General features: G+C 43.0%; 2 protein-coding genes across 2 annotated transcripts; both read right to left on the minus strand.

The window, feature by feature from the left end:
* Nucleotides 1-7,580: 7,580 nt before the first annotated feature.
* On the minus strand, nt 7,581-51,224 carry LOC139378261 (cyclic nucleotide-gated channel beta-1-like). Its single transcript, XM_071120561.1, has 33 exons — nt 51,160-51,224; nt 48,545-48,629; nt 48,363-48,393; nt 48,171-48,222; nt 47,956-48,058; nt 47,804-47,823; nt 47,539-47,641; nt 35,818-35,842; nt 35,615-35,699; nt 35,303-35,394; nt 33,178-33,232; nt 32,967-33,055; nt 32,588-32,614; nt 30,973-31,227; nt 19,109-19,654; nt 17,968-18,145; nt 17,758-17,775; nt 16,413-16,511; nt 15,915-16,069; nt 13,954-14,121; nt 13,270-13,478; nt 13,055-13,105; nt 12,609-12,695; nt 12,264-12,328; nt 11,929-12,051; nt 11,698-11,839; nt 11,333-11,492; nt 11,134-11,231; nt 10,948-11,031; nt 10,654-10,772; nt 10,394-10,540; nt 10,131-10,308; nt 7,581-10,026 (listed from the first exon to the last, which is right to left on the minus strand). The coding sequence occupies exons 2-33, from the start codon at nt 48,626-48,628 to the stop codon at nt 9,802-9,804; spliced, it is 3,873 nt and encodes a 1,290-aa protein (XP_070976662.1). The 5' UTR covers nt 48,629; nt 51,160-51,224; the 3' UTR covers nt 7,581-9,801.
* On the minus strand, nt 19,650-30,634 carry LOC139374487 (procyclic form-specific polypeptide-like). Its single transcript, XM_071115503.1, has 4 exons — nt 30,497-30,634; nt 22,976-23,225; nt 20,148-20,181; nt 19,650-19,819 (listed from the first exon to the last, which is right to left on the minus strand). The coding sequence occupies exons 1-4, from the start codon at nt 30,616-30,618 to the stop codon at nt 19,806-19,808; spliced, it is 420 nt and encodes a 139-aa protein (XP_070971604.1). The 5' UTR covers nt 30,619-30,634; the 3' UTR covers nt 19,650-19,805.
* Nucleotides 51,225-60,948: the final 9,724 nt, after the last annotated feature.

Here is a 60,948-nt window from a genome sequence, read left to right on the forward strand (position 1 = left end):
TTTTTGAACTACTGAACATAACGCGCCCAATGTATACTGAGATTATTTTATATAAATATGAAATTTACTGAACAAAACATACATGTATTGTGTAACATTAAGTCCTATGAGTGTCATCTGAGGAAGATCATCAAAGGTTAGTGATTAATTTTATCACTATTTGTGCTTTTTGTGACTCCTCTCTTTGGCTGGAAAAAGGGCTGTGTTTTTCTGTGGCTTGGCTCTGACCTAACATAATCGTTTGTGGTGCTTTCGCTGTAAAGCCTATTTGAAATCGGACACTTTGGTGGGATTAACAACAAGATTACCTTTCAAATGGTATAAAATACTTGTATGCTTGAGGAATTTTAATTATGAGATTTCTGTTGTTTTGAATTTGGCGCCCTGCACTTTCACTGGCTGTTGTCATTATCGATCCTGTTAACGGGATTGCAGCCCTAAGAAGTTTTTAAGAAGCAGCGGGTCATGTTTCGCAGGATGCATGTCTCGACCTTTGCCTCTCGCCAATAAAAATAAAAGATTAAGATGGAAAAAAGAACACAGACACTGTACAGAGGAACTCTGCCGAGAAGGCCAGCATCCCGGAGTTGCCTCTTCACTGCTGACGTTGAGACTGGTGTTTTGCGGGTACTATTTAATGAAGCTGCCAGTTGAGGACTTGTGAGGTGTCTGTTTCTCAAACTACACGCTAATGTACTTGTCCTCTTGCTCAGATGTGCACTGGGGCCTCCCACTTTCTATTCCGGTTAGGGACAGTTTGTGCTGTTCTGGGAAGGGAGTAGTACACAGTGTTGTACGAGATCTTCAGTTTCTCTGAAATTTCTCACATGGAATTGCCTTCATTTCTCAGAACAATATACACTGACGAGTTTCAGAAGAAAGTTATTTGTTTCTGGCCATAAGAGCCTGGAACCGAACCTACAAATGCTGATAAATAAATGACTTTATTCAATGTTTTTTCAATAAATAGTTTAACAACACTAAGCTTTTAAATGATAAACCGTTCATCTTTTCCAGTGATAAAGACATGGATGTCTCATGGTATGGTGGTTTATGCAAAATGGGTCAACTTTGAGCACCTTTATCACTAGTCCAATAATGGACTAAAGGAGCCTAACGTTATTCCTTATAGTGAAAGGACCTTAGATGTTCTGTTCAAAGGCAAAACAGCCAAATACTCCATCTAAATGTGAATAGATTCTCAATTGAGGTATGATTCTAGAAACATACAGTTGTAGTCGGAAGTTTACATACACTTTGGTTGGAGTTATTAGAACTAGTTTTCAACCACTCCAGAAATTTCTTGTTAACAAACTATAGTTTTGTCTTTTCCAACAATTGTTTGCAGAGAGATTATTTCACTTACAATTCACCATATCACAATTCCAGTGGGTCAGAAGTTTACATACAATAAGTATGTTATGGCTTTAGAAGCTTCTGATAGGCCAATTGACATCATTTGAGTCAATTAGAGGTGTACCTCGGGATGTATTTCAAGGCCTACCTTCAAACTCAGTGCCTCTTTGCTTGACATCATGGGAATATCAAATCAAACGAAATCAGCCAAGACCTCAGAAGCCTGTTGGGGAGTTGCAGCAATGAGACAAGATCGTAACTACCAATTGGGGAGAGAAATGGAAACCAACACTCTACTCCTCTGACGTCAAACTACAGACCGGATTCCCTTATCTTTTCTTTCCAAAACACTTGATCATGCGGTCTCTGACCAAGTCTTTTGCTATATCAGAACGATCTTCTTTTTTTTTTAACCCTTTTTCTCCCCAATTTCGTGGTATCCAATTGTTGTAGTAGCTACTATCTTGTATCATCACTACAACTCCCGTACGGGCTCAGGAGAGATGAAGGTTGAAAGTCATGCGTCCTCCGATACACAACCCAACCAGCCGCACTGCTTCTTAACACAGCGCGCATCCAACCCGGAAGCCAGCCGCACCAATGTGTCGGAGGCTACACCGTGCACCTGGCAACCTTGGTTAGCGCGCACTGCGCCCGGCCCGCCACAGGAGTCGCTGGTGCGCGATGAGACAAGGACATCCCTACCGACCAAGCCCTCCCTAACCCGGACGACGCTAGGCCAATTGTGCGTCGCCCCACGGACCTCCCGGTCGCGGCCGGTTACGACAGAACCCAGGGACTCTGATGGCACAGCTGGCGCTGCAGTACAGCGCCCTTAACCACTGCGCCACCCGGGAGGCCTATATCCAGTTTTAACAGTTGCAGCCAACAGTATTTTTCAGGGACAACGTGTTTGTGGCCTCCATCTTCTGTTAATACACAGGTGTTCAGCGAAGCAGATAGCTAACTATTTTAGCACAGGTAACTCTGTTTTCCCTAAACAAACGCTGTAACATGGAAATATGGCGGTGTGGTGAATCCTAAACCCAAACTTATAAAAAGGTGTGTATTATTTAAACATTTTCGTTTTATTATTATTTCTTGCTAATGTGAAAGATAAGGTTCATATGCTTTCAAAACCATACCGCAAGCTATACATTATAATGTTCAGCCCGAGCGTAGGGTTCTTAACAAAACTCCCCCATACAGAATATGCCTTTGTCCAACGACTCGTGTAATGGAACAGAGTCATGGTTAAGGGCTACTTTACCTGCGGAATGTTTTGGCATTCAGGTCCAAAAAGTCACTTTCTGACCACTTCTTGCATGGGGAAACATGCATGGAAAGTTAAAAACCTTTTTATCAACATATGCTACATGATAACACATATCGAGTTGTCAAGACACCCAAAGCATTGACAACAACATCATTGAAACTGACTTTTTATTTAACCAGATAGGCCAGTTGAGAACAAGTTCTCATTTACAACTGCGACCTGGCCGAGATAAAGCAAAGCAGTGCGACACAAACACAGAGTGACACATGGTATAAACAAACGTACAGTCAATAACATAATAGAAAAGTCTATATACAGTGTGTGCAAATGTAGTAAGATTAGGGATGTAAGACAATAAATAGGCCATAGTGGCAAAATAATTACAATTTAGCAATTAAACACTGGAGTGATAGATGTGTAGAAGATACATGTGCAAGTAGAGATACTGGGGTGCAAATGAGCAAAAAAATAAACAACAATATGGGGATGAGGTAGTTGGGTGGGCTATTTACAGATGGGCTGTGTACGGGTGCAATGATCGGTAAGCTGCTTTGACAGCTGCAGATGCTTAAAGTTAGTGAGGGAGATATAAGACTCCAGCTTCAATGATTTTTTGCAATTCGTTCCAGTCATTGGCAGCAGAGAACTGTAAGGAAAGGCTGCCAAAGTATGTGTTGGCTTTGGAGATGACCAGTGAAATATACCTGCTGGAGCGTGTGCTACAGGTGGGTGCTGCTATGGTGACCAGTGAGCTGAGATAAGGCAGGGCTTTACCTAGCATAGACTTATAGATGACCTGGAGCCAGTGGGTTTGGCGACGAATATGAAGCGAGGGCCAGCCAATGAGAGCATACAGGTCGCAGTGGTGGGTAGTATATGGGGCTTTGGTTACAAAACGGATGGCACTGTGACAGACTACATCTAATTTGCTGAGTAGAGTATTGGAGGCTATTTTGTAAATGACATCGTCGAAGTCAAGGATCGGTAGGATAGTCCGTTTTGCGAGGGTATGTTTGGAAACATGAGTGAAGGATGCTTTGTTGCGAAATAGGAAGCCGATTCTAGATGTAATTTTGGATTGGAGATGCTTAATGTGAGTCTGGACGGAGAGTTTACAGTCTAACCAGATACCTAGGTATTTGTAGTTGTCCACATATTCTAAGTCAGAACCATCCAGAGTAGTGACGCTAGACGATCGGTTGAAGACCATGTATTTAGTTTTACTTGTATTTTACAGCAGTTGGAGGCCACGGAAAGAGTGTTGTATGGTATTGAAGCTCGTCTGGAGGTTTGTTGTCACAGTGTCCAAAGAAGGACCGACATTAACTGAGTTCTAAAATAGCAATTTTAGCAATGAAGTAGGCTACTAGCCTATTAGTCTTACCTCGAGGTAACTCAGGCGTTTCCATGCTTATTTCACTGATCCCAAATCATATCCTTGGATTACACGATTGAGTTTAGTCCTTTTTGCTACAACATCAAGATGACCTCCGTTGATGCATTTCAAATATTGTTTACACTTCAACAATAGTCATTTCATTTAGAGCACGAAGAAGATGTCATCACCCTCTTTACTTTGCAATGTACAGATGGTCCATCAGCTGACTGCAGATCAAAACGACCCTCTGATGTCACACTAAAACCGAGGGGCGCTCTGGGTGACGTAGTTGTTCATTGCTTTATTCTTTTATTTTCTCTGCAACATTTAAAGACTCACATTAAATATTGTCTATTGTATTGACAAGATAGTCAAGTGACCGAAATACATGTCCTCCATAGAGATCCTATTAAACTACTAGAGGGGCTATGTCATAAACCCTCAAAGGTCCAGAATGGTGTGAAAATTGCACCCATAGAAATCCAAACCAGCCCAATATGGGAGGTGCATAAAGATGGCAGCCCCTGTTTGTGGGTGCCTTCAGGACAATGCCTGCATTGCAGGTGGATAGTGGGGAACTGCCATTGAGGATAAGGCGGGACAAACTTGTATACTGGGTGAGGTTGAAAGGGAGTTCAGAAGGACATCCTGCAGTCATGGCGAAGAGGGGGTAAGCAGAGGGCCTACTGGTGGACAATCGGGCAGAAGGTGGTATAATATGGACTGGGGGAGGGACAGATAGGGCCGGCTGTTTCTGAAACCAAGTGTAGATGTGGACATGATTGAGGGCAGGAGGCTGAAGAAATTTGGCTTGTCAGCGAAAACACTCACAAACTTTTAAAGATGCACAATCGAGAGCATCCTGTTGGGCTGTATCACCGCCTGGTACGGCAACTGCTCCGCCCACAACCGTAAGGCTCTCCAGAGGGTAGTGAGGTCTGCACAACGCATCACTGGGGGCAAACTACCTGCCCTCCTGGACACCCACAGCACCCGATGTCACAGGAAGGCAAAAATATCATCAAGGACAACAACCACCTGAGCCACTGCCTGTTCACCCCTCTATCATCCAGAAGGCGAGGTCAGTACAGGTGCATCAAAGCTGGGACTGGGAGACAGAAAAACAGCTTCTATCTCAAGGCCATCAGACTGTTAAACAGCCATTGAGTGGCTGCTGCCAACATACTGACTCAAATCTCTAGCCACTTTAATAATAAAAAATTGGATGTAATAAATGTATAACTAGTCACTTTAAACAATGCCACTTTATATAATGTTTACATACCCTACATTACTCATCTCATATGCATATATTGTATTCTATACCATCTACTGAATCTTGCCTAATCCATATATTTATATGTACATATTAATTCCTTTACACTTCAAATCAAATCAAATCTAATGTTATTTGTCACATACACATGGTTAGCAGATGTTAATGCGAGTGTAGCGAAATGCTTGTGCTTCTAGTTCCGACAATGCAGTAATAACCAACAAGTAATCTAGCTAACAATTCCAAAACTACTACCTTATAGACACAAGTGTAAGGGGATAAAGAATATGTACATAAAGATATATGAATGAGTGATGGTACAGAACGGCATAGGCAAGATACAGTAGATGGTATTGAGTGCAGTATATACATATGAGATGAGTATGTAAACAAAGTGGCATAGTTAAAGTGGCTAGTGATACATGTATTACATAAAGATGCAGTAGATGATAGAGTACAGTATATACATATGAGATACATAATGTAGGGTATGTAAACATTATATTAAATAGCATTGTTTAAAGTGGCTAGTGATATATTTTTACATCAATTCCCATTATTAAAGTGGCTGGAGTTGAGTCAGTGTGTTGGCAGCAGTCACTCAATGTTAGTGGTGGCTATTTAACAGTCTGATGGCCTTGAGATAAGAAGCTGTTTTTCAGTCTCTCGGTCCCAGCTTTGATGCACCTGTACTGACCTCGCCTTCTGGATGATAGCGGGTTGAACAGGCAGTAGCTCGGGTGGTTGTTGTCCTTGATGATCTTTATGGCCTTCCTGTGACATCGGGTGATGTAGGTGTCCTGGAGGGCAGGTAGTTTGCCCCCGGTGATGCGTTGTGCAGACCTCACTACCCTCTGGAGAGCCCTACGGTTGTGGGCGGAGCAGTTGCCGTACCAGGCGGTGATACAGCCCGACAGGATGCTCTCGATTGTGCATCTGTAGAAGTTTGTGAGTGCTTTTGGTGACAAGCCGAATTTCTTTAGCCTCCTGAGGTTGAAGAGGCGCTGCTGCACCTTCACGATGCTGTCTGTGTGGGTGGACCAATTCAGTTTGTCTGTGATGTGTACGCCAAGGAACTTAAAACTTACTACCCTCTCCACTACTGTTACATCGATGTGGATAGGGGGGTGTTCCCCCTGCTGTTTCCTGAAGTCCACAATCATCTCCTTAGTTTTGTTGACGTTGAGTGTAAGGTTATTTTCCTAACACCACACTCCGAGGGCCCTCACCTCCTCCTCCTTACCTCTGCTGCAGAGGATAGGTTCATTAGTTACCAGCCTCAGAAATTGCAGCCCAAATAAATGCTTCACAGAGTTCAAGTAATACACATCTCAACGTCAACTGTTCAGAGGAGACTGTTAATCAGGCCTTCATGGTCGAATTGCTGCAAAGAAACCACTACTAAAGGACACCAATAATAAGAAGACTTGCTTGGGCCTAGAAACACAAGCAATGGACATTAGACTGGTGGAAATTTGTCCTTTGGTCTGGATTCCAAATTGGAGATTTTTGGTTCCAACAGCTGTGTCTTTGTGAGATGCGGTGTGGGTGAATGGATGATCTCCGCATTTGTATTTCTCACCGTAAAGCAATGGAGGAGGAGGTGTTATGGTGTGGGGGTGCTTTGCTGGGGACACTATGATTTATTTAGAATTCAAGGCACACTTAACCAGCATGGCTACCACAGTATTCTGCAGCAATACGCTGGGACTATTTTAATTTTTTTATTTTATTTAACTAGGCAAGTCAGTTAAGAACAAATTCTTATTTTTCAATGACAGCCTAGTAACAGTGGGTTAGTGGCATCAGATGACCTAGCATCCACAATTCCCCGACCTCAACCAAATTGAGATGAGTCGGACCGCAGAGTGAAGGAAAAACAGCCAACAAGTGCCCAGCATATGTGGGAACTCCGTCAAGACTGTTGGAAAAAACATTCCAGGTGAAGCTGGCTGAGAGAATGCCAAGTATGCAAAGCTGTCAAGGCAAAGGGTGGCTATTTGAAGAATCTCAAATATAAAATATATTTGGTTACTATATGATTCCACGTGTCATTTCATAGGTTTGATGTCTTCACTATTATTCTACAATGTACAAAATAGTAAACAATCCAAAGTGTTAATCCCTCGAAGCCGGTGTTCTGAGGATATATTGGCACGGTTTGTCAGCCCTCGACTTTATCTCGGGCCTAACAACACCGTGCCAATATATTCTCCAAACGCCGGCTTCTCGGGCATTATCACTTAAACATAATCAACTCCTGCGCAACTATGAGGCAAAACAGTTGGCTTAAATTGTTGACAATGTAAACTATATTGTCTCCAATGTTTATTGAAAACATAAATATATTTGCACAATGAGCATTTGATAACTGTTGTTGGTTAGCTAGGTAGTGAATTTGAGCCATATTAGCATTGACATGAAATCAGCCAAAACAAGACATGGCATCAAGAACAAAATGAAACAGGTCACTCGCGATACCCCACATGGCAGTTTCTTGTCATTGTTGGTAGCTACCTGGCGATCCAGAATCACAACAACTCATGGACTTCTGCCCCATTGAAGCGTGAACATCGTTAGCTAACCCATCTATTAAAAGCAGGTGTATCACAAAAGTTTTTTTCTCAGCATCTGTTGCATGACAGCTTTTGTCACCTACACTATATACACAAAGAAGGTCATCAACAACCAACATAACAATATTCACATACAAGCTACACATTGTCTGGCAGTTTCGGTAGCTGGTTTATAGACCCTATGTATTCCATTGGTGAATTTAGAATCTATACAATTATGTTACACCTTGCATTGCTTCCTGAAAAACTACATTCAGGGGTTTAAGTATTTTCCTATTTACAAAATTTTGAAAACAGCATTTGGTTAACAGTATGATTAAAAAGTAAATCCAACAGATAAGAAAACCTCTAACATAAAAACATGTACTGCTCATGTATAAATTGTGGACATGAGTCGTCTTCTGATCTGTCAAGTTAGTATTTTTTAAAATAAACAGTCATTTTAAACATACGTGTTATTTTAAACATACCCATCAGTGTCAAAAGCTGTTGTAACTGTCATTTGTTCAGCTAAATTCAAAATGATTTTGTAAGGTATAGCTGCCGACTAAAAGTAAATCTTTGATTGTCTGGCATGGTGAACTCATGATTGACAGTTTACCAGTCTTGATTAAATTATTAGCTGCACTTCTACCTTTCTGCATACAAAACAATATGTACATTGACATATAAGCTGACCGTTATAAAAATTGTACACTCATTTCAACATTTTCAGATGAAAAATATCTACATAATTGACCCATTCACCCCAGAAACACTATCAAGGGCCATGAAAAATAAGGCAATAATAACATTCCATTGAAAAAAACTATAAATAACTGGTCATCTTTACAAAACGTAAACATTTCAAAATCTTTCCTCAGATTCCAACATTTTTATAGTATTTCCCATTCACACCCCCCGCTCACTGAATGAATACATTTTAAAAAAGGATTAAAAGGAACAAAAACGAGGGTTTAGAAGGCATTTGTTTTTCCAAAACAGACAGAACAGAAGACTTGGGAGAGGACCTCCCCCACACACACAGCTGTACCCTGGGTGACCACCTTGTCATACCCCTGATGAGATGATGTCTGTGTCAATTATTGCTGATTGGTACATTTACCTCTGGGATTGTAAACACAAACATATACTGCAATATCAAAGACATCCGTTTAGCACCCGTTTCTCCATCCCTGTGGAATGAGGTCGCCTAGGCCCTATACACTGAGTATACAAAACAACATTAAGAACACCTGCTCTTTGCATTACATAAACTGACCAGGTGAATCCAGGTGAAAGCTATGATCCCTTATTAAATCCACTTCAATCAGTGTAGATGAAGAGGAGGCAACAGGTTAAAGGATTTTTAAGCCTTGCGACAATTGAGACATGGATTGTGTATGTGTGCCTTTCAGATTGTGAATCGGCAAGACAACATATTTAAGTGCCTTTGAACGGGATATGGTAGTAGGTGCTGGGCGCACCGGTTTGTGTCAAGAACTGCAACACTGGGTTTCACACTCAACAGTTTCCCGTGTGTATCAAGAATCGTCCACCACCCAAAAGACATCCAGCCAACTTGACACAACTGTGGGAAGCATTGGAGTCAACAGTGGCCAGTATCCCTGTGGAATGCTTTCGACACCTTGTAGAGTCCATGCCATGAGAAATTGAGTCTGTTCTGAGGGTGAAAGGGGGCGGTTGAACTCAATATTAGGAAGGTGTTCCAAATTTGGTAAACTCAGTGTACTGAGTATCAAAGGGTTAGCTAAAAGAAGAGTCTATGGGTATAAAGGAACAGAAACTGAGTCTGTGACTCTTGAGACATAATTGGATGATCTTTAGGAACCATGGCTCTTCTCTCTCTGGTCTCCCTCTCTGCAGTAGAGTACAGAGGGACAAAAAAGTGCATCCCTTTCTCCACATGAAGACAGCTTTTAAAGCTTTTGGAGACAACTCATGCCTTTCTCTTTTCTTTCTTCTTCCCACTCTCTCCTGCAACTTCTCCCTCCACATGGCCCTGCTCCTTGGAGAGTGTCTCATCTCCGTGACAATGGGAGACGGGGCAGAGCAGCGTGGAGCTGTCTAAGGTTGGTGACGTGGCGTCAGCCTTGCGCTCTGGGTCCAAACTGGAGACTGGAGAGACTGGGGACAAGGGAGGCAGGGAGGAGGACATGGAGGGCTGTGGGGAAACTGGGAGGTTAACTCATTCAGAGCATACAAGTGTGTGTGTAGATAATGTGGGTGTTTAAACTTTTTTATTTTTTTATACAGCAAATTCCATACCTGTAGAGAAACGCTGGATTTGTTGATCTTCTCCTTAATCTTGGAGAGGGTCCCTTTGAGGCCTGTTTTCTGATGCGCCACATCCAGAGCAGCTTTGAATAGCTTGGGCGTGACTGTTCGAGGAGGGATCACCCGGGCCGGCTCCTTCTGAGGCTTCTTATCTTTCGTGAGCATCTTCCTGATTCCGGAAACAACAAACAATCACAAATTCTTATACATGAAAAATGGTGAACTGAATAGTAGTCTTTATTCCCCTGTCTAACCTGGCCTTCTTGCGGAGCAGCTTCTGGGACTCGGGGTAATGCACTAGAATCTCATTGAGGTCCTTCTTGTCCAGGATGAACAGGTTGGCGAAGCCATGAGCCACCACGTTTGCTGTTCTCCTGTTCCCTCCACCAACTGCTAGCAAGCTTTCAACCCAAAGAGAAGAAATCCAACTAGAAAAAGTACATTTCCTGAAGAAAATGTGTGTGCTTGCTTCAGTGAAACAAAGAGCATACGTCAGACCTGACATCATGCTCACCTGATTTCCCCAAACACTGATCCCGCCCTCAGTGTGACAAACACAGTCTTCCCATCTGGCCCGCCCACCACCTGCACCTCTCCAGCTTTGATGATGTACATTTCCCGCCCAACTTCACCCTGAAACACAGAGCGACAGTCAGACATCTCCTGCTCTTAACAGTTTACCTTACACAAAGAAGACGCAGAGTGCATACAAACTACACATTAAATACATTCAAATAGAGAAGCACGCTCGCGCACACGCGCATGCGCGCGGACACAAACAAGATAGATAGGTGGCTTTAACCTTTACCTTTTTGCAGACATAGTCCCCTGGGAGGTAAACAACAGACCTCAGTCTCTTCAGCATGTCAAAGATCATCTGTCTATCGCAACCCTGAGAGGGAGAAGTAGGGCTGAGTGAGAACTACAGAGAGATAGAGCTTGTCAAATCTTCTGTGTTCTGAGACAGCCTGAAGAGGCCCTAAGACTTACGCACCTGGAAGAGAGACACTTTACTGACAATGTCATAGTTGACATCCACAGCGATGTCCAGCCTCATCTTGTCTGGGAGCTGAACCAGAAGCTCCTGTTCATCTGTATAGAGACAGACACAAATAGAGAGTAAACACAACGCAACACAAGGCAATGCAGCACAATGCAGCAAAACAACACAGCACAAAGTAACATGTGCCTACCCAGCATGCCCTGGGACTGCCAGGTGTAGTTGTACCAGGTTTTAACCCGGTTCTGCACGTCTTTAGGGATACGGTAGGAGGCCATGTATTTGACAGTGTTGTCCATGCATGCTCTGTAGTACGTCTGTCCTGCTGTGGCTGCACCAACCACATCTCTCATCTGAAAGATACGGTCATTGGCCAATCAGGAGTTGGCACTAATCACAACAGCCAACACTATAATTAGCTTATAATAGAACAGATGTTCAGATAATGATTCAGAGCTAGATAACAAGTCTTATCAATCAACAAATCTAGATATTTCATCCTTAAACACATGATCATATTTGACATTATACACAGCTATTGGTAATGTGGTAACCAACCTGTCCAATCATGATGGAAAAGGCAAACACTCCAACAAAGTAGTTTATGAGCTGAAAGATGATTTCAAAGAGCGTTGTGGGGTCCGGCAGTCCACCAATGGTGATCAGGGTCTTCACAGCAAAGTAGTAGCAGCGGATGTAACTGAAAAACATGATTGCAGGGACAATTCAATGATAGTGTGAAGGTATGATTATGATGAATATAAGTTTATTGAAGGTGAATCCTCACACCTGTTGCCCTGTCCGTCATAGACCCACTGCGTGGAGCCCAGACCTTCATACGCAGAGCCCCAGTAGTACAGACAGGCATTACAGTGCAGGCAGTACAGCAGGTAGGTGGTGGTCCGGATCACTCTGATCAAACCAGACAGAAGGAGAGAGAGAGTGGCTTTTACATACTGAGCTGCCCCTCATGTCCCTAAGAAAGACCAGGGCCTGAGTCTCAGAATAGGAGTGCTTATCTAGGATCAGGTCCCCCTGCCCATATAATCCTATTAATTGTGACCTGAGCATGATGATGCAGATAAAATACTGTGCTAAAAATGTAACAAGTTGATTGTGCTCACCTGTAAACGTAGGCTTTGGTAAGGATGCCCTCAAGACGGTCGTTGAACTCAAAGAAAGACATTATCTGGAGAATGGAGGAAAGATGACAATTTAATTGCTGTCTGAATAACAGTCTGAATAACATGATGGTATGTTTCACAGTAGCCATCAATTGTCCAATTAACAAATCATCCTTATTAGTGAACTTATTTCATTTCAAACGTTCTAGTATAGGCTACTTATTGTAATGAACGATATCGGCAAAATGCCTGCGATAAGTGATCAGTGCCGATAACTTTTGGTTAATCTCAGCTCTATATCACAGTCAACCCAGGTAGACCACACAGGTGGCAGGTAAGCTTTACCTTTAGTAGTCGTGGGAAGCGGAGGAGTGGGTTGATCCCAGTTTTAAAATAGAACAACTCCAGTGGAACAAGACTGATGACATCCATCTGTAACCCAGAGAAACACAGTCAGAGACATTGTCTGTAAATAAACTGACATCATCACATGGCTAAAAAACATCTTTCTCAAAGCTATTCAGTAGTAAGTAGCGTGAGGCAGCTTAATGTACAAGTACACACCCTGGGCAGGATGCTAGTCTATCACAGGGCCTTACCCCAAAACTATCTCCTTAATGCTGAGTGCCAGGCAGAGACTCATCAGATCCCATATTTACAGTCTTTGGTATGACTCAGCCAGGGATTGAACTCACAACCTTCCAATCTCAGGGCATACATTCTAACTAGAAGGCCACGGAGTAGTCATTCAGTAGTGAACACTGCAAAATCATTTTGAAGTGAAACCTTACCTTGAACCGGAAGGTTTTCATGTAATTCACTCTCATGTCCTTTTTGTCAAACTGCAATGAGAACAAACAAAAAACACATACATCAATGATTTTGACACGTGTATTTCTGTGTGTGTATCTGGAAAATCCATTTGAGATGTAACCCCTCGTCTGGCAACATGGTCTCATTAGAATGCCAAAATAGGGACATTTCACAATTGTAGTCTCAATCTCACCACTATGTCTCCACTGCGGACAAACTGCAGGCGGGGCTGGAAGACCAGGATGTCCAGGATGTAGATGAGGTCACACAGATAGTCAGTGAGTAGCCACAGGTAGATGTTACTGGGGGTCTGGTAGGGGAAGGCCCAGCGCACCGGGATAAGCCACATGTTCCAGTTCCACGCCAAGGTGATGAAAAACAGCCACAGCACATAGACCAGATCTAGAGAGAGAGATGCATCATCCCCATAAAGCAAAAGAAAGAGCAGGTATGACAAAGATCAACAAATTAGGTCACTAACGTAGCCAAACTAACGTTCAGATCAAAGCAGGAGGTTGTGACTAGTTACCAGAGCCACAAAGTCATAATTATGGCTAAACCCCACCTATTTCTACAATTTCTCTTCTTAAAATCTGATTTTAAACCTAACCTTAACCACACTGCTAACCTTGTCTATTCTTAACCTTAAATTAAGACCAAAAAGCAAATGTCTGTTTTCAGGAATTTTTACAATGTAGCCAATTTTGACTGTGGGTGTGGTAACTAGTGACAACCATCAGGAGATGACAAAATTGGAGTAGAAAAAGTAATAGAGAAGGAGGAGAGATTAATACAAGAATAGGAGGAGGAAAGCAGGGGGAAGAGAGGAGGGTTAAAGGAGGAGGAGATAGTGAATGCTAGGCGGAGGGGAGCTCACTGGTGAAGGGGTCGATGCTAGCGGGGAAGCGGTAGTGCAGCAGAGCTCTGATCCAGCGAGGAGGCATCACCTTGCAGCATAATCTAGGCTTGGGTTGCTGCTCCTCTATCTCCTCCTCCTTCAGCTCCTCTGGAGGCGCAGGAGGTGGTGTTGGAACTCTCGCAGGGGCTGCAGGTGAAAGAGCAGAGGAGAGTCACGGGTCAGAGGTGAAAGGTCGGGTTGTGCTGATGCAGCTCACCTGTATGTGAGCGGACGGTCCGAGTTTTGATATGTTTGGCTGTGGGTTTGCACCTGGAAATAAAAGGTACTGTAACCCTTCACTTGAAAAAGAAAAAGGAGGGCCTCACTCTAGGAGCTCAGATGCAATAATTTTATAACCAAAATTTTGAGAGCCAAGCTGTTTTCAGTGTACAATGACAAACACTGCGGGTCACTAGTTTATATATACTGAACAAAAATATAAACGCAACATGTAAAGTGTTGGTCCCATGTTTTATGAGCTGAAATAAAATATGTTCCATATGCACAAAAAGCTTATTTCTCTCAAATTTTGGGCACAAATTTGTTTACATCCCTGTTAGTGAGCATTTCTCCTTTGCCATGATAATCCATCCACCTGACAGGTGTGGCATATTAAGAAGCTGATTAAACAGCATGATCATTACACAGGTACACCTTGTGATGGGGACAATAAAAGGCAGTTTTGTCACAACACAATGCCACAGATGTCTCAAGTTAAGGGAACGTGCAATTGGCATGCTGACTGCAGGAATGTCCACTAGAGTTGTTGCCAGATAAATTAACATTAAATTATCTACCATAAGCCGCCTCCAATGTCGTTTTAGAGAGTTTGACCGTACGTCCAACCAGTCTCACAACCGCAGATCACGCGCAGCCACGCCAGCCAAGGACCTTCACTTCCGGCTTCTTCACCTGCAGGATTGTCTGTGACCAGCCACACGGATAGCTGATGAAACTGATGATTATTTCTGTCTGTAATAAAGCCCTTTCGTGGAGAAAAACAAATTCTGATTGGCTGGGCCTGGTTCCCCAGTGGGTGGGCCTATGCCCTCCCGGGCCCACCCATGGCTGCACCCCTTCTCAGTCATGTGAAATCCATAGATTAGGGCCTAAATAATTTATTTGACTTATTTCCTTATGTGAACTGTAACTCATTCAAATTGTTGTATGTTGTGTTTATATTTTTGTTCAGTATATTTTGAAAGGAACACACACAGGTGTCTGTAATCATGGCTGGCTGTTGCTTGATTTCATTGGTTGATTTAGAAATATAAATAGAACATATAAAAAAGCATGAATGGTTAACATAAGATTATAGATATCATTTGGTTACATATGCCTACAAACATTATTTACAATGGATAGCAAAAACATAATCACAAGAATGGCTTCAGATCAAAGTCTACGCCGAGACCGAAGGGAGCAAGGGTCTTTAAATTAAAGATCCAGGCGGCCTCTCTTTTTAACAATAAATTCTCAAGGTCACCCCCTCTTCTAGGAAGGGTGACGTATTAGATGCCGAAATAGCGAAGGGACAAAATATAGAGTGGTTAGCTTCCAAAAAGTGGTCCGCAACTGGGTACGTCAAGTTCTTGCACCTAAGTGTAACCTTTCACAACAGGTGTCTTTCTTAGTTATGGAACGAATGAGGTTGCTTCGTAATTCAAGACAACTGATACAATTCAGTCCCTTGTGTATCTACTGTGTTGCATTCTAACAGTGTGCAGATTACTGCTGCCTGTCAGGTTTTTAAGAAAATTTAACTACAAGCATAGAGAGTATTAGTATTTCTTCTTTTTTTTGCTCCCTTGTTGCTAGCATTGTCAAAATCAGGCCCATTGTCTGTAAGCCATGTGTGTTTGTAACTGTATTTGTGGCATGTGTACATTGGACATTGAGCACATGACCAGACCTGAGTGTAACTGTTATGTGTTACCCACAGGCAGTTGGACTGTCATCATCAGAGTGATCTGGGTCTATGAGTTTCTCTTTGGCCCTTTCTGTCCTCTCCTTAAACATCTTGACCAGCTCCTGTAGGCGCTCATTCACCACGTAGCTGGCCTGGCTAGCGGAAGACGCAGGGCGCTCCTTTAGCCTTCAAACACAAAACATCCATAGGTAATTAACACACACACACACACACCAAACAGTTTCCCTGAAACCACACATCAATGTTATTTTGAAGTGAATATAACAACACTTGTGTTGGTGTGAATAAAAGCACAGTGAAAATGGAAAATGTCTCCCGTACACACATTTTTATTTCTGCACCTTTATTGTGCCTGAATTTCAGTCAATATGACCTTTCTCAAGACATTCACTGATAGTATGAGAAAGGCTATTCTGACCACATTGTCGATACCCAACGACTAACACATTTTGTGCAGTAGACATATGTAGCTAGCTAACAGTTGTGATGTGGAGGTATCCGTATTCACCCATCGTCTCCACTGAGGATGCTGGACTGGCTAGGCCATGCCCTCACTGCGATCTCCATCTCCTCTTCATCCTCCTCACTCTGAGAGTACAACTTCTTTCTGTGGAGGGGAGGCAGGGAATTACACTGTAGCAGTGCCTGATACACAGACAGATGGAAAAACTAAGGCTGCTATCATTTGGAACCTGCTCTGTTATTAGAGTGCTCCCTGCAGTCCTGGCCTTACCACGGAGCATTACAGTTTACACAGGAAGGGAATGGCAGTATAGGGAATACAGTATGTGGAACATGGTGAAATTATGTTGTCTGAACATTCAACACAAATCTCATGTACACTGAATGAGGCCCTGAACAATCTTGAGCATCAGCTTTTTCAAGCAGTATACATTTTTACAGAGAACCACACAGGTTAGGAAGGGGTGAAGGAGTGAGGATATAGTAAGGGTGATGTAACGATGTACTCTGAGAGTCGGGAAGCAAATTCAGGGACTGAATACATTTAATTAATAAATTAACAAAACAAGAAACACAAACAGCGCACCGACATGAAACAGCAACAATGACGACTGGGGAAGAAACCAAAGGGAGTGACATATAAAGGACAGGTAAATCAAGGAGGTGATGGAGTCCAGGTGAGTGTCATTATGCGCGTAAACGCTGGTGACAGGTGTGCGCCGTGACGAGCAGCCTGGTCACCTAGAGGCCAGAGAGGGAACACACATGACAGGTGCATTTCTGATGATGGGATGAATGTTGATGGTTGAATGGATCCTTGGTGTGACAATGATTACACATCTTACATATTGGTCCAGATATTCTTGGGTTTCTTCTCACTAGGTCAGTCCATGGTTCCATCAACAGGGGCAGGGAAGTATGTGTGTGTGTGTGTGAGAAACAGAATGAGATGGGAGAGATAGAAAATCACAATGACAACAATCACTAACAGCATTCATACAATTAGTCACAGACGGAACACACAACCAGATGACAGGTTGAAGATAGTGCAAGATACTCTTGTTGTACTTACTTATCCATTTATTGCACTTACTATTGACATAACTCGCAGCGGTATCAGACTACAGAACAGACACATAACAACAGAAAACAGCACAAGATAGAACAGCACAGCAACACAACACAATAAAACAGAGCAGAACAAAAGACTACAAACATAGATGAACATGCTACTGAGAGACAGACAGTAGATGGACAAGTAAAGGGACACTAAACACTGTCTAAAGAGGTTGGGAGTGTGGGGGGGGGGGGCTTTCAATCAACAAAATAAAATAGAAATACAGTCTATAAACTAAGATGCACTGTATTTTATAGACGTTCTCCATTCTTACTCTTTTTCAGCAACTTTACTGTTGACCAAAGCAATATAGAAGGAAAAAAGAAAACACCAATTTAGAGGATATCAGAGGTTGGGAAATAAATTGCAGTAGTAATAGTAGTATTAAGAGACAGCAGTCATGTGCTTTATTTATATATATATATATATATATTTGGACAATATCTTTATGTGGAGGCAATTTCATTTGGGAGTATGCGCTCACCTCTGACGGCTGGTTTTGGACACTCCGGGTACGGTCAGGGTCTTGAAGTTGGGGTCCTGTAGGGTAAGGATTTGGGGAATGTGGTGGCGGTGGTGCTCCCCTCCGCCCCCTCCTCCCTCTCCGCCGGAATCCACATCCTCCACACTGACAGCTGGGTGCACACTGAGCCTGGAGCTCACTGGGGAAGCAACAGGAACACATTGAGTGACTCAACTGTTCTCCAGTGGAACACAGCTAGTAATAAGGCTTATGTACTGTGGTACTCTACACATATATACTAGAGCAGTGGTATTCAAAGTTGGGGAGTTGACCCCTAGTGAACTGCAGTGGAGTTGACAAAACCTTTAAAAATATTGTTTTTTTTAGAGGGTTGGACAACAAAAATACAGATTATTGTATGGGTTATTTTGATAAGAGATGAAAATGCAATGAATTTAAGGTTATTTGTTGACGTAAAAATCCAAATTTACAGATTTTAAGGCTGTGACATTAGATTTGCTATGGGGTGGGGTCGCGATAAATTATTGGGGAAAAAATGGAGTCCCCATTGAAAAAGTTTGAATACCACTGTACTAGACGCTCTAAGTGTCAACACAAAATAGGACACTACAAGTGTCAAATACTCTGGGCGGCAGGTAGCCAAACGGTTAAGAGCGTTGGGCCAGTAACCGCTGGTTCGAATCCCCAAGCTGACTAGGTGAAAAATCTGTTGATGTACCCTTGAGCAAGACACTTAACCCTAATTGCTCTGGATAAGAGGGTCTGCAAAATGACAAATGTACTCTCTCTTCAATTTTTGTCAGTGCTTCAAGTGCCACTTGAAGGATTGCCTATCACAAAATAGACAGCTGAAACTATTATATAACAAACAAACATACAGAGAACAAACAGACCATTTAAAGCAAGAGCTTCCTGGAACCACAGGATCCTAAGCTTCTAGGTTTTTCTGAGAAACATGCTACAGTACATACAAAACAGACATGTCACAGACAGAAACAACAACAAAGAACAACTGACTGCAACACAAGCCCAGCAAAATACAGCACAGCATCATAGCAATGTATCACAGCACAGGACAGCAACACTGCACAGCATTGAACAGAGCAGAGCAGGATGTCTGTGTGGGCTGCTGCTGAATCACCTGAGGGTAGAGCGGACGTGGGGTCGTCCTCGATGTGGAAGGTGGGGTTGAAAAGCCCTGACAGGTGCCTGGACAGGCTAATGGGTGGCAGGCGGGGGTAGGAGGGCACGTTGGGCAGCTCTAGGGTACTGTTGGGGGAGGACGGTGAGGGGCTGCGAGTCGGAGGGTGGTGTTGGAGAGGGACCTGGCGGACCAGGCGGTCCAACTCCAGGTCCCGGTTTTGCTGCTGCTGCTTAGGCATCCTGGGGCTTAAGGCTGTTCTGCACGTTGGTGTAGGACTATCCCACTCGCTGAGGTAAGTTGTATATCTGGCTGGGAAGATTGGCCAGGGTTTGGGGTAAGCTGGATAACTGCTGGAGTAGGTTGGTGGGTAGACCAGGTAACTGCTGAGGTATTTAAACTTGGAGCTGGTGGGGCAGTTGGGACATCTGTTGGGGCAGTTGAGAGATCTGTTGGGGCAGTTGGGAGACACGCTGGGACATTTGGGTGAATGGCCGAGAGTACTGGAAGAACTCTTGGGAGAGTTCTGTGGGGAGAGAGGGCATTAGCTGGGTGACCTGGGAGGTGAACTGGGAGAGGTTGGTGGGGAGCTGGGGCATGGGGGGAAGTTTAGGAGTGGTGATGTTGTACTCTTTCAGCAGGTTATTGAAGCTGTTGAGGCACGCAGGCGTGTGAGGAATACGCATGAGACAGCTCTTTACTGCATCGCAGCTGGCAGGGGAGGAGAGCACAGCACCGTCAATCAGGCAGCACAAGACAACACTCATCCAAATGAACACTCTGACGTGAGCGTCTTCAGTCACATTGTCTGTCATCAGATAGCACTGTGAGAGAGCATGAATGCACGCACCCAAGCAAAATGCAGGCACACACATGTTGTGGTCACTGCATTCTCCGAAGAGAAAGATTGGCCAGGTCCATCATGGGACTTGCAAACCAAGTTACAAACCAATATAGAAGATATGCATTCAAATGTGATTACAATATTCTCCTTTCAAACATAAAAACAGTTGTATTATAATGAGCAAATACTTAATACCACAGTTGCCCTCCTCTACAGTCTTCCACTCCTCCTGCAGAGCCATAGAAGCAGCAGAGGAACAGGAACAGCCATGAGTGACAGAACAACAGCAGGGAATAGCATTTAGTGACAGGTGCACAAGTCTCAAGAGAGACAGCTAAATGTTGAGTCTTCCCAAATGGAAAAGATATAGAAGAACCTAACACAATTGTTTTATGTTCTACCTGGAACTTGTAAGTAATACATTTGGCAGCAAATACAAATAGAACATTCATAGAATATTCTTGTAATATCTGACTTACATTTGAAGTCGGAAGTTTACATACACCTTAGCCAAATAAATTTGAACTCAGTTTTTCACAATTCCTGACATTTAATCCTAGTAAAAATGCCCTGTCTTATGTCAGTTAGGATCACCACTTTATTTTAAGAATGTGAAATGTCAGAATAGGAGAGAATTATTTATTTCAGCCTTTATTTCTTTCATTACATTCCCAGTGGGTCAGAAGTTTACATACACTCAATTAGTATTTGGTAGCATTGCCTTTAAATTGTTTAACTTGGGTCAAATGTTTTGGGTAGCATTCCACAAGCTTCCCACAATAATCCCTTCTGACAGAGCTGGTGTAACTGAGTCGGGTTTGTAGGCCTCCTTGCTTGCACACGCTTTTCAGTTCTGCCCACAAATTGTCTATGGGAATGAGGTCAGGGCTTTGTGATGGCCACTCCATTACCTTGACTTTGTTGTCCTTAAGCCATTTTGCCACAAATTTGGAAGTATGCTTGGGGTCATTGTCCATTTGGAAAACCCATTTGCGACCAAGCTTTAACTTCCTGACTGATGTCTTTAGATGTTGCTTCAATATATAAACAGAATTTTCCATTCTTATGATGCCATCTATTTTGTGAAGTGCACCAGTCCCTCCTACCGCAAAGCACCCCCAAAAATGATGCTGCCACCCCCGTGCTTCACGGTTGGGATGGTGTTCTTCAGCTTGCAAGCCTTTCCCATTTTTCCTCCAAACATAACGATGGTCATTCTGGTCAAACAGTTCTATTTCTGTTTCATCAGACCAGAGGACATTTCTCCAAAAAGTACAATCTTTGTCCCCATGTGCAGTTGCAAACCGTAGTCTGGCTTTTTTATGGCGGTTTTGGAGCAGTGGCTTCTTCCTTGCTGAGTGGCCTTTCAGGTTATGTCGATATAGATACTTTTGTACCTGTTTCCACCAGCATCTTCACAAGGTCCTTTGCTGTTGTTCTGGGATTGATTTGCACTTTACGTACCGAAGTACGTTCATCTTCAGGAGACAGAACGCCTCTCCTTCCTGAGCGGTATGACGGCTGTGTGGTCCCATGGTGTTTATACTTGCGTACTATTGTTTGTACAGATGAACGTGGTACCTCGGAAATTGCTCCCAAGGATGAACCAGGCTTGTGGAGGTCTACAATTGTTTTTCTGATGTCTTGGCTGATTTTGTTTGATTTTCCCATGATGTCAAGCAAAGAGGCACTGAGTTTGAAGGTAGGTCTTGAAATATATCCACAGGTACACCTCTAATTGACTCAAATTATGGCAATTAGCCTATCAGAAGCTTCTAAAGCCATTACATAATTTTCTGGAATTTCCCAAGCTGTTTAAAGGCAGTCAACTTAGTGTATGTAAACATCTTACCCAATGGATTTGTGATAGAGTGAATTATAAGTGAAATAATCTGTCTGTAAACAATTGTTGGAAAAATGACTTGTGTCATGCACAAAGTAGATGTCCTAACCGTCTTGCCAAAACTATAGTTTGTTAACAAGACATTTGTGAAGTGGTTGAAAAACGAGTTTTAATGATTCCAAACTAAGTGTATGTAAACTTCTGACTTATGTGGGTGGGTAACATTTAGAAATAACAGAAATGTTACATGTACTATATAAAAACTGTGAAGGGGGAGATTTTCCTTTTCACCTTGGGGATTCGAACCAGCGACCTTTCAGTTACTGGCCCAATGCTCTTAACCGCTAGGCTACCTGCCACCCCCAAAACATACAAGAGACATGTAAGCTAAGCCTTCTAAGGTCTCATATACATGAGACATACACATTTCAAAGCACTTGCATATAACTGTCTGACGCCATTAACGCACGCAAAGTCACACTTATTGAACAAAGAAGCAAGGTCTGCCGCGAGGAGCAGGAAGGGGGAAAGCAGAAAGAGGAGAAGAGGTGGAAGTGGGGAGGACAGGAGGAGGAGGAGAGGGAGGACAGGAGGAAGACTGGAGAAGGAAGAAGAATATATTTTTGATAGCAGCAGTGACTCTATTTAGGTATTAAGTTGAGATCGCTCAACAATCATTCTCACGATAGCACATTGGTAGTAATCAGTGACAAATATCAAAGATAAGCTGGGCTTGGTTAAAATCCTGGATAGTTGACCAAAGGCATAGCTGTAGATACAGTATATCAACTGTCCAGTAGGAGCCCAGCATTAATATTGTATTTTTCTTATGGTAATTGTCATGTTTTTGTTATATAATAGTCATAGATGACTCATACTCATCTATTTTGTCACATATGTCATACAATGTCCATGTAGGAAAGTGGCCACTCATGTATTTGATTGTGTTTGTCATACAAAGCCAAACATACACCATTTCAATGTTGATATAGAAGATACATGTACAAATCATTATTTGTATCTTACCTGATTCTTACTAGATTTTTGTACAAATAATCTACTTCTGCCATACAAGATTATCATTTTAATTTCATGATTATTTTCATTATTTTTATGACGAAAACCATGGCTTTGACATTACCTTGGTAGTGGTGTTAGAAAGCAGAGGACTGCAACAAACCTGTGGTTGTTGGGTCACCGGTTCAGGTGCTACTTTGGCATCCTGGGCCTTTGGTTTAGGTTCAGGCTCTACTGTCTTGAATCGCTCTGGCTCTGGGCTTGAACGAGGGGATGGAGAGGCCCTCTGGGGCTCTGGCTCCTCCTGGGGTTCTGGTTCAATGTCGGGTGATGCAGCCTCTCTGGGCTCTGTCTGAGGGGTACTCTCTGCTGCCTCCACTGGGTCCTCCTCAGCAGGACACACCTGGCACCTACTGTATAGTACAGGTGCAGTTAGGGGCCACATCAAAGAAATGTGCATACAGTGATATGAACAAATAAAAATGAACACAGCATGGGGAAAGTGATTCGATAGCATCATGGTTGCCCCATTATTACAGTGAAAACGGATTTCTTCTAGCCCAACCAGGTCAAAAGATCTGACCTATATATTTCCTACAGAATTTTTTTTATCTTCCTATTGCGGATCGCCGGGTTGTCAATAGTTACCACAGCCACAAAATAAAAATAGTCTATATCATAAAAATTCATGAAAACAAAAATTAGCTTTTTGGTCTTCATTGAAAGATGCTCTTAGCAGAAATCGCTCCGGCATTTCCTGGTCGCTGAAATTATAATAGTTTGCCTAATTTCAGTTTATATGACAAAACAAGCAAGTATGTGTAGAGAATCATTGTACCATCTAAACCATTGTAAAATATATTGTCCATAATCAAAAAATATTGTACTTTCAGCTGTTTGAAGCTGGTATTCAAAACCGAAAGGGAAGGACGCAAAAACGGAATTTAAGCATGGGAAGCATTATGTGGCGTACAGCAGGTCAGCCACCAGGGGGAGACTCGTCGAGGCCTGATGGCAGACAAGAGTAAACATCACGAGGCGATGGTTCCATCTGCTGGACGTGCCAGGTCTTGACGGATCGCCGGACAGGACTAATTGGGGCTGATTGGGGATTGTTGAGTAATCAAGGGCTGATTCCTCACCAGCTATACAAGTCCCATAAAGCTGCCAGAAGGGCAGCACACAGGGGAGAGACTGGGGGAGGAAAGGACTGACGTATAGTTGGGGACGGTACCAGAGGTAACAGGAGGGAGTTTAATCCCCACAGGACACAGCAAGACCCGGAGCACCAAGGATGGTATCCCGGAGAGGGTTCTCTTGGAGACTATTTCTTTTAGATTATTATTTTAATAAACACCTTTGAAATGAGCTAATCCTACTCTGTCCGTGTCTGATCTGTGTAAACGTTTTGACCCAACCCCTTGGTCTGCCACAATAGAAATAACTTTGATTTTCTTTCAGTGAGAATGACATTTCTATAACTCACATTTCTATGTGAATGTGGTCAAGTCACCCAAAAAGTTACATATTGCAGCTTTAAGGTTAGGCGTAAGGTTAACAGTGTGGTTAAGGTTACGGTTAGGTTAAAATCCGATTTTTAAGAAAATAAATGGGCAAGGTTTAGTCATTTGAGACTGTGGTAACTAGTGACAAACGGACTGCCATGTTGTGGGTTGTTCTAAAACTACTCAGTCATGTTACCTCATTGGCTAGCTAGCTAACAGCCTGTTAACTTTACCAGTATATCCAAACATTTGGGGCATAGAAATTAGAACAATACTCATAGCAATGCATGATGCTGCATTCACATCCTAGTCGGAACTAAGAAACTCAGACATTTCAGACTTGCTAGCTGGTTGTAGTTATAGAGTACCACATGAGTCATAATACCCATATAACCTAGCGGTCAAACAGGGGAGTGGTTCCAATCTTTTTCCACCATTTTTCCCATGGGGGATTTTAGAAACACTTCAAATAAGAGCTGTGTACAGTAGGCTTACCCTGGCATGACGTTGTGATAACCGTGTAAATCTCTCTAGGACAACGTGACTTTCAATATATTCGCCTGTATTTACCCCCCCAAAATGAATCTGGGTGTAAATGGAGCCGAATATATTGATAAAAGTCACCTTATCCAAGAGAGATTTACATGGTTATCAAAACGTCACACCAGGTTCAGCCTTCACGAAACACAGCCCTTATTTAATCCCCTATGACGAAAATTAATGGTGGAAAAACTATTGGAACCATTTCCGTTTGACTGCTGGGTTTTATGGATATTATGACGCCTCCACTGTGGGGCTCTATACACATGCTGATTTTAACCAGTTAGCAAGTCAGACATTTCCGAGTTCCTAGTTCTGACTAGGATGTGAACACGGCATGAATGACAGATCTCTTGCATGTTGTCATCGCAATACTTTTTAAAGAGACAGTGTAATGCGTTGTAGTATGATTCAATTTTAGTCCTGTATTGACGCTTTGCCTGTTTGATGATTCGTCAGAAGGCATAGTGGGATTTCTAATAAACTTCCGGGTTAGAGTTCCGCAGCTCTACCCTTTAGTTCAGTGCGGATGCTGCCTGTAATCCATGACTTCTAGTTGTGATATGTACGTACAGTCACTGTGGGGACGACGTCATCGATGCACTTATTGATGAAGCTAGTGACTGATGTGGTGTACTCCTCAATCAATCAACAACAAAAAATGAAATCGTATTTTCAGATCCTCCTACATTTCATGTGGTGCTCCTAACTTTTTAAAGTTGGGAGCACCAGTGTTTCCAATGAAAGTGTTTAATTTAGAACAATGGTCACAGCAAAATGTTGCTCCCAATGCCTCCCCCTATAACCGCCTGACACTACTGCATAGGTAGAACAACATGTCACTTGCCAATCTTACTAATACCGTGCATTATCTAATCAACCCAGCTACCAGTTTAGTAGCCAATCAAGAAAATTCAATAGAAGAAATAAGTGTAAAGTTAAACATAAACAAAATATATTTTTCAGACATTTAGTTTGTTGCCAGTAAACAGTTAGCAGCGGGTGTATTCAAAGTGTTACATCTGATAGACTACGCATGGTCAAAAACAATTCGCTTGCAATATGGACAAGGCAGGCTTGAGGCTACTCACTTGAACACTCAAGAGATTTCGAGTGCATTCGGTAATAGTTTACCTCCCAAGACTCATCTTTGCGACATGAACGAATCTGTTGTCAAGTCAACGAACGTTTTGCTGTGTTTTAAAGTTTTGAAATAGAGAGAGAATCGTCTACCTCTCAATGGATTCGCTCGAGCCCAAACCTTCACCCGCGTCGAAGCGAAAAACAGGAAACCCGCTCAGTTACTACGCAACCGTCGAGAGGGGACCAGCGGTTGCCAGGGGAAGCGATGTCGTGATTATGATTACATCACAAATGTTTTGATTATATGTGTATTTTGTCACATGCACAGGTTCGTTGATGAAGTTGCAGTGTACAGTGAAATACTTAAGCTCCGAGCTCCAACAGTGTAGGTGTGAATGAAACAATAAAACAACTATGATAATATATACATATTTACAACTGTGACAATGATACATATAAATGTCCATTAGGGTGTAGGCAGGGTAATTGTACGTTGAGGAGGGGGGAGAAACATTTAAATGTCCATGGGGGAGCAGCAGGAAGAGGTGGGTGCGTGGGGGGTTAGGAGTAGTGGTGGCTATTCAGAAGGATGTCTGTTGGGGAGGGGGCAAAGGGGGCAGGCCACATTTCTTCAGCCTCCTGTGGTTAAAGAGTCACTGTCGTGCCTTCTTCACATCTGTGTCCTTGTGATTTAACCATTTCAGCTCCTCGGAAATGTGTACGCCAAGGAACTTGACGTTTTTGACCATCTCTACATCGGCCATGTTGATGAGGATGGGGGCGTGCCCAGCCTGATTCCTCCTGAAGTCCACAATCAGCTCCTTTGTTTTGCTGACTTTGAGGGAGAGGTTGTTTACCTGACACCTCATCCCTGTAGGCTGTCTCATTGATTTTGGTAATCAAATCAAATGTTATTTGTCACATGCTCCAAATACTTACCTGCAAGCCCTTAACCAACAATGCAGTTCAAGAAATCAAGTTAAGAAAATATTTACCTAATAAACTTAAGTAAAAAATAATAATAAATAAATAACACAATAAAATAACAATACCGAGGCTATATACAGGAGGCACCAGTACTGAGTTAATGTGCAGGTGGTACAGGTTAGTCAAGGTAATTTGTACATGTAGGCAGCGGGAAATGGACTATGCATTGATAACAAACAGCTAGTTATAAACAAAGGGTGTTATCAATGTAAATAGTCCGGGTGACCTGCGATCAGGCCTACCATTTTTGTGTCGTCAGCAAACTTAATGATGGTGTTGGAGTCGTGCTTAGCCACGCAGTGAACAGGAGTACAGGTGGTCTGCTTAAAACATGTAGGTATTACAGACTTGGTAATCCGTCTGGCCCCGCAGCCCTGTGAATGTTGACCTGTTTAAAGGTCTTGCTCACATCGGCTATACTCACTTATACTCCCTCTCCGGCGTTTAGCTCATCTGGTAGGCCTGTGTCACTGGGCAGCTCGCGGCTGGTTTTCCCTTCGTCGTCCGTAATAGTTTCCAAGCCCTGCCACATCCGGCGAGCGTCAGAGCCGGTGGAGGAGGATTCAATCTTGGTCCTGTATTGACGCTTTGCCTGTTTGATGGTTCGTCGAAAGGCATAGCGGGAATGCTTATAAGCGTCCAGATTAGTGTCCCGCTCCTTGAAAGCGGCAACTCTAGCCTTTAGCTCGGTGCAGATGTTGCCTGTAATCCATGGCTTCTGGATGGGATATGTACGTACGGTCACTGTGGGGACGATGTCGTCGATGCACTTATTAATGAAGCCGGTGACTGAGGTGGTATACTCCTCAATGCAATTGGATGAATACCTGAACATATTCCAATCTGTGCTAACAAAACAGTCCTGTACCGTAGCATCCGCGTCATATGACCACTTCCGTATTGAGCAAGTCACTGGTACTTCCTGCTTAAGTTTTTTATTGTAAGCAGGAATCAGGAGGATATAATTATTGTCAGATTTGCCAAATGGATGGTGAGGGAGAGCTTTGTATGCGTCTCTGTGTGTGGAGTAAAGGTGGCCTAGAGTTTTTTTTCCCTCTGGTTGCACATGTGACATGCTGGTAGAATTGAGGTAAAACGGATTTAAGTTTGCCTGCATTAAAGTCCTCTGCCACTAGGAGTGCTGCTTCTGGATGAGCATTTTCTTGTTTGCTTATGGCCTTATACAGCTCGTTGAGTGCAGTGTTAGTGCAGGCATCAGTTTGTGGTGTTAAATGGACGGCTACAAAAACTATAGATGAAAACTCTTTGGTAGATAGTATGGTCTACAGTTTATCATGAGGAACTCTACCTCAGGAAAGCATTACCTTAATACCTTGCGCACCAGCTGTTATTGACAAATAGACACACAGCCGCACCCCTCATGTTACCAGACGTAGCTGTACTGTTCTGCCAATGTACAGAAAACCCAGCCAGCTGAATATTATCAGAGTCGTCGAAACATAAGATATTACAGTTAATGTCCCATTGGTAGGATAGTCTTGAGCGGAAATCATCCAATTTATTTTCCAGTAGAACGGATGGTAGAGGCAGGTTGCCCACTCGCCAACATATTCTCACAAGGCACCCCGATCTCTGCCCCCTGTATTTCTGTATTTTCTTCACATGAATGACGGAGATTTGGGCATGGTCTCGGAGAAGCAGTATATCCTTCGTTTCGGACTCATTAAAGAAAAAAATTGTTGCCAGTTCGAGGTGTGTAATCGCTGTTCTGATATCCAGAAGCTATTTTTGGTCATAAGAGACGGTAGCAGCAATATTATTTACAAAATAAGTTACAAACAATGCAAAAAAAAATACAAAATAGCACAGTTGGTTAGCAGCCCGTAAAATGGCAGCGATCTCCTCTGGCGCCATTGTATCAGGCCTACTACTGTCGTGTCGTCAGGGAACTTGATGATGTAGTTGGAACTATGTGAGGCCGCACAGTCATGGGTATACATGAGGCGACTGAGGATGCACCCTTGTGGAGCCTCCATGTTGAGGATCATTTGTGGAGGAGGTAATGTTGCCTACCTTCACCACCTGGGGGCAGCCCGTCAGGATGTCCAGGACCCAGTTGCATAGTGAGAAGTTCAGTCCCAGGGCTGTGAGCTTTGTGGTGAGCTTAGAGAGCGGTAGGCGAATTGGAGGGTTGAGTGTGTAGGGAAGGGAGGAAGTGATGTCTTTGAATTTCAAAGCACTTCATGATGACGGAATTTAGTGCTATGGGTCAGTAGTCATTCAATTCAGTTACTTCCCTTTTCTTTGGCAGGGGATGATAGTGGACATCTTGACGCAGCCTGAGCTGCTGACAAGCATTTTTCTCTGCTCATACAGGAGTAATAAAGGCACAGTGCACTAATTTGGCAAAAAACATACACCCCCCAAAAAATATATTTGTATATTATTATAATTTTTGGGGTGATTTATCAGGGGGTGCTGCAGCACCCTTACTTCCCGTAGCTATGCTCATGAGGATAAAATCAAAGACAGTACAGTAAAGATAGGCAGAAACTGCTTCTCCAATAGAAATCCCCAATCACACTTCTAGACGATGTCATGGCGACGCTAGCTAGCTAAGATCATGCGCCGGAACATGTCACCGGGTCGTGAAGAGGGCACAACAAAGCCTATTCCCCCTCAGGAAACTAAAAAGACTTGGCATGGATCCTGAGATCCTCAAAAGGTTCTACAGCTGCAACATCGAGAGCATCCTGACTGGTTGCATCACTGCCTGGTACGGCAATTGCTCAACCTCCAACAGCAAGGCACTTCAGAGGGTAGTGCGTACGGCCCAGTACATCACTGGGGCAAAGCTGCCTGCCATCCAGGACCTCTACACCAGGCGGTGTCAGAGGAAGGCCCTAAAAATTGTCATAGACTGTTCTCTCTATTACCGCATGGCATGCGGTACCGGAGTGCCAAGTCTAGGACAAAAAGGCTTCTCGACAGTTTTTACCCCCAAGCCATAAGACTCCTGAACAGGTAATGGCTACCCGGACTATTTGCATTGTGTCCCACCACCCGCCAACCCCTCTTTTCACACTACTGCTACTCTCTGTTCATTATATATGCATGGTCACTTTAACCATATCTACATGTACATACTACCTCAATAAGCCTGACTAACCGGTGTCTGTATATAGCCTTGCTACTCTTATTTTCAAATGTCTTTTTACTGTTGTTTTATTTCTTTACTTAGCCACATACACACACCTTTTTCGCACTATTGGTTAGAGCCTGTAAGTAAGCACACTGTAAGATTTACACCTGTTGTATTCGGCGCACGTGACAAATGAACTTCAAACTTGATTTGATTTGATGTGTAACCTGTTCAGGGCATGACAGGGATGAGACAGCCTTACCTCCCCTCCCACACATGTACAGGCATGTGTAGGAGGGGAGGGACTTCACACATTTATGGCCAGTTGTCTCTTAAACCATGACCCCAATAAATGTTACATTTAAAATGCTATACAAGTGTAGGGCAGGTGGTTGGAGATAGCCTATGCATTTGTTCTGGAGTAGGCAGGGGACTCTGAGGATGTTAAGCCTGAGTGAAAACTTACTCTGAGTCTTTGTCTTCCTCCAGAATGGCTTCCTGGCTTTGAATGGACAGTTTGATTGATTGGGTATCTTGCATCTGCCTGATGGCCGTCTCAGCTGTGTGTCTGGCCACCTCCTCCGCCATTCGCACCAAATCCACGCAGCCCTGGGTCATCCTGCAGAGATGTGCACATTGCTGGGATATTACTAGTATGTCATATTAAGCTAACTTTATTTAGCCAACTTTATTTCTCATTTAACTTACTCCTTTAGACTGAAGGGGGAACAAGTCTGGTTAACCCAATGAGAAGATATGCAACTTTTGTTGGATCACCATAGCCAGACAATGTGTAAAATAGTGACTGTGTGTAGACTGCTGTGATATTCTACATAAATTACTTTGAGATATTTGATCTTGTATGACTCCTTGTAGGCCTTCAGCCTCTCTCTTGATGCTCTCTATGAAGAGTGTCCACCTGCCTGTCGGGGTCTCAGCAACCTCCAGCAATGGGGTTGTTGACTGGCACATTTGGAAGATTCGGTTCAGGCTCATCTGGTTTCAATGGCTGTTTTTGCTGTGCCGGCTGTGCCAGAGCCATCTCTGTTGGTAATGTCATCTGTGTTGGCACCTCCAGATCCTTCATGTCTGCTTCTACTACTTCCTCCAGAACCAGGTCCACTGCTTTGGGTCTTTTAGAGACTTTGGGACAAGCAGTCATACAATACGCCACTGTCTGTGTCTGGACTGTTACAACTGATAAGACACCCAGAGTCAACATGGTAATGTGAACAATCAATTGTGTTTTGATGTGTAGCATTTGATTTGAGAGGAAAATCTTTGAAATCAAGAATTAAAATATGACATTCTCTTATTTTATTTTTCAATTATAAGCAATATGCTTAAATGAACACTATGTACAAAATGTTTTGTAAGAATTTAATATCATCATCTCTTAACACGACAAAATATTTCAGATGATATCATTATTATTATTTATTTAGTTATTTGTAACTTTTTTTTTTACCCCCTTTTCTCCCCAATTTTTTGTGGTATCCAATTGTTAGTAGTTACTATCTTGTCTCATTGCCACAACTCCCGTATGGGCTCGGGAGAGACGAAGGTCGAAAGCCATGCGTCCTCCGCCAGGCCCGCCACAGGAGTCGCTGGTGCGCGATGAGACAAGGATATCCCTACCGGCCAAACCCTCCCTAACCCGGACGACGCTAGGCCAATTGTGCATCGCCCCATGGACCTCCCGGTCGCGGCCGGCTGCGACAGAGCCTGGGCGCGAACCCAGAGTCTCTGGTGGCACAGCTAGCACTGCAATGCAGTACCCTAGATCACTGCGCCACCCGGGAGGCCATCTTTATTATTTTTATAATATTTCACAACACGTTATTATAATGTCAGGGATACTTTTTTAGGAATGATGTCATAATTTATCAACTTATTTGTAATAACTTGACTCCCTTGACTCTGTTTGTCAAATCCTCTTTTGTGGATTTCATTCCAAAAAAAATCTATCAGATCAAAATAAACATAATTACAACTTTAGGCCACATTCATAGTTCAAGGCGATAAGAATAGGTCACGAGGGAAAACATGTACAATATGATTAAGTGGTTTTTGTGTTAGCTTTTCAGGGCAGCAATAATCTTTACCTTCAAAAAAGTAGTTTAATATGGTATATTTAATGTACAAATACTATGAGTCACAATGTTGCCTCATAGCTCTATGTGTCTGTATGTATTTTCTAATATACTTAATCTCTTAATGCATCCAAATGACTTCAAAGATTACTACAATGAAGACAAGACCCATTTCTTGCTACATATCGACAAGAGTTGAACAACTGACATTAACTGACAAACAGTTAATTTTAATACATTGACTATACACAATTAAAATCAAACTAAAATATCTGCATTCCATAAAGAGTAAGGTAAATTAAACATATTTTTTAAGCGATGTCTCACAGCTGCCAGGTTGCTCAGTGGAGCTGTATAAATGTCGACAATCATCTATGTCGGTAAGTCTGTTTTTCTGCCTCTATCTCTTTGCTCTCAGTCTCAGTCTCTTTCACGGTTCCTCAGTCTTCTTTCTCCTTTTGTTTAAGGGGCTCTCAGCGCTCCCACCCCCCCTGAAACAGAAGGAGAAGATGGACTGAGTTAGGGTGTCTCTAAACCGGACCAACAGAAGGAGAGGGTTACAGTCTCTTCTGTGACTGCAACACTTTATGGAATATAGAAGAAATAGTACAAAATAAAAGAGAAATAGTAGGTCCCAAGCCTACACTTACTGCATGGCATAACATCTCAATTAACCTGAATTTGTCAAAATTGCTGACGGGTCTAACTGTGTCTAACTGACTCTGTAGTGAGTCCATTGTGTGATTTTAGATCTGCTTGTATTTTGAACTGAGAATGAGGCCTCAGTTTGAAGGTAAGAGGAAGAGAAAATGTGAAAAACAAGCAAAAATAAATGTCACGTACCATTCGGCACAACTTCAACATCATCTCTGGATCTCGCGACAGGCTGTGGCATCTTGAGGCCGAGGCCCGTCACGAACCAGCCCACGACACTGTGTGACACATAGAGAAACACCTTACTAACGGGCCAAAGGGAACACAGGAACAAACAGACATACAGCTGAGCCTACATTCTAACGGCTGTAGCATAGTGCCGTCTGTGGGTTAAATTTACTTCGAGTTCTGTGAGTCCTCATCTCCTTTGAGGGACTCCGGAGATGGTGAGAGAACTGAGAGAAAATGAGAAGACAGGTGTACAACATTAGCATACACGCATAGCTAGTAGATTTGTATTATTGGGTGCAGGTTTCTTGGACACAGATTAAGACAAGTCCGGGACAGGGCCTGCAAACCATTACAGACTACAAATGAAGCACAGCCGAGAGCTGCCCAGGGACACGAGCCTACCGGACAAGCTAAACTACTTCTATGCTCGCTTCGAGGCAAATAACACTGAAACATGCATGAGAGCACTAACTGTACCGGAAGATTGTGTGATCACGCTCTCCGCAGCCGATGTGAGTAAGACCTTTAGACAGGTCAACATTCACAAGGCCACAGGGCCAGATGGATTACCAGGATGTGTACTGCGAGCATGCGCTGACCAATTAGCAAGTGTCTTCACTGACATTTTCAACCTCTCCCTGTCCGAGTCTGTAATACCAACATTTTAAGCAGACCATCATAGTGCCTGTGCCCAAGAACATTAAGGTAACCTGCATAAATGACTACCGACCCGTAGCACTCACGTCTGTAGCCATGATGTGCTTTGAAAGGCTGGTCATGGCTCACATCAACACCATCATCCCAGAAACCCTAGACCCACTCCAACTTGCATACCGCCCCAATAGATCCACAGATGATGCAGTCTCTATTGCACTCCACATTTCCCTTTCCCACCTGGATAAAAGGAACCCCTATGTGAGAATGCTATTCATTTACTACAGCTCAGCGTTCAAGTGCCCTCAAAGCTCATCACTAAGCTAAGGACCATGGGACTAAACACCTCCCTCTGCAACTGGATCCTGGACTTCCTGACGGGCCGCCCCCAGGTGGTAAGGGTAGGTAACAACACATCCGCCAAGCTGATCCTTAACACAGGAGCCCCTCAGGGGTGCGTGCTCAGCCCCCTCCTGTACTCCCTCTTCACTCATGACTGCACGGCCAGGCACGACTCCAACACCATCATTGCATTTGCCGATGACACAACAGTGTTAGGCCTGATCACCAACAACGACGAGACAGCCTATAGGGAGCAGGTCAAAGACCTGGCTGTGTGGTGCCATGACAACAACCTCTTCCTCAATGTGATCAAGACAAAGGAGATGATTGTGGACTACAGGAAAAAGAGGACCGAGCACGCCCCCATTCTCATCGACGGGGCTGCAGTGGAGCAGGTTGAGAGCTTCAAGTTCCTTGGTGTCCACATCACCAACAAACTAACATGGTCTAAGCACACCATGACAGTTGTGACGTGGGCACGACAAAACCTATTTGGCATGGGTCCTCAGATCCTCAAAAGGTTCTACAGCTGCACCATCGAGAGCATCCTGACTGGTTGCATTACTGCCTGGTATGGCAACTGTTTGGCCTCCGACCGCAAGACACTACAAAGGTTAGTGCGAACGGCCCAGTACATCACTGGGGACAAGCTTTCTGCCATCCAGGACCACTATACCAGGCGGTGTCAGAGGAAGGCCCTAAAAAGTGTCAAAGACTCTAGCCACCCTAGTCATAGACTGTTCTTTCTGCTACCACACGGCAAGCAGTACCGGAGCGTGAAATCTAGGTCCAAGAGGCTTCTTAACAGCTTTTACTCCCAAGCCATAAGACTCCTGAACATCTAGTCAAATGGCTACCCAGACTATTCGCATTGCCCCCCCCCCCCCACACACACACCACTGCCACTCTCTGTTGTCATCAATGCATAGTCACTTTAATTAACTCTACCTACATGCTACCTCAACAACTAACCGGTGCCCCCGTACATTGACTCTGTACCGGCACACTGTATATATTGATATTTCTTATAGCTGCTCTTTAATTACTTGTTACTATTATCTCTTATTCATATTTTCTGAAACTGCACTGTCAGTTAGGGGCTCGTAAGTAAGCCTGTGTATTCAGCGCATGTGACTAATACAATTGGATTTGATTTTGATTTGACTAACAAGTTATTTCAATTGAAATCCTCCATTGAGTAGGTTTCATACTCCAGGACTAGGCTTAATCTATGTTGAGGTAACTGGCCTCAAACGTTTAAACTCTGCTTCTACCTTTGCCAAGAGATGACCTCTTACCCTGGGCCCGTTGGGCCTTACTTAGGGCCTCTATGTAGCCTGCAGGGAGCATCACAGGCTGAGGAATAGCATTCTTAATCCAGTTAACCACACTGCAATGCAAGACAGACGGGAAGAAAACAGACAGAGAGGAATAAAGGGAAGGGCGGTAGAAGCCAAGGGGTAGAGAGAGAGGGGGGGGATTAGGATACATTTTGTCAGCGTGATGGGGTGAAAGTGAAGTTACTGAAGTTTGTATATGTGTCTGTTCAGGTGGCAGAGGAGTGGGAGGGGGCTGTACAGTGGGGAGAGGCGTGTCTCTGTGTGACTCACTTGGGGGGGAACTGTGGTATCTGATCCTCTTCCTCATATTCTGAAAACATCTCCACCACAGGTATATGTGGGAGGGGCTCTGCGTCTAGAAAGAAAATAGACCAATCAGTGACCACATCAATAGTGAGTCAAAGCAGTTATAACATTTGTGAGATACCGGTACACACAAATGGGATTGCTGTGTGACAAATTTAAACACATACCCGGCACATCTTTCATGTTATAAACCTGAAAAAGAAAAGTCAGCATTTGATTTACAGCAACATAATGTGAATAACTCAGCATCACAAACTTTTGTTTTTTACAATGGGTATATTAAATATTTACCATATAGTTGTTTTGATCATTTTATGTTATTACATTACAATAGTTTAAAATGCTCATCTGCTGTCCAATTATACATTTATTTTTAAATGGGCTATTTGGTTATGAAAGGGTGCTGTTTTAAAGGAATTATGAATTTATATAAATTGTTAAACAATTGCTGTGAAAGTTTTCAGGAAAAAAAATTCAAACCCAAATCATCAAATGTACACTGAGTATACAAAACATTGAGAACACCTGTTCTTTGACTAACCAGGTCAATCCAGGTGAAAGCTATGATCCCTTATTGATGTCACTTGTTAAGCTTAAAGCCATTTCACTCAGTGTAGATGAAGGGGAGGCGACAGGTTAAATAAGGATTTTAAGCCTTGAGACAATTGAGACATGGATTGTGTATGTGTGCCATTCAGAGGGTGAAGGGGCAAGACAAAATATTTAAGTGTCTTTGAACAGGGTATGGTAGTAGGTGCCAGGCGCACCGGTTTGTGTCAAGAACTGCAACGCTGCTGGGTTTTCACGCTCAACAGTTTCCCGTGTGTATAAAAAATGGTCCACCGCCGAAAGGACATCCAGCCAACTTGACAACTGGGGGAAGCATAGGAGTCAACATGGGCCAGCATCCCTGTGAAATGCTTTTGACACCTTGTAGAGTCCAGGCCCCGTAGAATTGAGGCTGTTCTGATGGCAAAAGGATGGGGTGCAACTAGGGCTGTGGCGGTCATGAAATGTTGTCAGCCGGTGATTGTCAAGCAAGTAACTGCCGGTCTCACAGTAATTGACCGTTAATTAGCATAAAGACGTTTGGCATCTCCTGGCTTCCACACATAGCCTACAAGCCACCAATGCAGACTTTTGGAACATCTACATTTTAAAAAGTGTAATAAATCCATTTAGTATAGCCTAAACCATCACAATAAATCCATTATTTATTTTAGACAGGTCTAAAGAAACATGATATGAAGAAAATGAAGTCTATTTCAGAAGAACAGAATAGTATACTCTGAGTTGTCCTTATGTTAGGCCCTGATATGGCTGTGCCATATGGCTGTAGGCTACACTAGTTCATTTAGCAGACAAGATTTGTTTAGAATTCCGTGGCATTCTTTTTTTTATTATTTTATAGTATGAAGAATACAATTGAACATATACAGTGGGGCAAAAAAGTATTTAGTCAGCCACCAATTGTGCAAGTTCTCCCACTTAAAAAGATGAGAGGCCTGTAATATTCATCATAGGTAAATTTCAACTATGACAGACAAAATGAGAAAAAAAATCCAGAAAATCACACTAGGATTTTTAATGAATTTATTTGCAAATTATGGTGGAAAAAAAGTATTTGGTCAATAACAAAAGTTTATCTCAATACTTTGTTATATACCCTTTGTTGGCAATGACAGAGGTCAAACGTTTTCTGTAAGTCTTCACAAGGTTTTCACACACTGTTGCTGGTATTTTGGCCCATTCCTCCATGCAGATCTCCTCTAGAGCAGTGATGTTTTGGGGCTGTTGCTGGGCAACACGGACTTTCAACTCCCTCCAAAGATTTTCTATGGGGTTGAGATCTGGAGACTGGCTAGGCCACTCCAGGACCTTGAAATGCTTCTTACGAAGCCACTCCGTCGTTGCCCGGGCGGTGTGTTTGGGATCATTGTCATGCTGAAAGACCCAGCCACGTTTCATCTTCAATGCCCTTGCTGATGGAAGGAGGTTTTCACTCAAAATCTCACGATACATGGCCCCATTCATTCTTTCCTTTACACGGATCAGTCATCCTGATCCATTTGCAGAAAAACAGCCCCAAAGCATGATGTTTCCACCCCCATGCTTCACAGTAGGTATGGTGTTCTTTGGATGCAACTCAGCATTCTTTGTCCTCCAAACACGACGAGTTGAGTTTTTACCAAAAAGTTATATTTTGGTTTCATCTGACCATATGACATTCTCCCAATCTTCTTCTGGATCATCCAAATGCTCTCTAGCAAACTTCAGACGGGCCTGGACATGTACTGGCTTAAGCAGGGGGACACGTCTTGCACTGCAGGATTTGAGTCCCTGGCGGCGTAGTGTGTTACTGATGGTAGGCTTTGTTACTTTGGTCCCAGCTCTCTGCAGGTCATTCACTATGTCCCCCCGTGTGGTTCTGGGATTTTTGCTCACCGTTCTTGTGATCATTTTGACCCCACGGGGTGAGATCTTGCATGGAGTCCCAGATCGAGGGAGATTATCAGTGGTCTTGTATGTCTTCCATTTCCTAATAATTGCTCCCACAGTTGATTTCTTCAAACCAAGCTGCTTACCTATTGCAGATTCAGTCTTCCCAGCCTTTTGTTTCTGGTGTCCTTTGACAGCTGTTTGGTCTTGGCCACAGTGGAGTTTGGAGTGTGACTGTTTGAGGTTGTGGACAGGTGTCTTTTATACTGATAAGTTCAAACAGGTGCCATTAATACAGGTAACGAGTGGAGGACAGAGGAGCCTCTTAAAGAAGAAGTTACAGGTCTGTGAAAGCCAGAAATCTTGCTTGTTTGTAGGTGACCAAATACTTATTTTCCACCATAATTTGCAAATAAATTCATTAAAAATAATACAATGTGATTTTCTGGATTTTTTTTCTAATTTTGTCTCATAGTTGAAGTGTACCTATGATGAAAATTACAGGCCTCTCTCATCTTTTTAAGTGGGAGAACTTGCACAATTGGTGGCTGACTAAATACTTTTTTTGCCCCACTGTAAAATAGAAAGGATATTTTCTCCAAACGATTTCAAAAGGAAGTGCGCACATGCGACTATTCTGTGTTGAACCCCATGCCACGTTGTCTAATGATTGGAGACAGGTGCAGGAATACGTAGTAGGGTTTTTTATTTACTCCACTCAAACAAAATACAGAGGTCTAAACCTCTAAATAATACACAGGACGAGGCCCGTAAAACAAGTGCACAATAGCACGTAGCATGGAAGTCGATACAACAGCACAGGTACTCTCAGGACCAACGGACATGGTAACAATAACCGACAAGGACAATGAGGAACAGAGGGCACATATATACCATACTAATCAGGGGGAATGGGAACCAGGTGTGCATAATAAGACAAGTGTCACGACTTCTGCCGAAGTCGTTGCCTCTCCTTGTTCGGGCGGTGCTCGGCGTTCGACGTCACCGGTCTTCTAGCCATCATTGATCCTTTCTTTCATTTTCCATTGGTTTTGTCTTGTCTTCCCATACACCTGTTTTCAATCCCATTCATTACCTGTTGTGTATTTAACCCTCTGTTTCCCCTCATGTCTTTGTCAGAGATTGTTTTATTTGTCAGTGTAGTGTGATTGTTGTATAGGTGTGCGTCGGGTCCTCGTACCCATGTTTATGTACATTTAGTGTTATGGAGCATACTCCGTGGACTTTATTAAAAGACTCCATTTTACACTCCATTTGACTCTCCTGCGCCTGACTTCCCTGCCACCTATTACACCTACGCATGACAGAATCTCTGACCAATATATGAAGTCAGCAGGAGAGGACACTATGCCCATGGAGCTGGAGGAACACGTTCAGGAACAAGCTAGGGAGCTTGACGTTATCAGCTCCTTCATGGATCACATTGTCATGAAAATGGATCGCTGGGAGAGACAGGGAGTTTCTCCAGCGCCACCACCACCACAACCGGAATCTCCCGTGAACGATTTTTCCTCTCCGGAATCAAGGATCCATTTATCCCTACCTACGGGATACAACGGAGATACTGCCGGCTGCCAGGGTTTCCTCCTTAAACTGAACTTGTATCTAGCCACGGCCTCCCCAGTACCATCTGACCGTGAGAAGAGTTACGCCCTCGTCTCATGCCTCACCGGGAAAGCCCTGGAATGGGCCAGCGCTGTGTGTAGTAGGGAGGATGCGGCGCTGGACCATTTTGAGGAGTTCACCCGCCAATTCCGGATAGTATTCGATCACCCACCTGAAGGCAAAGCAGCGGGTGAGCTTCTCTATCATCTGAGGCAGGAGACGAGGAGTGCACAGGATTTTGCTTTGGAGTTTAGGACCTTGGCTGCCGGCGCTGGATGGAGCGACAGGGCCCTGATCGACCATTACCGTTGTAGTCTACACGAGGACGTCCGTCGGGAGCTGGCCTGTAGAGACACCACCCTCACCTTCGACCAGCTGGTGGACATGTCCATCAGGCTGGACAACATGCTGGCTACTCGTGGACGTCTAGATCGGGGTCTGGTTGTTCCATCCTCCCGCACCCTCTCTCCCGAACCTATGGAATTGGGAGGGATGGTGCGCAGGGAGACCGGAGGGGGTTCCCGCTCGAGCACCATTCAAGGTCGCAGAGAGCACACTGCTGGTCGGTGCCGGGTTGGTTCCTCTGGGAATAGAGAGGGCAGGCAGGGCATTCTGGCGTCACCCCAGGTGAGTAGGCACCATTCTCATCCAGAGCCCTCTGCTGCACTAATGTTTGTCTCTGTCTCTTTTCCTGATTTTTCACTGCATTCCCAGTATAAGGCGCTAGTAGATTCGGGTGCGGCTGGGAATTTCATTAATAAAAGTCTAGCTCATAGTTTAGGGATCCCTATTGTTCCTGTGGATATGCCTTTCCCTATTCATGCCTTAGATAGTCGACCATTAGGGTCAGGGTTTATCAGGGAGGTAACCGCACCTTTGTGTATGATAACGCAGGAGGGTCACAAGGAGAAGATTAGTCTTTTCCTTATTGATTCTCCTGCGTATTCTGTGGTGCTAGGCCTACCCTGGTTAGTTTGTCATAACCCCACTGTTTCTTGGCCACAGAGGGCTCTCACAGGGTGGTCGCGAGAATGCTCAGGTAGGTGTTTAGGGGTTTCCGTTGGTGCTACTACGGTGGAAAGTCCAGACCAGGTCTCCACCGTGCGCATTCCCCCCGAATATGCCGATTTGGCTCTCGCCTTCTGTAAAAAGAAGGCGACTCAATTACCACCCCATCGACTGGGGGATTGTGCGATAGATCTCCTGGTAGACGCTGCATATCCCAAGAGTCACGTGTATCCCCTGTCGCAAGCGGAGACGGAGGCTATGGAGACATATATCTCTGAATCCCTGCATCAGGGGTTCATTCAGCCATCCATTTCACCCGTCTCTTCGAGTTTCTTTTTTGTGAAAAAAAAGGATGGCGGTTTACGCCCGTGCGTTGATTATCGAGGTCTTAATAAAATCACAGTGAAATATAGTTACCCGCTACCTCTGATCAATACAATTATTGAGTTAATGCACGGGGCACGTTTTTTCACAAAATTGGATCTCAGGAGTGCGTACAATCTGGTGCGTATTAAGAAGGGTGATGAGTGGAAGACGGCATTTAGCACCACCTCAGGTCATTATGAGTACCTGGTCATGCCATATGGGTTGATGAATGCTCCATCAGTTTTCCAATCATTTGTAGATGAGATCTTCAGGGACCTGCACGGGCAGGGTGTAGTGGTGTATATCGATGATATTCTGATATACTCTGCTACACGCGCCGAGCATGTGTCCCTGGTGCGCAGGGTGCTTGGTCGCCTGTTGGAGCATGATCTATATGTCAAGTCTGAGAAATGCTTGTTTTTCCAACAATCCATCTCCTTCCTAGGGCATCAGATTTCCACTTCAGGAGTGGAGAGCGACCGCATTACAGCCGTGCGTAATTGGCCGACTCCAACCACGGTAAAGGAGTTGCAGCGTTTTTTGTGGTTTTCCAATTACTACCGGAGGTTTATCCGGGGTTTTGGTCAGGTGGCAGCTCCCATTACCTCACTGCTAAAGGGGGGCCCGGTGCGCTTGCAGTGGTCGGCTGAGGCGAACAGGGCTTTTGAGCACCTGAAGACTCTGTTTACTTCGGCGCCTGTGCTGGCTCATCCGGATCCCTCTTTGCCATTCATAGTGGAGGTGGACGCATCCGAAGCTGGGATAGGAGCAGTGCTCTCTCAGCGTTCGGGTACGCCACTGAAGCTTCGCCCCTGTGCTTTCTTTTCTAAGAAGCTCAGCCCGGCGGAGCGAAACTATGATGTGGGGAACCGGGAGCTGTTAGCTGTCGTAGAAGCTTTGAAGGTGTGGAGGCATTGGCTTGAGGGGGCTAAACACCCTTTTCTCATCTGGACTGACCACCGCAATCTGGAGTATATCCGGCAGGCAAAGAGATTGAATCCTCGCCAGGCAAGGTGGGCCATGTTTTTCACTCGTTTTGTGTTTACTCTTTCTTACAGACCAGGCTCCCAGAACGTTAAGGCAGACGCATTGTCTCGGCTGTATGACACAGAGGAGCGGTCCATGGATCCCACTCCCATACTCCCAGCTTCGTGTTTGGTGGCGCCAGTAGTGTGGGAGCTGGACGCGGACATTGAGCGGGCGTCACGTGCAGAGCCTTCTCCCCCTGAGTGTCCAGCTGGTCGTCTGTACGTTCCGTCTGCTGTCCGCGACCGATTGATATATTGGGCTCACACGTCACCCTCCTCTGGTCATCCTGGGATAGGTCGGACGATGCGCTGTCTTGACGGGAGATACTGGTGGCCCACTTTAGCTAAGGACGTGAGGATTTATGTTTCTTCCTGCTCGGTGTGCGCCCAGTGCAAGGCTCCTAGACACCTGCCCAGAGGTAAGCTACAACCTCTACCCGTTCCTTCTACCCGTTTTTTGACCGATCTTCCACCTTCACAGGGTTACACCACGATCCTGGTCGTTGTGGATCGGTTTTCTAAGTCCTGTCGTCTCCTCCCTTTGCCCGGTCTCCCTACGGCCTTACAAACTGCAGAGGCCCTGTTTACACACGTTTTCCGGCACTATGGGGTGCCTGAGGATATAGTGTCTGATCGGGGTCCCCAGTTCACATCAAGGGTCTGGAAGGCGTTCATGGAGCGTCTGGGGATCTCGGTTAGTCTTACCTCAGGTTTTCACCCCGAGAGTAATGGGCAGGTGGAGAGAGTTAACCAGGATGTGGGTAGGTTTCTGCGGTCTTATTGCCAGGATCGGCCGGGGGAGTGGGCGAAGTTCGTGCCCTGGGCAGAGATGGCTCAGAACTCGCTACGTCACTCCTCCACTAACCTTACTCCCTTTCAATGTGTATTAGGGTATCAGCCGGTTCTGGCTCCTTGGCATCAGAGCCAGACCGAGGCCCCTGCGGTGGACAATTGGTTTCGGCACGCTGAGGAGACCTGGGAGGCAGCCCACGTCCACCTTCAGCGTGCCATAAGGCGCCAGAAAATTGGCGCAGACCGTCGCCGCAGTGAGGCCCCAGTGTTCGCACCAGGGGACAGGGTCTGGCTCTCGACCCGAAACCTGCCCCTTCGTCTTCTCTGCCGGAAGCTGGGTCCGCGGTTTGTGGGGCCGTTTAAAGTCCTGAGGAGAGTGAACGAGGTATGTTATAGGTTACAACTACCCACTCATTACCGTATTAACCCCTCGTTCCATGTGTCTCTCCTCAGGCCGATGGTGGCTGGCCCGCTCCAGGAGGCTGAAGTGCGTAATGTTCCTCCGCCTCCTCTAGACATCGAGGGGGTTCCGGCGTACTCTGTTCGATCCATTTTGGATTCGAGACGTCGGGCGAGGGGCCTTCAGTACCTCGTGGACTGGGAGGGGTATGGGCCGGAGGAGAGATGCTGGGTTCCGGTGGAGGACGTGTTAGATCCTTCCATGTTATCAGAATTCCACCGTCTCCATCCGGATCGCCCTGCACCTCGCCTTCCGGGTCGTCCCCGAGGCTGGTGTCGACGCGCAGCTGGAGCCGCGCGTCAGGGGGGGGTACTGTCACGACTTCTGCTGAAGTCGTTGCCTCTCCTTGTTCGGGCGGTGCTCGGCGTTCGACGTCACCGGTCTTCTAGCCATCATTGATCCTTTCTTTCATTTTCCATTGGTTTTGTCTTGTCTTCCCATACACCTGTTTTCAATCCCATTCATTACCTGTTGTGTATTTAACCCTCTGTTTCCCCTCATGTCTTTGTCAGAGATTGTTTTATTTGTCAGTGTAGTGTGATTGTTGTATAGGTGTGCGTCGGGTCCTCGTACCCATGTTTATGTACATTTAGTGTTATGGAGCATACTCCGTGGACTTTATTAAAAGACTCCATTTTACACTCCATTTGACTCTCCTGCGCCTGACTTCCCTGCCACCTATTACACCTACGCATGACAACAAGACAGTCAGTGGTAGTGAATCCAGTTCAGTGACGCCTAGAAAGCCGGTGACCTAGATCACCGGAGCTGGTGAATGGAATGAGCAGCAGTACCGTGGGATCAGTGACAGGTTAACAAAGAAACTGGTCCTATATGCTTAATTTAGAGTTATTTATGCAACTTTAGTTGTGATACAAACGTTGGTCTATGTGTTTAGATTTTTACTACATTCTAAGGCTGCATGATGGTACTCTAATGATGATTTGAAAACAGTTGCAAGATGCACACACTTCATCAGTCTCTCATTCACAATTTGACAAGCACTTGATAAATAATCTCACCAGACCTCGAATTTCCCAGCGGCATTCCCCTTGTGTGGCCATAATGCCCCCTAAAGAAATCCATGCCTTTTGTAGCCAAAGTGGCCATTGTGCCCTTTAGCTGAATATAATAGGCTAATCTTAATTCCCTCTTCCCAGCTGCGGTGCCCTGAAGCACTTCTCACTTACATGGCTCTCTCAGATGTAGCCAATGCCCGTCATGTGATCGGGTCCTACTCACAGACATTTCAGCTAAGAAGAAGGCTACAAGTGAATGAAGACAGACACATCGGGGACGCACTGTTTGAACTGTCCACATTTAGCTATTTTTAGTCAGCCAACAAGATGAGTAGGCCTAACGATCAGCAAAAGCACAAGCCTATGTCAATCTACTATCCCTCATAATACAAAAGTTGACCTATTCTATTGGTCAACTTGTCCATCTGTGCAATAAATAAATATTCCAAACATACTCCCAAACAGCTTAAAATGTTGATAAACTATTAGGATATTTTTTACATTATAAGTGCAGAAATGCACACATTGCAGTGGGATATAAGCGCAAATGTTCCAAAATGAAATCAAACACTGTTCTCGAAAGTGATGGCAAATGTGATTACGCATGTAATGCTCTATTATAAAGGTGCATTTTTATGGTGAAAATGATCTTCCCCAAGCGTAAAACTCACGCGCAGCCTATGTATGCCAATCAGGCTCTACAGTACACTGGTTATAAAGCGGATTTATGTGCTTAATTTTAATAAGTTATTTGGATACAAATAACGGAAAAGGGGCATGGGAGAAGAAGAAAAATGTAATCTATGCACTTAAATAGTGAATGGAGGAAGCTTTTCCTGTGGTTCATTTTCATGCAAGACAGGAGGTAGGCTGTACTCCTGTTGCAAAGAGAAGCAATGTGCTTAAAACCTGTTGAGTGTAGGGGGCAGTATTTTGATGTTTGGATGAAAAACGTACCCAAATTCAACTTCCTATTTCTCAGGCCCAGAAGCTAGAATTTATATATACTTGTCAGATTAGGATAGAAAACACTCTAAAGTTTCCAAAACGGTCAAAATATTGTCTGTGAGTATAACAAAACTGATATTGCAGGCGAAAACCTGAGGAAAATCCAAATGGGAAGTGCCTCTTATTTTGAAAGCTCCCTGTTCCACTGCATGCCTTCCCTCCATTTAAAGGGATATCAACCAGATTCCTTTTCCTATGGCTTCCACATGGTGTGAACAGTCTTTAGACAAAAAATGAGCGAGAAAGATCACATCGCATCAGTGGATGGCTGGGTGCCAGCAGCGTTTTGCATGCGCCAACAGAGTGGAGCAGACATTTTCTCTCTCAATCCTATTGAAAAAGCTAAGGTCCAGTTGAAATATCATCGATTATATATTGTAAAAACAACCTGAGGATTGATTATAAAAAACGTTTGCCATGTTTCTACGAACTTTGCGGATATTATTTGGAATTTTCGTCTGCCCCGTCGTGACCGCTTTGAGCCTGTGGATTTCTGAACATAACGCGCCAACCAAATGGAGGTATTTTGGATATAAAAATAATCTTTATGGAACAAAAGGAACATTTATTGTGTAACTGGGAGTCTCATGAGTGCAAACGTCCGAAGATCAAAGGTAAGCGATTCATTTTATTGCTTTTCTGACTTTCGTGACCAATCTACTTTGCTGCTAGCTGTTTGTAATGTTTTGTCTGCTGAGAGAGATGTCCTTACATAAACGCTTGGTATGCTTTCGCCGAAAAGCTTTTTTGAAATCTGATATGCCAGGTGGATTAACAACAAGCTAAGCTGTGTTTTGCTATATTGCACTTTTGATTTCATGAAAATTACATATTTTTAGTAATTTAATTTGAATTGGGCGCTCTGCAATTCAGCGGATGTTGACGAAAATGATCCCGCTAACGGGATGGGTGCATCAAGAAGTTAATATTAGGAAAGTTGAGAAATAAATATAGTAGGTCTAGCCAAAAGCACCGGCACCAAGTCAATGTGCGGGGGTACAGGTTATCAAAACAATGTTTTCTCACGCGATTGCATAGCCTATAGAAATGTTGCACAATTTGAGCTCATTGGCTCTCATGAAGTGTTTGATGAGATTTTCAATTACATTTGCATGGATGTCAGAGAGATTAGTGGCGGTTTCTAACGTTTGGTATACTCTGTGTATTGCACATCTGTAAGATAAAGAGTACATTTCATCAATCATTGATATAATTTGTCCTTGATTTCTATCCTTTCATTAAAATAAGTGGTTGATGAAATGTGAAGCTTTAGAGCAAATACTATTCTGGATTTATTGAAGGTGTTTGTAAGACTACTCAGACCACTAAGGGGGTGGGTGGGTGTCCGGCCCAGATACAGCCCATTACCTAGCTGTACTTACACATGACTCTGCGATATACTCCTCGTGCGTTTTAAGCAGATAGAGGAACATAAAGGGGAAAAGATGAATTACCGGTATTAGAAAATGAAACTCCAGCACAATGGAATTCTTGTTAGACAACTGGACTTTTTTTGTCTAATCAGCACCACCCTGCTGATTTCCAAAAGCTGAACTAGAATACAATTCAAACTACAGTAGGCAGACCTGGGGAGAGACTGGTAAGCCATAACCACTCAATGCTTTTTAAAGGGTTCAATGCTTTTAAAACTAACAGTTGGCATACTATAAAAAAATAATTAAACGTTACTGATGAGATAATGATGAGATTAAATCTATAGTGTCTTAACACCCTTGATATTATCACAGACTATTTGTTTATAAATCTCTCTCATTTGTAGATCTCTGAAAGTACTGTGAACAATTTTCTTTGATTAAGCTAGTTATTCAAAAGCCTGTTCTAACATTATAGACCATCTCCGGTTATTCATCAAGCAGGGAGCAGATTTATTTTACAAAAGGATTTTAAGTGAGAATATTCAGTTATCATGGGGAGGTAAGGGTTTAATGTAACATTAATGTAGTAATCATGTTTTAATGCAACTGGAGCACTTTTAAAGTTATTATACTGTTTAAAAGCCTTGAGGCAACCTGAAAAACATGATTTTTATAATCTCTTTTTAAGAACAAAGTCTTTTAACTCATTGAGCACCACGTGCTCTCCTGAAAACAAAGCTACCATGACATGATGGTGTCACCTCACCTCTGTTTCATCCTCCTCCTCTCGAATATCCTCTCTGTACTTTTCATCTGGCTGGGGTACCACTTTACTCAGTCCATCTGCAATCCACTTAATCACCCCATTCCTGTTGGAAAGAGGACTCTTCAGTCAATTTATAGAACTATCAAACGTCTTTCTTTTTTGTTTCATATATTTCCACATTTCAACATACCTTGTATATTACTTGAAGAAAAAAATTATACAGAATAAACCAATTCAACACTTTGATAAAGTCCTCCCTTCATACCTTTCATCCTCCTGCAGTGACTGATGGATTGAAGCAGAAAGTGGGGGGAGAGAATGAAAGAGTCACACATTAACCCTTTATACAGCAACAAAAAACATTCCACTGATGAAATCACAGGCTGGTTGATACAGGTAGTGTTGTCTGCCACTCACCCTGGATACAGAGTTGGATCTGCTGAGGTTAGGTGTGCCTGCTGGTTGAGGAAGAGCACTTGTGAATCCATTGGAAAGCCAGGTCATCACTCCACTCGGAATACTGAGAGAGAGAGAAATTACATCAATAAAATCCTCACTTTCATCATCATCATTGGTTGAATACTGTATGCAAGCAGACCAACCAGCTCACAGGTCCAATTTAACACACATACCTGTTGTCCTCAGAAATATCATCTTCCTTCTGTTTGGCTGGTTGTGCCTTGACTGTTGAGAAGCATTTACATAAAACAGAAGTGAAGAAGAGGATCAACAAATTGCATAAGCAATTATAAAACACACTTATTCACAGTTCTTTCATGGTGTTACAAAGCTACGATACAATGTTTGTAGAACAGGAGCATTACCTTTTTTCACTTCATCTTTAGACACGTTTCTCTTTGGGAGAGAACGATTAAGAGAGACAATCAGGTAATGTGAAAAGGACAAAAGTCCTAAAGAAAAAAACATATCTTTGGTAATATCATGAGAGTTTTTCAGATATACATGTGAGTTGATCTGTGAGCAGGCATAATTAGTGTGGTCTTACTGGTGCGGGATTGGCCGTCTCCTCTCCCAGAGAACCAGGGGCGTCAGGGGGCTGAGGAACCACCTTCCCCACCCAGTGAAACATCCTGAGACAAAGGCAAAGACCAGGACAACAGCTCAGTAACACCTGCCAAGGTGAGCATTCCATAATATGAATAAACCAGATGTTACTATGGTACCTTGAGGTCAGACAAAGTCAGAATGTCAGATAAACTATAATGGAACATAAAACTATTGAAGGTTAATCTAGTCAATCCAGAGACCATAATGATTATAATAGTCATGATCACATACAGTTGAAGTCGGAAGTTTACATACACCTTAGCCAAATACATTTAAACTCAGTTCTTCACAATTCCTGACATTTAATCCAAGTAAAAATTCCCTGTCTTAGGTCAGTTAGGATCACCACTTCATTTTTAGAATGTGAAATGTCAGAATAATAGTAGAGAGAAAGATTTATTTCAGCTTTTATTTATTTCATCACATTCCCAGTTTGTCAGAAGTTTACATACACTCAATTAGTATTTGGTAGGATTGCCTTTAAATTGTTTAACTTGGGTCAAATGTTTTGGGTAGCATTCCACAAGCTTCCCACAATAAGTTGGGTGAATTTTGTCCCATTCCTCCTGACAGAGCTGGTGTAACTGAATCAGGTTTGTAGGCCTCCTTTCTCACACACACTTTTTCAGTTCCTCCAGCATCTTCACAATGTCCTTTGCTGTTGTTTTGGGATTGACTTGCACTTTTCGCACCAAAGTACATTCATCTCTAGGAGACAGAACGCGTCTCCTTGCTGAGTGGTTTGACGGCTGCGTGGTCCCATGGTGTTTATACTTGCCTACTATTGTTTGCACAGATGAATGTGGTACCTTCAGGCGTTTAGAAATTGCTCCCAAGGATGAACCAGACTTGTGGAAGTCCACAATTTATTTTTCTGAGGACTTGGCTGATTTCTTTTGATTTTCCCATGATGTCAAGCAAATAGGTACTGAGTTTGAAGGTAGGCCTTGAAATACATCCACATGTACACCTCCAATTGACTCAAACAATGTGTGGAGAGGGGAGGGGGGCAATGCAAATAGCCTGGGCAGCCATTTGACCAGATGTTCAGGAGTCTTATGGCTTGGGAGCAAGAAGCTGTTCGCACTCCGGTACCGCTTGCTGTGTGATAGCAGAGAGAACAGTCTATGACTAGGGTGGCTGGAGTGTTTGACAATTTTTAGGGCCTTCCTCTGACACCGCCTGGTATAGAGGTCCTGGATGGCAGGAAGCTTGGCCCCAGTGATGTACTCGGCCGTTCGCAATACCCTCTGTAGTGCCTTGCGGTCTGAGGCCGAGCAGTTGCCATACCAGGCAGTAATGCAACCATTTGAGGATCTGAGGACCCATGCTAAATCTTTTCAGTCTCCTGAGGGGGTATAGGTTTTGTCGTGCCCTTTTCACGACTGTCATGGTGTGCTTAGACCATGTTAGTATGTTGGTGATGTGGACACCAAGGAACTTGAAGCTCTCAACATGCTCCTCTGCAGCCCCGTCGATGTGTATGGTGTATATTACTAAAAACTCGCCTGTTGCTGACCCCTGATTTACAATGTCATGTCAGATCTTGTGGGGAGCTTTGACTTTGGCTCTTGCTGGCAGCAATTATGTTGTCAATAAACACTCTCCACATGCTGCTTCAAGATAATAGTTGCCAGTGCTTGAGCTTGTGATCAATACAGCACAGCTACTTTAATATTTTTACGGAAATCAAGATCAATGACGCGTCAGCCACCTTGTTAGGCAAAACCTGACTTTGACTGTTAAAGAGATGTTCAAATAGAATAGCATGTTGCAGGGCATAACGTTCAACACCACACCACTAATAAGCTGCTTTAGAGGACAAGCAAGTTAACACAGAACAGAAGATGGGAACAAGAGCAAGAAAACATATTTAATTAACAGTGAGAGAACATGCATAAAACATTATTATCCCGGTGTGTTTCTTCTGCCTTTTGTTTTTTCTAAAACAACCATATATTATAATGAATATAATTCAATTCAAAAACAATTTATTCTGTAACATGTCATCCCATGTACAGGTCAAGTTAATTAATGTTGCACCTACAAAACCTACACTCTGCCACACTAGTATACCTGTAGAGAACCACCTGATTTTTGGCCTAATCTGAGGATCATAGCTCAATCATAGCTTTGATTTCTTTGCATTGAAGCAGGCACCAGTAAATTACTATACTATAAAGTCCCAAAAACACTGGTGCAGCCTAAACATGCTATGCAAAAGCAGAGGATTTTATCCTGCTGACAATAGTGCTAGCAGTGGTCTGTACAAACTGCTCTGTAACCAACAACCTCGCAAACATAATCAAAATGAACTATTCCAAACTTGCATTTTCTCAACTATTGCAAGTATTATAAATTTGCACAACACCACTATAACTACTCTTAAATAATAACATATACCTGTAAAATATTTACACATAACCATCACAATTTCAGTTTACAAGATCAGCACACCACAACATTGACATCTCAGCAGAAAATGTGAAAATAAACCCATTAGTAAATCCATTCAGAAATATTAGGTGAAGAGTTAGTATGAATATATCTTACTTGTATGTTCAGCGGTGGTGCAGCTGCATACCTGAGGGAGCCCAGGATGGACAGCAGTGTTCTGTCTGGATTAGGATGAAGAGAGGCGCCGCTAAAGGGATTATGGACCTGAAGGACGGCACTACTTTGCTGAGATTAGCAATAAAAACCTCAGGCCGTACATGAACCCCAAAGCCTCAGGCCCAAACTGACAAGATTCTCTGTAGAAATTTAAGCTGTTTAAATAAATGTAGTTGTTTGAGTTGCATGAATAAAATCAGGGCTCACTGAGGAATGAAGGGTCACTGTGAGTGGAGTCACTTGGCGGGTACTTGTGACAAAATACTGTATGTAAATCATAGATAGAAAGATATAGTACAAATTACACACTATACAATAAAACAAAATCAAACATATTCTATACTTTCTCACCCTCTCTTAAAATACCGGTGCTCCAACCTTTTACCCCGTAATTTCTCTCTTTGTATGTTTTTGTGTGCCCCCGTCATGGAGCGGCACACTTCCTGAAAGATTAGCAGTTAGCTAACACTGTTGCTATTACAGTATGTAAAGTAGAATTGTCTATAACTGTCTTTCAGATTGTTGCTAGTATATCTGTTTATTCTCATTATTGTTAAATGTGCATAGCAACAGACAGCAGCACTTGTTGACGTAACTGTTGTTGTGGTGTGTGGTCACCGAAAGGCCAAAAAAAGGTGTCCTTGCAGTACCCAGTGGTAGGCAGTCCTTAAGCTAATTACTGAATCTGAGAATCAGCGATCCCTGTACTTATCCCTGTATCACACGCCAGGGGATCATTACTTGTGATGCATGTCTGTCAGGGACAGTCAGGGACGGGACCACTGCCAGGAACGGGACTTGCACTCAACACGACATTACACTAGGTTTGCCTTAGGCAAATGAAAGGCCATTGGTCCCTGAGTTTAATACTGTGTTTCCATGAAGATTACCATGGAATGAGTCTGTCATGACGTGGCCCTTTAAAGGTGTATATCGTGGCTCCCCCTCTCTCTCACTCTCCCCACCACAAGTTTTATGACTTTACGACAGGTCATAAATACCCAATGCTGGAACTAGAGTTTTATACATGGGGTGGCCAGGGGGTGGCCAAGGCTACTTCAGGGGGTCCATAGAGCATGAGAGAAAATGAGTGTGTAACCCTAACCTGGCATCTAAGGAGCATGAATGAATCCTATGATTGCTGATTAGAGGTAGAAGTGATAATTAACTTAACCCGGAGTTCTTCAATGTGGCAGATAGTGTGGTCCAAAAGGGTTACTTCACTAGAATTCTTTAACATACTATGAAGTCAGTGTCTCTACCTCGGAACTGCAGCTCAATGTCTTTCTCTCACACACACACACAGGAGAGATTGGGTCACTATGTTTTCATGAATATATAATCTGGGTCTATAAGTGTTGAACATCCAAAATATTTTCAGAAAATAAAGCTCAAGCACCAAGGAGATAAGATAGCATGTGTGTTACATAAATTGCATAGTTTATTTACAAAAAATGTAATTTACAAAAAATAAACACTGCAATTTGACATACAGCAAGCAGAAATGGACTTGAAAAATAAATATTACAAAGACTATGATATTTATTCTCATATATATTATGTTAACTAATAGCAAAGAAACGTTAGTTAGTACACAGTGCAGGTTTTAATCATGACCAGAGGGACAGCCTAAGTGCCAAATTATCCTAGGTAGATTTAAAACAGCATAATTCTGCAGATCTGGTGAGAACTGGCTAAATGTTTCAAACTCATCCATGTCGAGGGAGCATGCCCTCCTTGACTTAACCTGTCATCAACCATTGTTGTCCTAAGGTGGGTTTTAATCTGTTTTAAAGCTGAGAAGCTTCTCTCGCAAGAAGCACTGCTGACTGGTGTAGCAACAGAAATCTTAAAAAGTCGAAATAGCTCATGGAAGACCTCTTTATAAGGTTCTAGAAACACAACAAAGTCAGGGAGAGTAGACAGTCTGTCCCTTTCACTTTTCTCTCTCCTATGAAGAAACCTCTTGGTTTGATGAACCTCATGTTTGCGGTCCTCTAAATCGGACTCAAAGTTCTGTGCAAAGGCATACAGAGGCTCCTCATTCAAGAATGTTGTGCTCTTTGGGTTTTAAGAGACTGGATCCCTTGCATTATCTCGCAATTCTTTGAAAAACACCTCTGCAGCTCAGCTGCGAGACTGTCAAGCACCTGATAAAGGATAGCTCTTTGGAAGCTCTCACCATCATTTTGGTGACTATTTTTCTGTTCTACAGTGCTCATTCTCAACGAGTCGTGAAATCTTAAGCTTGTTTTAGGCTGTCTTTTACACACTGTTTGTACACTTATTTTTCAGTGCTCTGCAATCTCTTCAACCTCTTTCCATAGTTCTCAAAAGTAACCCTCACTTCTGTAGTCCTGTAATGTGTCTGTAAGGGCACCTACTAGATCCACAGCCCTTCCTGTAATGTGTCTGTAAGGGCACCTACTAGATCCACAGCCCTTCCTGTAATGTGTCTGTAAGGGCACCTACTAGATCCACAGACCTTGGTAGGTTAAGAGAGCTTGATTGGAGCATGTCAGAAAGACATTTGGCATCACCAAGCACTTTACAAAAGGTAACCAAAAGCCCTATGACATGTAAATCTGAGAAAGAAGGCCCCATGCATTCATCCTTTTCTCTATGAGAGGAAGATTGTCAAAAAATGACCCTGGTTGTGAGTCATCAAAGAGTCATCAGACTCCCGATGACCTCTCTATGCTATATTTTGAGTGGCAGTTAATAGGAGCACATCTGCAATTGTTTTAATGTAAGTACAGTTTATCTCCACTTTATTTTTCTGGTCCTCATTTATGACATCTAACTTTGATGAGTTTCTGTCAATAGCCATTTTATGCTGATTCCAAGCCATCAGAGTCCCTGGGTTCGCGCCCAGGCTCTGTCGTAACCGGCCGCGACCGGGAGGTCCGTGGGGCGACGCACAATTGGCCTAGCGTCGTCCGGGTTAGGGAGGGCTTGGTCGGTAGGGATGTCCTTGTCTCAGCATAATGCTCTGCCTTCGAATTGAGCTTAAACCCAGAATCTTTAAACAACGCCTTTTTCCAGTTACAAAAACCTGACTGTCCTTAACCACTGCGACACCCGGGAGGCCCCGGAAATGTATAATTAAGGGATCCACAAGATTAGATACTAACAGCTGCTAACTAAAATGTGTAGTGTAAGGTATACGCCTACCATTGGGTCCTTTTGGAACAGCATATCTGGTGCTTGATGCAGTTGGGAGGGGCTAGATGACATCTCCTGGCAGCTCTGGCTCACTGTCTTGCTCAGAGCCAGAGGTCTTTATGTCATCCCTTGATACATCTACTAAATTAAAATAACATTAGAACCATTAGTGTATAATCACAATGAAAATGCCACAGCCATCAAAACAAGAACACACATGAATCAACAACAAACATTTTAAAGTGAGGCTTAATCTGACAAAATCCTCTATTACAAGTTGAAGCTAAACTTAAATTATTATCTGTGCATGTGACTGACTGCCTGGTAGATGTTCTGACTTGGTGGTGGTAGACTGGGTCCTTGTGAAGTCTGACCACACTGACTCTGACTAGCCTCAGGTAGGGAGATGCTCTGGGGTCCGGTGGTGATGCAAGGGCTGGGGTCTGTTTTCACCTGATCTGCCTGGTTGTGCTTCTTTAAAAAGAAGTCTGATATCTCTCCCTTTCTTTTCATTTTTTGCATAGGGTCAATTAAACATAAGACAGTCTATGGTTACATCTAAGCATGCAATTACCCACAATTTAGTCCAATCTCAATCACAAATCTCCATTATCATAACTGTACCTTAAAATCAACTACCAGCCTAAGTTACTAGTTAGATCATGGCTAGCCCTACTCTGCAGTAAGTAATTTAGCTAGCTATAAGTTCTTACACCTTTATGATAGCCTGTTTGCTATCTGCAACTTGTAGTAATCTTTGGATTAACGTTAACAGATTGATAATAACAATTGTTTGTTTTGAGTTCAAGTACGAAAATCTAACTGAATTAATGGATTTCAAATTGCTGAATGTTATCTTGCCGAACACTGACAGCTGTAGCCTACTAGTTACCCCACATAAGCTAAACATTCGTATATTGTTACTTGCGACATTGCACTGTATGTGTGTATTACTAGCACAGATGTAAACATAATGTTAGGCTAAATTGGGAACCGATCTCTCTTATCTGATTAACTGTCTGTTAATGGAGCCAAAGGTCTAACGTTAACTTACACAGCGACTCAACTTTCATAAAGTTTTTCAGGAAACCTAAACCCAATGCTAAACCTTAAAACTTTAAATATGATGCTTTCGCCAATCGCGAAAAGAGCTTGTGGAGCTGTGGAAATATGATATTTTCTTCTTCCATATGTTCTTCTCATTCTTCTGTATCTCGCAACCAACGTTAATATTCTATCTTCCTCGTTCTCGATTTGAAAACGTCTAAGTAAATGCTTCTTTCAACATGAGCTGAAATGTGATGTCAATCAGCATTAAACTTCCAATACCGAATGAAATTTTGGGGTGGTTCCCGGAGTGGCTAATCAGATGTCAGGGTTATCTAGTGCCACCCCGGACACCCCTCTGGCTCTGCCCCTGTAAATACCTGGTATAAACTGCCATGCAGTAGAGGGAGAGAGTCTACCAGAACAAAGAGCTTCTCTTAGTTCAAAACTCCCGATTCCCAAAATGGGAGAACTAAACAATATTTCTACTTCAGAATGTGGGAATGGGCCGTAGACACTTAAGGGACATTCATGACGAGTGTGTTTCATTTGGTGATCTCATGAAGGACAGGAAACACACAAAACGGGATCTCTTAAAGTGTACATTTCCCAGCTGTCAGGTTTAAATCTAAATATATTGAAACTTATGTGATTAAACATGAAACTATTTGTGAAAAGATGTCATGTGATATTAACCTTCTAAATGAGAGTATGGATTTTCATATAAAGATTAACTAGTCAGTTGCCACACCCCCATGAGCCCAGACATCACATTAGGCCTCATAGAACAGCCCCTTCTTCCACAAGTTTAAAAAACAATCCTACAAAAAATACATTAAGTCAGAGAACGCCGGGACAGAGTCCCCACGTTAGAATGGCTACAACTCTATAGGCCACGGAGACCATACAGCTGTAGTTTTGGCTACACGGCCGGAAATGGTTCAACTCTGAGACTATCGATCACTACAGAATAAGAGTAAATCTTGGACGTATAATTACTAGTCTGCAGCTAGAAATTACGTAAGTCTAGAACAAGAATGCCGACAACCGCTGAAGCATCTATTCTATGACAACATTTTCGAATGGTACTGAAGTATTCATTCTAACCACCTACAACCACAAAAGACATTGTGACTCCTGGGAAAGTTAACCAGAGACCATGATGAACTCTACAGGACAATTGAGGATTCCAACAGAGAAGACAAGACATACGGGTGGAAATACAGTTGATGTCGGAAGTTTACATACACTTAGGTTGGAGTCATTAAAACTTGTTTTTCAATCACTCCACAAATTTCTTCTTAAGGTATAGGGGGCAGCATTTTCACTTTTGGATAAATAGCATGCCCAATTTCAACTTCCTTCTACTCATGCCAAGAATATAAGATATGCATATTATTAGTAGATTTGGATAGAAAACACTCTGAAGTTTCTAAAACTGTTTGAATCATGTCTGTGAGTATAACATAACTTATGTAGAAGGCAAAACCCCGAGGATTAACCGTTCAGATTTTTGTTTTTGAAGTCTGTCTGTTCAGTGAGTGAGTTCTCATTGGGAAACAATATTTCTTAGGCACTTGTTTTCAGTTTCTACCGCTTCCACAGGATGTCTCCAGTATTTGGAATTTGGTTGAGGTTAATTCCTTTGTGCAAAGAAGAAGTACGGCCATCTAGGAAATAGGTAACACTGTTGAGAGTTGCGCAAGCCTTGAAAAGTAGCGTTAGATTCCTCTCGTCCTCTATTGAAAACAGATAGACCCATCTTCAATTTGATCGATTATTAACGTTTAAAAATACCTAAAGTTGTATTACAAAAGTAGTTTGAAATGTTTTGGCAAAGTTTACAGGCAACTTTTGAGATACTTTGTAGTGACATTGCGCAATTTGGAAGCTGTTTTTTTCTGGATCAAACGGGCCAAATAAATGGACATTTTGGATATATATGGACGGAATTTATCGAACAAAAGGTCCAATTCTGATGTTTAACCAGTTGGATATAGGGGGCGCTATTTTTATTTTTGGATGAAAAACTTTCCCGTTTTAAGCACCAGCTGTCAGTGCAGCTCACAGATCACTGCACCTGTACATAGCCCATCTGTAAAAAGCCCATCCAACTACCTCATCTCCATACTGTATTTATTTATTTATCTTGCTCCTTTGCACCCCAGAATCTCAACTTGTACATCTACCTTTCCAGTGTTTCATTGCTATATTGTAATTAATTTGCCACCATGGCCTATTTATTGCCTTACCTCCCTTATTCTACCTCATTTGCACGTACTGTATATATACTTTTTCTACTGTATTATTGACTGTATGTTCGTTTATTCCATGTGTAACTCAGTTGTTGTATGTGTCGAACTGCTTTGCTTTATCTTGGTCAGGTCACAGTTGCAAATGAGAACTTGTTCTCAACTAGCCTACCTGGTTAAATAAAGGTGAAATAAAATGCATTTAAAAAAAATAGTTTGACACCCCTGTCTTGGATGTTCTAGATTGTTCTGGGTTTAACCTGGCTGCTCAATCCCCTGTTCTGCTGATGCTGAAGGTTCCCTCGTGATGCACCTGTGACTTGTCGTGTCTGGTTTATCATTAAATGTGAAGACTTATTCATATCAAATCAGTTCTCTAGGTTTAATTATTATGTGATTAAACGAATCATGTAAACATTAAGTAACTAGGAAATCGGGGCACCATGGGCAAATGTTTAGAGTTACAGAGTTAGATTTTCCCGACTAACTCTTTAGATATTTTAATATTTTTTTCAATTAGTCTTCCATTAATGATTATTAATTGTTACCTTCGTTAGTCTCATTCCAAACGCTGTAAAATTATTGGTTATCTGCCCGAACCCTAGTTTCCATAATGAATCAGCAATATACAAGTTGGCTTAATTATTTATTTACTAAATAATCACAGAAATACATAACAAAACAGTAGATATTGGTTACTAACAATGATAGAAAAGTCTCTAGTGGGCTAAGCCGATATGACGGCATGGTAGAAAAAGGAAAGAGAAGGGGACTGAGAGAGCGGGAAAGACAAAATGGATTCACTACACACAGTCTATAATTATATTAATTGAAATGCTAATCCTTTGCACATGAACGGACGGACGCTCATTCGAGAATAGTTGCAATGTACAGTATATACAGTTGAAGTCGGAAGTTTACATACACCTTAACCAAATACATTTACACTCAATTATTATTTGGTAGTATTGCCTTTAAATTGTTTAACTTGGGTCAAACTTTTCAGATAGTCTTCCACAAGCTTCCCACAATATGTTGGGTGAATTTTGGCCCATTTCTCCTGACAGAGCTGGTGTAACTGAGTCAGGTTTGAAGGCCTCCTTGCTCGCACATGCTTTTTCAGTTCTGCCCACACATTTTCTATAGGATTGAGGTCAGAGCTTTGTGATGGCCACTCCATTACCTTGACTTTGCTGTCCTTAAGCCATTTTGCCACAACTTTGGAATTATGCTTGGTGTCAAAGTCCATTTGGAAGCCTCATTTGCGACCAAGTTTTAACTTCCTGACTGATGTCTTGAGATGTTACTTCCACATAATTTCCCTCATCATGATGCTATCTATTTTGTGATGTGCACCAGTCCCTCCTGCAGCAAAGCACCCCCACAACATGATGCTGCCACCCCCGTGCTTCACGGTTGGGATGGTGTTCTTTGGCTTGCAAGCATCCCCCTTTTTCCTCCAAACATAACGATGGTCATTATGGCCAACCAGTTCTATTTTTGTTTCATCAGACCAGAGGACATTTCTCCAAAAAGTACGATCTTTGTCCCCATGTGCAGTTGCAAACCGTAGTCTGGCTTTTTTATGGCGGTTTTTGAGCAGTGGCTTTCTTGCTGAGCGGCCTTTCAGGTTACGTCGAAATAGGACGCGTTTTACTGTGGATATAGATACTTTTGTACCTGTTTCCTCCAGCATCTTGACAAGGTCCTTTGCTGTTGTTCTGGGATTGATTTGAACTTTTCGCACCAAAGTACGTTCATTTCTAGGAGACAGAACGCGTCTCCTTCCTGAGCGGTTTGACGGCTGCGTGGTCCCATGGTGTTTATACTTGCGTACTATTGTTTGTACAAATGAACCTTCAGGCATTTGGAAATTGCTCCCAAGGATGAACCAGACTTGTGGAGATCTACAATTGTTTTTCTGAGGTCTTGGCTGATTTCTTTTGATTTTCCCATGATGTCAAGCAAAGAGGCACTGAGTTTGAAGGTAGGCCTTGAAATACATCCACAGGTACACCTCCAATTGACTCAAATTATGTCAATTAGCCTATCAGAAGCTTCTAAAGCCATGACATCTTTTTCTGGAATTTTCTAAGCTGTTTAAAAGCACAGTCAATTTACACGGAACCCAAACCGGTTGCGCGCACGCTATCGTGCATACATTTATTTTGTCCTCCTACATCAAACGCGATCACGACACGCAGGTTAAAATATCAAAACAAACTATGAACCAATGACATTAATTTGGGGACAGGTCAAAAAGCATTAAATATGTATGGAAATTTAGCTAGTTAGCTTGCACTTGCTAGCTAATTTCTCCTATTTAGCTAGCTTGCTGTTGCTAGCTAATTTGTCCTGGGATATAAACATTGAGTTGTTATTTTACCTGAAATGCACAAGGCCCTCTACGACAATTAATCCACACATAAAACGGTAAACCGAATCGTTTCTAGTCATCTCCTCCTTCCAGGCTTTTTCATATTTGAATTTATATGGTGATTGGCATCTACACTTTCATAGTATTACCACGACGACTGGCAAAACATTTAGTCTTTCAATCACCCACGTTGGTATAACCAATGAGGAGATAGCACGTGGGTACCTGCTTCTATAAACCAATGAGGAGATGGGAGAGGCAGGACTTGTAACGCGATCTGTGTCAGAAATAGGAAGGATTTCTATTCTAGCCCTTGGCAATGCAGATGCTCGCAAGCAGTGTGGGAGCAATAATTGAATAACATGGATTTCTACATTTATTTTGCGACGCACACGACGTGTCCGGTCTGGTCAGCATGTTAGTGTTTGTAAACTTCTGACCCACTGGAATTGTGATACAGATAATTATGAAATAATCTGTCTGTAAACAATTGTTGGAAAAATGACTTGTGTCATGCACAAAGTAGATGTCCTAATCGACTTGCCAAAACTATAGTTTGTTAAAATAAAATTACCTCAACCTGCAATCCACTTTGCGGACCTGTCACGGTTCCACGTATTGGAAACAGATAATAATGTTAGTATACCTTAACTTCCTGTTCAATTTCACTGGTGTTACCTAAACAATCAAACCAAAAATCAAAACTATCACAAAACTTTTACGATTCAACTATTCAGACATGAATCCCTTACAGCCAAATATAGCCCAGCGCGCACTAGATTTAGCATCTTCTCAGACTACCCTGACAAATTGAGCTACTTTTAAAAATGTATTTGGAACTTTTAGCAACTTTTGAAAAGTGACTCAAAGCTATAATGCACGCATTTC

Source organism: Oncorhynchus clarkii, chromosome 2 (assembly GCF_045791955.1).
Source record: "Oncorhynchus clarkii lewisi isolate Uvic-CL-2024 chromosome 2, UVic_Ocla_1.0, whole genome shotgun sequence".
Classification (NCBI taxonomy): domain Eukaryota; kingdom Metazoa; phylum Chordata; class Actinopteri; order Salmoniformes; family Salmonidae; genus Oncorhynchus; species Oncorhynchus clarkii.

Coding starts and splice junctions, on each gene's coding strand:
- LOC139374487 (XM_071115503.1), bottom strand. CDS start 30,618: ATGGCGGAGGAGGTGGCCAGACACACAGCTGAGACGGCCATCAGGCAG. Junction 23,226..30,496: donor GAGGAAGACAAAGACTCAGA/GTAAGTTTTCAC, acceptor TGTACTATACAG/TAGGTGCCAGGTGTGTCCTG. Junction 20,182..22,975: donor CGGTGACCCAACAACCACAG/GTTTGTTGCAGT, acceptor ATGGCTCTGCAG/GAGGAGTGGAAGACTGTAGA.
- LOC139378261 (XM_071120561.1), bottom strand. CDS start 48,628: ATGTTTCACTGGGTGGGGAAGGTGGTTCCTCAGCCCCCTGACGCCCCT. Junction 13,479..13,953: donor TAGCATCGACCCCTTCACCA/GTGAGCTCCCCT, acceptor CTCTCTCTCTAG/ATCTGGTCTATGTGCTGTGG. Junction 10,541..10,653: donor TCAGTGTTTGGGGAAATCAG/GTGAGCATGATG, acceptor TTGGGTTGAAAG/CTTGCTAGCAGTTGGTGGAG.